At 46.0% G+C, this 51,031-nt stretch overlaps 4 protein-coding genes across 4 annotated transcripts; 2 read left to right on the top strand and 2 right to left on the bottom strand.

The window, feature by feature from the left end:
• The first annotated feature begins 13,359 nt into the window (after nucleotides 1-13,359).
• On the top strand, nucleotides 13,360-19,322 carry ADORA3 (adenosine A3 receptor). The gene is made up of 2 exons (XM_081223646.1): nucleotides 13,360-13,935; nucleotides 18,039-19,322. The coding sequence occupies exons 1-2, from the start codon at nucleotides 13,553-13,555 to the stop codon at nucleotides 18,643-18,645; spliced, it is 990 nt and encodes a 329-aa protein (XP_081079772.1). The 5' UTR covers nucleotides 13,360-13,552; the 3' UTR covers nucleotides 18,646-19,322.
• Nucleotides 16,146-16,932, bottom strand: LOC308611099 (sorting nexin-12-like). Its single transcript, XM_081223648.1, has one exon. It carries the CDS (start codon nucleotides 16,857-16,859, stop codon nucleotides 16,371-16,373), a length of 489 nt encoding a protein of 162 aa, XP_081079774.1. The 5' UTR covers nucleotides 16,860-16,932; the 3' UTR covers nucleotides 16,146-16,370.
• A 4,921-nt stretch (nucleotides 19,323-24,243) lies between the features above and the next one.
• On the top strand, nucleotides 24,244-29,233 carry TMIGD3 (transmembrane and immunoglobulin domain containing 3; the record flags this gene model as incomplete). Its single annotated transcript, XM_081223647.1, is given in 5 exon segments — nucleotides 24,244-24,283; nucleotides 26,200-26,453; nucleotides 26,457-26,547; nucleotides 28,246-28,312; nucleotides 29,032-29,233. Coding segments are annotated over 5 exon segments (561 nt in total). The 3' UTR covers nucleotides 29,141-29,233.
• A 13,312-nt stretch (nucleotides 29,234-42,545) lies between these two features.
• On the bottom strand, nucleotides 42,546-43,357 carry LOC308630153 (transmembrane protein C1orf162 homolog; the record flags this gene model as incomplete). Its single annotated transcript, XM_081258608.1, has 3 exons — nucleotides 42,546-42,761; nucleotides 42,977-43,026; nucleotides 43,297-43,357. Coding segments are annotated over 3 exons (327 nt in total), but the record flags the coding sequence as incomplete, so codon positions are not given.
• Between the last annotated feature and the right edge of the window lie 7,674 nt (nucleotides 43,358-51,031).

Genomic DNA, 51,031 nt, shown 5'->3' on the forward strand with positions numbered 1-51,031 from the left:
ACTTGCCCAGACTCACACAGCCCTAATGGGTAGAGCTAGGGTTCTAAATCCAGGTAGGACTCTAGCCTGTGCTTTTGTGGGCTGAAATTCAGAAATGCCCACTTCAGGGTAGATTCCAGGATATAAAATATTCAGCTGGTTGGTGTGTTCTGTGTTTAAGGAAGAGAGGAAAAATGTAAAGCCAAGCCCCTGTCTCTAGTACCAGCTGGGACAAGGGGCTTATGGTATATGGGGATGAGACAAGGGGAGCAGGACACAAGTGACAGGAACAGTCCTTGCTCTTTTCCTGTGACAACTACTAAGTCCAGGAAAGCCTCCTTGCCTTGCAGGGCAGCGTGAAGCTGTTCATGGAGAACATTTCTTGGTAATGGCCGAGGCTTGGCTGCCTGAGAGAAGGGATGTGGGCCGTTAGGTTACTCCCTGTTGGTACTTTCTGCCACAAGGGGATATTTTCTAGAGGATTCCTGAAACGCCCCTCCTCTCAGTAAATGTTTCATGAAGCTAGTGGGTTGTGTGTGTGTGTGTGTGTCTAGTGGGATGAGACCACAATAGCTTGGGCCTGGGGAGCCGGCAGAACCAGGAAAAGGTCTCTGGTAAGGTGGCCTTCCTCTAAACAAACAGTTCTGTTTAGATAAGGGTGGAAATGGCACCTAAAAATAGCCAAGAGGCCTGAATGTACCCCAGGAGTAATGGTGTTAAAGAGTCGCACCCACCGGTGCTCAGGGTTGGGGCTGTGAAATAGGTGTTTCATGGCTCTCCTGCGGGTCCCCTTCACCCCATTGCTATTGGAAGGCATCACAAGCTGCTTGCACCCAGAAAACCGTCTGGGCAGACCTCCAGGTCCCCTGCCTCACTGCACAGACCATGCTGCTTGAGGCCTTGTTGGGAACTCTGGGCCTCACTCACCCAGCAGAAGCTGGGGAGAAGCCAAGCAGAGGCCACTAGGCCTCGGGGTCATCCTATGCCCGTGGGTTCCATGGGAGGCTGTGTTCCTCCCCCCGCAGCAATGCTCTCTCAAGTTCACTAGCCTGGTTGTTTAAATATAGGAGAGGAAACAGCTGCTGGCTGGACGGAAGTTTCTAAGGAGACAGGGTTTTGGCGGGGGCTTGCTAAGGCTGATAAGGACACAGGGTGTGCGCCCAGATGGGCGTATGCTGATTTGCTTTGGGCCTTTCTGACACTGCCCTGAGCCACGGGTGTCAGAACTTGGCTCCATGTTCACGACTGACATGGCAAGGAGGGTTGTTTCTCAGCTGATCTTTGTGACTTCCTCTTGGCCCTGGCTCTTGCTCTCCTCTCGCCGAGGCCCTGAGAGCACCTTCCTGATTAGGCCAGCTCGAGCCCAGGTGATGTGTGCAGGATCGTGGAAGGTGAGGGCGGGCTGTGTGCCAAGGCACGTGCCAAGGGCGCTGTCCTGGCAGGCAGAGCCCAAGCCCGGCTCGTCTTACAACAGGACTGTCAGAGGAATCCCAGCCTCAGGCTTCGCTGATGGGAGCTGGGGAGGGAGACACAGCGCCCAGATCAGTCACCTCGGGGGAATCGCGGAAGCTGCAGTTCCGGGACTCTTGGGCCGTGTAAGTGGGTGGGTACCCACGCCCGCCGCAGAGCATGGGCATCATGGCTGGACCTGATCCTAATGGGGGCGCCCCTCTCTGGGCCGGGCTGTGCTGATAAGAGCGGCTCAGGTCTGCGGTCTGCGGGGACCACCCCCTCTCGCGTCCCTTGCTCGCAGACTCCCAGAGGAGCACGTCCGGCCGGGTGTACCACCAGCGTCCTCAAATTGTGTGGCGGATGAATCAGCCCCAGAGTTCCACACCCTCCACCCCCGCGTTAGAGCAGCGGAGCTGAGCTGACGGCGCAGTGACCCCTGGGGGTGCCTGGGAACCAGTACCGCCCCCCACCAAGCCCCCCGCCCCACGAGAGCTCCACCTCTTGGTCCCTGCTTCCCTCCAGTTCTCAGACCTACGGCTGGGCTCAGCTGCCTGTGAGGACCCGGCCCATCGCCTCAGCGCAGGGCACCTTTAGTTCCTCGCAGGGACCTCTTTCCTTGTCATCTGCTGCGGGGGAGACTGACAGCGTCACCCGCTCCCATGAGGAAGCACACAGCCCCTTCCTCGCCCAACATCTAGGGCCTGAAAACTCCCCTCCGCTGGTGTTTCCTTCATCAAATAAGCAGGGCTGCGGACCGGCAGGGGGCAGTTTAGGAAACTGGTGTTTCCTCTTCCAGACCCAGGGAATGAGGCTCAGGCTTGCTCAGTGGGAGTCCTGGCTGGGCAGCCCCTGTGACCCAGTCTATGTCCCACCAGCTGTGCCGGTAGCCAGTCCGTGCAATGCTCAGAAAGGCCTTTCCAAGTTCAAGTCTGTGGTCAAGAACTAGGGCTTCCCTCTAGAGGTTCCCACTTGAGGGGAAAAGCAGATCCTGGGGCTGTCTTGCTGTTGAATTCCAGATTCGAGCTGCTCACCCCCATCTCTCATCTGCAGAGACTGGCAAAACCCACCTCTCAAGGTTGCAATGGGACTGAACGAGCAGCCTGGGGCAGGTGGCACAGGGGTTGGGCAGATGACTGACCCAGGTGGATGTTGGCTCTACTGTCTACAAGCAATGCTCCCTTGTTTAGTTACATAACCTTTCTAAACGCAGCTTCCCTACTGCAAAGAGCAGGTGCGATGAAAAGGATGTGTTGTTCTGCGCTAGAGCCATGACAGGGATCAAGGGAGAGCGTGTCAGAGCACTAAGCATTGTGCCAGGCCCAGAGGGCGCCCGCAGGAGGGTTAATGGCTGTCGCTGTATTACTGTGGCTCCTGACACATAGTAGGCAATCTCTACTTGCTATTTTTTCTTTTCCTTCCTCATCTACCTGACTTGGAGGTGGTGTGGTATAGTGTGTGTGTGTGTGTGTGTGTGTGTGTGTGCCCACACTGCACACACACTTGCAGGGGGCAGTGGTGCTGCTGGGTACTAGTTTAGACTTGGCCTCTAACTTACACTTCTATTCTGTCTTTAAACCTTTCTTATCACCTGTGAAATCAGGAGTTTGACCTATTGTTTTCTCAGATCCATTTCAGCTTTAACATAGAATTTAGCATTTAAAATGGCATTTATAAAAGGCTATGCACATACTCCGTTCATTTGGTCAAGACGCAGCCGAGTTCATCTTTGGAAGCGACATCGGGGAGGAGTTGTGAGGCCTGCAGCAGTCTTGGGCCATTACACCAAGGCCCCTGTGCCTCTGTAGTTCTCTGCTGAGGCTTCGCCCTTTGCCCTCTTCCCTGAGGTTCTTGCATCTTCCTTCGCAAACCCCTCCTCCATCTCCCCCAGTCCCACCCTAGGCAGCAGCTGCCCTTGCCTCCCTGTAGATGTTTCCGGTCCATAGACTGCATGGAGTTCACGTTGGTCATTTGTTCCATTTGCTCAGAAACAACAGCCAGCATTATTGGCAGGAAAGGGAGAGTGTGCCAACTCCAGAATCACATAAAAAGCTCTAGTCATGGGCACTGGGCAGGGCACGGGGGTGGGGGACAAAGGGGCGTGGGCTGGACTGTCTTGCAGTGACCTAGAGTTCTGTTGCCCCAGCTGAAGTCCTGGTCATTAAAGCGAGGTCTAGCCTTCCACTGGGAATGGTCAGAGCAGGCCAGTTGACTCATCTTGGAGGGACAAGGACAGAATGAGATGCTATTTGGGAGACGGGAGTGATTGGAACTGGCTCCACAGCCCGGCTCTGAGCCTAAACCCTTCACCTAAAACAAACTTATTTCTTTGTTGCCTTGAAATCAGGAAAAATTCCACGGTTAATGAAAGGTTGGATGATGTTTGGTGTTAAGGGTTGAGAGCAAATACAAATAGATGTAATTCAAGTTAAATTCTGGGCCTCATGTGCCCCCAGGTTTGCCATGCAGCTGTTTTGGCAGGAGTTGGCTGTAATATTCAGCAACCCTTACACCCTGCATAGGAAGGGGCCCTTCTCAGGGGTGAATAGGGTCGAGTGATGTGCCAGGCCCTCCAGAATGAATGACACATGAGAAATGGAAACTCTCATTATTGCTTAGGATAATCTTGCTCTTGAGACTGGTGCTGGGAGAGGGTCACCTGTGGCACGTCGGGGGCCAGAGTGGCTCTTAGGGGCCAGTGACCTGGCAGGCAGCATGTCTGGAACTGAGCATCTTCAGATCTGAGCTGCCTTTCCCCAGGCTCACAGAGGAGTCATGGGTGGGACAGTTGGGAGCCCACCGAGGTCGCCTGCTTCTGCTTCCCCGGGTAGGTGGGCGCCATCTCCAATGCTGACAAACCACTCGGAACGGGGTAAGCAAGTTACCCTGGCAACTGTGGAGAAGGGAGAGGAAGATGATACTGCCTCCTCCACATCTCCTTTGGACACTTCCTGTTTCAGAAGCCAGGAGCACTGCTGGGGGATTTGGACAAGAGTAGAGCCGCTCCACTGAGAAACTGGGAGAGTCAGTGCCGAAGAGACCAGCATCTGGGGAGTCCTTCCTCTTGGATTCCCCAAAACCCTGTATCTCACCGTTTGGGGAGGCTGGTAGGTGTGAAATGATTTTCCTTTAATTCAATATCTATCAAGCACCTCTTAGGTGGAGCAGTGGCTGGTCGCTGGAGTGGCCCTGACCGTGCAACAAGGACCCTCCCCTGTAGCGCTTACGCACTGGTAGAGGGGGAGGTGAGCAAGACCGTGGACCAGCTGCCGGGCCCACGTTGCTTCCCTCAGCCCTCGGTCAGGTATCTTTGTCATTTATCAAGGGGGAAATGAAGACACAGAATGAACAATTTTTCCACCATCATCCATTTAGAAACAGAGTTTTAAAAAGACAGATGAGCGTGTTTTGCAGCCCAGGACTGCACCTGACAGATCTCTCCCCTGGAGCATGTCGGTGAGGGCGGAGTGGGACGGGCCTGGCACCTGGATGAAGAGGCACGGATGTGCGTGCTGTCAAGCATCTCACTGTAGCTGAACATCCATTAGGCACATCTGGGGTGCTCCAGGTGTAACTCATTAGCACCCACCACTGCACCCATCAGCATGGGTTGACAGGCAGACTGGTCAAGGATCAAGTGCAGCCATGAAAGAAGAAAAAATCAACCACAGACTTGATTGGAGGGTCCTAGGCAGTCTGACTGGGGATTCAGAGAGAGGGGGACCAGCATGACAAAGGAGCCAGTGAAGCAGAACATGGATAGAGCCCCTCCAGCAAGAGACTGAGAGAATCAACTCTAAGAAAATGCAGGAACTGGGGAGCGCATCATTATGGATTCCCAACCATGTGGATTCCCAGTCTTTCTGCTAGCGAAGAACTCTGGCTGCTTGCTCCAGGTTTGACCTTGAACTAGCCACTCTGGGCATCAGATTCCTCTGTTGCTCCCTCCCACCCCAAATCCTCATATTCTGGAAACCCCATACCAAACCCAATGATCTGGGGCTTCTTAGTCCCATTACATCATGTGTCACACTAAATGGGCTAGCCAGGACCAGAGGTGGTTCTGGGTCCTGCAGATAGAGCAGTGACAAGCCGACTGAGGAAAGGAATAAACTCTGATGAAGAGCTCTGGTTGTGAAAGGGGTGACATAGGAAATAAACAGAGTGAGATGACAGAGTGTGTGTGTGTGTGTGTGTGTGTGTGTGTGTGTGTAGAGGGCACCATTTTAGATAAATCACAGAGATGAGAGAATGAAATAGGCTATTGTATATAAAAATGCTGAAACCACAAACTGTAATGTAAATAGCAGACATTCTCCCTGAGGGTGCCTTTGACCAGACCCAAACTTTGACCAGAAAAATGTTGCTCTCTATCTGTACTGGTTTGCAATTGAAATTAGATGCAAAAAGCTATTTTTGGTGAGGAAGAGGTCTTCCTAGATCCCTCCTGACTCCGCAGTGGACGTAGAGACATATGGTCAGCATTCTTGCAAGGTGAAGAGCAGAGAGGCCTGAGAATAATGCATTACACATTCAGTGAGAATTGGCTGTAGGTCTCCTATGTGCCAGGTACTATTTCAGGCTCTTGGTACTTTTGGGAGAAGGGGAGAGGGTGGGAGGTATGAAGATGAATAAGGTATAATTTCTTATGGAGTTTACTTAAGGAGTTTACTAGCTACTGGGGTTTGCTAGCTAGTGAGAGGAGCAGTCATGTAATTAAATAACTACAAAGTGGTGTAATAAGTGCTCAAACAGAGGAATGTGTGAGATGACGTGGGAGTACAGAGGGGGAAGCTATTGACTCAGCCTGGTAGTAACTTCAATCCTTTGTGGAAGTGGGTGGGGTTACATAAATAAAAATAAGTTCCACCTGGAGAATCATTATATTATGCTCTATACAGCATCATTCCTAAGGGAGCATTTACTAGATCCTGCTGGATACTGATGCTTCAAGTATTGTATTGAAAGCTTTCCTCAAAGGGCTCACTGAACCCCAGAGGGCATTTCCAGTGTCAACATATTTTTTTCTTTTGTCCAAACTGATCATCTAAAATATGATTGTGGATCACTTGTCCGGGGAAAAATCCTCACCTCCAAGTCATGTGGGGAACTGACAAGAATCTTTGTTTAAGAACCTGGGTTAAAATGTCATGAAGAACATAGGAGTAAGACAGGAATAAAGACACAGACCTACTAGAGAATGGACTTGAGGATATGGGGAGGGGGAAGGGTAAGCTGTGACAAAGCGAAAGAGTGGCATGGACATATATACACTACCAAACGTAAGGTAGATAGCTAGTGGGAAGCAGCCGCATAGCACAGGGAGATCAGCTCGGTGCTTTGTGACCGCCTGGAGGGGTGGGATAGGGAGGGTGGGAGGGAGATGCAAAAGGGAGGGGTTATGGGAACATATGTATATGTATAACTGATTAAATTTGTTAAAAAAAAAAAAAAGAACCTGGGTTAATCAACCGGCAGACCTGCCTTCAAAATAAACACTAACGGGCCTTCTAATGTCAGTTCTGTGTGTTCATTATTCACAGCTTGCCTACTTCCAAAAAGGATGGGAGCCGTTCATAATAAAAGAACAAGGCACGATGGAATCCCCGACACAACAGGTGCCAAGGGCTGACGTGGGGCCTATAGATGCAGTGGGATACCTAAGCAGAGTGTGGTTACTGAGACAGAACACCAGTGCGGAGCCTCTTGGCTGCCCACACAAAACCAAATTATACAAAGCTCTACCACTAAGCAGTTAACAAAGCAGGCTAGTTTATTAAGAAAAGCAACTTTTTTTTTTCTAGCACTAAACTCCTCAGAGAAATGTAACCTGAGAAACTTTCTGTAGGGAACATAGCAGCAGATAGTATCTTTGGTCATGATGCAATGCAGTACATACTTCCTCTGACAGCTTTCTGTATTTACCTTTAATAAAACGCAGAGAGGCTGAGGTTATCTGGGAACGCGTCTCAGCAGGGAACTAAAGTAATATGGTTCCAGGACGCCATTGTCTCATATGGCCCACTGCACGAGTTGCATGCAGAGAGTGTGGAGGGGAAGGGGACTGGCTGCTCTGGAGGCCCAGGATACCCCCCTGCTGAGCTGAGCTTTGACAGGTGCTGGAATGCAGACAATTGGCCCAATAACACACTGCCCCTAGTAGCTGGCCTGACCTCTGAAGCAAGTCTTATCAATTAGGACACTGAAGGATTTCTGCCCAAATGACAATTTGGGTTTTGGCATAATTGATGTGTAACTGTCCTCATGGGGTTCATTGAGAAGAGCCAGGGCTTTGAAGGCAAGACAGACTGGGGTTTGGGCCCAGTTCTGCCATTTACTGGCTGTGCTGCCCAGAGCAAGTCATTCACTGGCTACCACACCTTAGTTTCCTCATCTGTGAAATGGATCTAATAATACTCACTTGCAGGGTTGCACTCCAGCAAAAGCTGGGAAAATGGACCAGTGGGCCCTGTGCCCATAGAAGGGAGAGGACAGGTCAGAGATTGGCAGGCACCGAGGGACGGCCTGGTGACATAGGCATAGGGAGCGTGAAACATCCCAGTGGGACCTCCCCGGGTGGTTTCTGTCCCCCCACGAGTCAAGGAGGCCAGAGATGGCTCCATCCTCACACTGCCTCTGACCAGATGGGCAACCTTGAGTAGATCCCTCTGTCTCGCTGCCTCAGTTTCTTCTGCTGGGAGATGAGACGAATGATATCTACCTTGCGGGGTTGTTGTGTTCATTTACTGACGTGGACCATGTGAGGAGTTTTGCACACTCTGAAGGGCACCAAATATTGTTTTTACTGGAACACTCATGGGTTTAAAAGGAGAAGCTGCTTCTCAGCCCCTTGAGTCAAGAGGATGGAATGTGGTACTGCCCAGGAATATTCTTTGGGATTGGATTGAATTTAGGCAGATGCCAATCTCTCTGTGTCTCCCTTCCCCTTAGTTCTCTCTTTCCTTTTCTGCGCAATCTGAGGGGGCTGGCTAGGTGGTGCTCGGAGGCTGTGCTGCTAAATTCTCAGGGATTTTCTTGCTCAACCTGCACCCTGAGTGGCAGTGGAAATGTGCTGCCACCTGGTGGTCACTGCTGCACATAGCGCCCCAACAGGGACACAGGAATAAAAGCCTCTTACCCGCTAAGACTCCGGTAGTTGGAACACCTCCTCACTTCCTAAGTGCCTAGAACCTGGAACAAATATAGTTAGCTGGACCCTTCTCTGGATTCTCCACTAGAGCCCAAAGGCCTTCTGACACACTCAGTGTGGGTGGAGGTTCTGGTGGGTGGGGCGTAGGTGCCAGGAACAGTTCCCCTTGGCTGGGCAGGATTTCCTGTTGCTCAGAGTGAAGGAACCTTGACCTCTCTCCTCCCCCATCACACTGGCTCTAAGTGAGTCTCTCCTGAATTCAGGCTATAGGGAGTCCCTGGCTCCTTGGTCACAGCTGAAGTCCTAGTAGGAAGCCCCCTGGGGACAGTGGCTCCAGATCAGCCCAGCCTCCTCCCTCCGGCTTGATTGAGAGGCAGAGAAGGAAGGGGGGCTGGCAGAGGGGGAGTAAGAGCAGACCACCGTCCTGGAGGCACTCAGCACTTGCTCTTTCTAAGCCTCTGCTGCTGGCTAGCAAGCATCAAGTTCTATAAAAATATAAATCTTTGGGGAAGTGGCGATGGGGCCAAGAGGAAGTGAGCAAAATGATTTTGTGCAACTCTGCAGGCAGCAGTCGAGTCAGTGAGAGCCAGCTCCCTGGCAGAAGCCAGCACCTTCCGCCTGCCTGACATCCTGTCTCAGCAACCACCTGCACCAGTTCTGGGGCTGCAGAGTCCTTTCCTTGGGCCCCTGCTAACACTGCGTCTTGTTGTTACTGCAGGCTGGGTGCTGGGATTTCCCAGGCTTTTCTGAGAAGCTGCAAAGGATCAGATGACCCATCTCTGGCCAGGCTCTTAGGCTTTTAAGCAGAAGCCCAAGGGCCAGGTTGTGGCCTTGAGGCTGATCTGAGTCCATTTGCCTCAGCTCATGGTGGCTCCAGGCCAGGGTTTGGGACACAAGAGTCCTTTCTCCAGGACTCCAGTTGCTTTTTCTCTGATTCAGGCTCATAGTTCCTCCAAGACCCTTCCCTCCTCCATATTTTCAGGTTTTTTCAGTAGAACCTAAACAGACATAGGCTTTCTTTTAGATGGGAAAATCTGCTGAGCCACGTTTCACTTATAATTTATTTTATTATTAAATTTTTTGTGTGTGGGGGCACCTTGGTCCAACAAGAGGTTTTCTTTCTGGTACAGAGATCCCCTTGGGGCCCAAGCCCTTCTTGCTTATGCATTTGCTGAAGACAGGGACCTGGGTTTGAATGCCAGCTCTGCCACTTCCTAGCTCTGCACCCCGGGGGACAAGTTACTTAACCCTTCTGAGCCGCAACAGCAATGACAGTATCTATTTCATCAGAGAGAATCGAAGGAGATCAGATATATAAAATGTTCAACACAGCAGCTGGTATAATGGAAAGTGCTTCACAAGTCCTAGCTGATTGGTATTCTATACCCAGTGCTAAGTTTATGCCCCCTGGTTCACTGAGGTTCCTACTCATTCATTTGCCAATATCCTGAGCACCTAGTAGCTGCCAGGCATTGTGGTAGGGGATAGAAATGCAGAAATGAAAAGGGAAGATCCCTGCCTTCCAGGAGCTCAAAGAATAACAGGGGAGGGATTATATAAACCCAGCATGGGACAGGGGCAGGTGGGGTCTGCAAATGTTTCTTCAAGGTTCAGTTTGAGAAGTGTCTAGAAGGAAAAGTGCTTGTTTTCTGTGTGGATGCACAGGAGAAGGGCCTTCCTAGCCAGAAAGGAGCATGTGCGTAGGGGAGAGGAAGTGAAAGAGCTCGCTCTGAGCCCCGGGAGACGTGGCCCAGTGGCACTTATGGTTTCCTGATGAACCAGGCAACAGGAGACTGCAGGGGCTGGGAGACCCCCTCACAGAGAGTCTCCAACGCCATTCTGAGGAGTCTGGACTTGATCGCGGGGTCAACATGGAGGCTGCACCTCGAGCTGGGTTAGGGGGCTCAGAGGTGATGAGGGCAGCTCCCTGACTAAGAGTGGCTGTGGACTGGGCTGGGGGGATGGGGAAAGGGGACCATTCCTCCTGGTTTCTCTGTCCTCTTTCCCTGGCTACCCTTTGGTGTTCAGTCTAGAATGAAAAGGACACTCAGGGCCCCGTCTTACGCCAAAATGCTAAGTGGCTGTGAAAGCCTTCCTCCTCACCCCTCAGATCAGCCACCTGAGTATCGATGGGCTCTGTCTACTCAGAAAATATAAAGGAAGGGCTTCCTTTGTTCATAGAGAGGAAATGCCCCAGGTTTGTGCAGAGGATTCTGGGAACAATTCCTGGGGAAGGTGGGGGGGAGCGGTGGCTGGGTCGGTGGCCCCACATGTGTCCCCTGTCTCTCCTTGTTCCTGTGGGTTATGGCCTCACAGGCTATCCTGTCCCCACCATGCTTCCCTTGTGAATGGTCCTTGAGCAAAACCCTTCTACTTGGTTTCTCTAACCCAGATGAGATGGGCTGATTCTGGAAGGACTCACCTGGGTCTTAAAGGAGGGGAAATAGGCTGGAATCTGAAAACACACACCAGTCGGGTTTCCAGCTCCAGCTGTCACTTCCATCCCTAACAGCTCGGCTCACTTCCGGTAGGATGGATCTGTGGTTCAGGGACTTTCCCTGGCCTCCACCTCCTTTTCCCTCCCCCAAGCTTCTGGCCCACAGCTGCACAAGAGCCACAGGCTTTTTTCTTTAAATGCAGGAACTGTCCACTGTCTGCCCAGCTCCCAAACACAGAGCAGCTGTCTGCGCTCCACTCTGCCATGAGCCCACTCGCTCTGTCCTCGGCCACCCTAGGCAGACCCGGGGTTACCAAACCCTCCAGGAAAAATGTTCCTTAGCTATACCATCACCACAGCCAGGCAACATGACTCATTGCTACCCCAGAGGGTCTTTCTCTCAAATAAGGTTTTGGTGCTACTGGGTGGCTGAGGGTCGGGAGCCGGGGTACATTGTTGGCAGTGAGTTACCAAGATTCAACAACTGCTTTATAGAGAGAAGGACTTGTTTCGGTCACACGGAGCCTCCTAGAAATCGCTCTCTATGTCTTCCTTCTCCCGAGCAGAGATAAAGAGAGCAGCTGCAGTAGAGACATTTATGAGAGGTCACGTTGGAGGCTGGTGACACCTTTCAAGTTCCCAAAGTGCAGGGATGTGGGCACGGCTAACATTGGAAAATGCTGGAGCGACAGAAATGCAGTTGGAGAGGACTGCACCTTAATGTCTGGGGAGTTGGCTCAGCTCCCTGAGCAAGTCTAGCAGGGATGAGCAAGGCACACCAGACAGACTTGGGATGAGGCGGGGGTGGGGAGTGGGGGGTGGGTAGGGGTGTCGACGGATGATGCCGAAGCAGAACAACCAAAGAAGACCCTGGCAGGCCCCATGCTGAGGCATCTCTCCAGTGCCCCAGTGAGAGGTGTTTGTTAGTAAACACCAGAACAGCACTCCTGTGATTGTCAAATTTTATTTTTTGAATCTACATAGATTGGTGCTTAGAGGTAAGTATTATCAACCCTTCAATCCACAGTGTGGGCTTAGGTCCAACTGTTCCTTTTGCTGTCTCTCTAAATAACCCTTTTGGGCGGCACTGAGAAACCCCTGTGGAACTCCCAGGGGGACTCCAAATAAAAATTACATTCAAGTGTCTGATTCCCAGGAGTTTCCAGGTGAGCAACTTCGGGGAGAGGGTCTGATTTTCAGATAGATGACTGTTCCTGCAGGGCCGGGGTGGGGCTTGGGGCCGGAGGGCAGGAGGTATGCTGTGTGATCATGTGTACATGTTGCCCTTTCCCTCCTTTCTGCATGGCTGGTCATCCTGTTGTCCCTCAAACAGATTTGACACAGGCTGGTTGCTAGCGTGAGGGTGGGTGTGTGGGCTGAGAAGGGAAGATGAGGGTCAGCAGATGTGATGCTTACGGGAGGTGCTGAAGTTTTGCTCATCTGAACAGGGAATCTTAGTTTGTCTCTTTGGCAAAAGATCTTTGATACAAAGGCTGGGTTCCAGCTATGCCCCAACAGAGTCAACTCATGTGGCCGAATTCTCGGTCCTTACTGTTATGCGCTGTCTCAGTCCCTTTGGGCTGATATAACTGAATACCAAAGACTAAGTGACTTAGAAACAAGAGAGATTTATTTCCCACAGTTCTGGAGGCTGGGAAGTCCAAGATCAAGGCATCAGTAGAACCTGTGTCTGGTGAGAGCCAACTTCCTGGTACATAGATGGTGGAAGGGGCAAGGGAGCTCTGTGGGATCCCTCTTATAAGGACACTAATCCCATTCATGAGGGCTCCACCCTCATGACCTAATAACCTCCCAAAGCCTCCAACTACTTTGACTTGAGGGTCAGAATTCAACCTATGAGTTTTGGGGGGACACAGTCAGTCTATGGTGTGTACTCTTTAGAAAAAGTACATTCTGGCTAAGTTTAGGAGCCTGCCACCAAAGTCTATTTCTTTCTCTTCTGTGTGTCCTGCTTGCCTCCTTATTGCACAGTCTTTCTGATAAGCTAGCAGAAAGCCAGAATATTACATAGTCAGTGCTCCCAGCTCCTCTCCCACCCAGAGTGGCATTCTTATCTAGTCCCTGAGTAAATGAATGCTGAGTCTTCTCCATGCTACGAACATGCCCCCACCCAGCCCCCATTCTTTCCATCTTCTTGCTGAGTGTTCCTGGCTCTGTGCTTCCTCTTGGTCCATCTCACTTCCTGAAACACCACTGAAGAGCATTGCTTATCTTGATGGATCTTAAGTAGCTCTCCATGGGCAGGGGAAATAAGAGCAGCAGCATTTTCACTTTCAGCCCACATAGAACTGTTCTCCAGGCTTCTGGGAGCCCAGGGGTGTACGGCCTGCGTTGAGGCTGAAAGTGATGGCCCTGTGATGGACTGTCTCTAAGGAGAGGGGGAGAGGGGGTTCCATCAGAGAAGAGAAGGAATGGGTGAGTTGTGAGTTCTGGATTGTGGCTGCTGCACCTGGACCTCTGGCAAGATGTCTGGCAAGAGCTAGGCTGACTGGCCCACACGGATCTTGTTGGCACATATGTCACCTGGGAGTCTCCACCTGGAAAGCGAGATGCCAGTCAACAGCACTGCCGTGTCCTTGGCCAACGCTACCTACATCACTGTGGAGATTCTCATTGGGCTCTGTGCCATAGTGGGCAACGTGCTGGTCATCTGGGTGGTCAAACTGAACCCCAGCCTGCAGAACACCACCTTCTATTTCATTGTCTCCCTAGCCCTGGCTGACATTGCTGTCGGGGTGCTGGTCATGCCTTTGGCCATTGTCATCAGCCTGGGTGTCACAATCCACTTTTATAGCTGCCTTCTCATGACCTGCCTGCTGCTGATCTTCACCCATGCCTCCATCATGTCCTTGCTAGCCATTGCTGTGGACCGATACCTGCGGGTCAAGCTCACGGTCAGGTAACTTGCTTGGAGAGGGGTGGTGTGGGGCAGTGATAGAGGTGCCTGGGAAATGGGGCTACAACCTCCAGATCTCAGACTTTTTGAGTGGAAACAAATCCAAATTGGCCTCTGAGCTTGAAAGAGGTTCTTTTCACCATTTGGTGTGTGAAGGGTTTAACAACAATGAGCAGAGACTTGGGAACTAGAAACAGAGGAACACTCCAATCCCTCCCCACTGACTACAGAAGTATATGCTCAATACTCCGGGGGCTAAAGATGACAAAAACTCGATGCACCTTTAATTAATGAAAAATGCTCTTGACTTTTAGAAATGATAGAAACATACTAGATGATAAGATAAGCAGAGAGAAAAGAAGGAGATAAACTGATGTTTCTCTTCTTTGCAAATGTAGGCTATTTTAAAGTTGTTTTAATTTTGCTTCCTCTTCCATGTTGAGAAGGAGACCACAAAAGTTCTCCATTACAGAAAGTAGTAACAACTTTTCAGTTGATCATTTGAGCAGAAGAGATTGCCAAATGAAGAAATCAAATCCCCAGGTGTCCTGAATTACATTGGTATCTTGTTGCTCCTCTCTTCTCTTGGGGAAAGAGCATGGTGAGGGAGCTACAGACAACTTTTTTTTTTTTTTTTTTTTGCTTCACAGTGGTTTAATATGAACAGAGTTGAATATGACATTGTCTGACAGAAGAATGAACATTTTGCTGAATAAAAGCCCCGAGTCAGGATATATACACAGCAGAAATGGGGCCTCAGGCTCTCAGCACTTGTGCACAATGAAAGGAGGAATCTTTTTTTTAAAAAAAAGTCAATAACAGAGGATACAAATGAAAAAGGCAGCAACAACACCAACACTGGGAAGTTGGGAAAGGGAGCAGAGCCTCGCTCTAGGGGCCGCTCAGGCCCTGGCACAGGCCCGGCAGCTGAAGAGCTATCTGTGTCAGGGAACTTCAACATTTAGATGTACTCCAAACCCCACATCAAAATCCAATCCTAATCTCTCCGATCAGGGTCTTGTCAGAATCAGTAATCTTTTCCCTCAGGACCCTATATAAAGAATTCCAGTCCTTCCATGATAGGGTGTCTAAGCAAAGAGCCCCCACTTTTGACCTGACACTAGAGTTAACCTGCTCCCATCCCACCACTTGGGACAGATATCGGGCCCAGCAAACAAACCACTACATCCCAGACAGAAGCCCAGGAAAGTCGCCAGCCTCAACAAGCTGCCTCAGACTCTAAGTTTTAAGAAATCTATACCCAGGTGCTAACCCTACCTCAGCTTCCGGGGAGGATGCTGGGGTTCCATGGGAAACAAGTGCAGGCAGTTCAATAACCCTGTGACCAAGCTGGGGAGGGCAGCGACAACTCTTGCCCCTAAGCCCCATCAATAGCTCAAAGTGCTTAGGAGAAGTCAGAGACTGTGTGGTTTGTTCATGTGTTTTCTGTCTTGTGGCAGCACTAAATGGGATGGGGGGAAGGGAGAATGGAAGGAAGAGAGTGGTGATGCCCTTCCCTACCACCGGGAGGTACCTAGAAAATTATCCACTCCCACCCTTCAGGGAGTTACCTGGCAGTGGTGAATTTCCCATAGCCCTCAAGCCTCCAAATCTGCAAAGCTAACCCATAGGAGTAGCAAGGGCTTGGGGAGGGAGAACTGCCAGCCCAGCCCATTCTGACTCACCTGCTGGTGAGTGAGAACAGGCAGCCAGAGTGGGGAGCCATAAAGGAAAGGGGCTAGGCAACAGGAGCTCCCCAACTGCCCTATGGCTTTCTTCTGACTCTGAAGCAGCCATGATGATGGGTCTAGAAAACCCACACACCTTGCTCCACACAACATACTGCTTAGACTCTAGAATTACTGCCATGAAAAGCAACAAGGGAGACAGAAAGTACAACAAAAGAAACTCTTGAGAAAACTGGGAACGGGCCTAGAGAAAATGAGAGCTTTTCGGTCTCTGCCACCTTCCCCACAAGGAAAAAAGTTCATGCAGGTAGGAAAGGCAGGGTCTTTCCCTGCTCAGTGTTCCTGGTTAAACCTAAGAGTAAGAAAAATCCCCTGGACTTGCAGCATCAGTATGTACCCAAGTGCCCCACCAGCACAAGACCTGCCCCACCAGCACAAGACCCGCCCCCCGCAAGGTTAGCCTTCTGGCATGGGTAAATGCCCAAGAAATTGCCTTCCAGTCCAATCCCCCCACCCACCCCCCAACCCCAAGCAAAGGGCATCTGCCTGTGGTTTCCCACCTCTCCTCAGAGGAGAGGATCCTAGCAGAGTGCCCACGGTATAGTCAGGTACCAAGGAACACAATGCCAGACAGTCTATCAGGCCAGGGGATGGAGAGCCAACTTCAGATCAAAGAGAGAGAGAGAGGCTTAGTGTAAAAACCAATGTCATTTCAGCAGGAAAGTAGAGGGCAAGTGGTGAGAGGGGCTCCTACTGGCGCACCTTCCCAGGGACGTAGTTCCTGTCAATTGCCTCCTCCTGCAGGAACATGTGTAGGCAGCGTTCGTTCTGAGCCAGTGGGTGCCCAGCAATTTTGTTAATAAACTGTTCGAGGCCCTGCCTCCTTTCTTCAATAAAGGACTCCTCAAAGATCCCTTCATCTCCTCGAAAAGGGAGCTGCCGCTTCAAGGCTTTCCCAGGCAGTGGTGGTACTACAATCTTACTATCTCGCTCCAGCTCATTTTTTAGCCACTCGAAGTCACTGTAGCGCCGTCGTACACAGGACTCCTTCAGCTTGAAGATAGGTAGGTTTGTCCGCATGCGAACCTCATAGGTGGTGAAGCGCGCGCGGCCCACGCCCACCGTCTGTGGGTTAAAGATGTCGATCTCCAGGAAGTTACTTGGCGGCCCGTAAGCGTCGGTCAGGTCCTGCGGCTTCGAGTTAGGGCGCCGAGTGTCAGCTACTGCCGTGTCCGACATCTTTCCGAAGGAGAGACTGGGACCGGGGAAGGGGGGATGGGGGACAGAGGCCGAAGGCAGGAGCGCGCACGGCCCCTTACAGACAACTTTTGATACAAATGAGCCTGGGTTCAAATCCCAGATCTTGAGGCCTGATATTGGGCAAGTTATTTAGCTTTCTGCATCTCAGTTCCTCATCATAGCGTTAAGATGCTCTGAACTCAGATTCACCTCCATTCCATTTTAGCTCCAACACTTTTAGCTTCTACAAGTTGCTTAACTTGTCTGTTTCATTTTTTTTTCACCTATAAAATGGGGATGATAATTGCACCTTCCCCATAAGATCAAATGAGATAATACACGTAAAGCTCTTAGAAAAACGCCCAGCACACAGTCGGTGCTCAGTAAATGGTAGCTGTAACTACTGTGATTTTCACCATTACCATCAATGAAATGGAGATTGTCATAAAAATATCTCCAGTTTATCATGAGATTTTATTGAGAGAAAGTCTACTGAGTACATAGCCAGTACTTAACAAAATCTGCTTCCTTCTTATAGCCTGTGTAGAATGTTGTCAGGAAGAATGGTTTAAGGAGAAATGGTGACTTTTGATTGGATGAGTCTTTTAAGGTCCTGGAAGCACCTCAACATGACTTTTGCAACTCCATGAGAGTGGAGTATAACTCAAACCCCAAGTGTGGTGCAAATAGAGAAGCAGGGGCAGACACAGGTAGGGGGTAAGTGTGGGACAGGCAGAGTCTAATTTATGGACAGCAGCACAACAGCCAAAAAACAAAACAAACAAACAAAAAAAACCAGTGCAGAGCACAGCAGGCAAACATGCTTCGAGCAGATTATTTCTCCCCAGGTAAGGCGATCCCAGGAGACTTTGATCGATAACTCTTACTTCCCAGGGACTGAAGAATTCTTGGGCTGGAAATGGAACTGTGAATGGAGTACACAAGCCCCTGACTCTAGGCAACGTACTCCTGCTGCTTTGGAGGTTGTACTTCTTTAGAAAAGTTCCCAGAGAACTTTGCTGTATTTTTCTCTAATCATTGTCTGCTCCTCTTGTCTTCATATCCAGTAGAGTTTAGCTGAAATCACCATAGAATACCAACACCCTCCAGCTCCATCCCCCCCCACAACCCATCAGCAATTCCTGCTGTGAACTCACCGACTCCCTTCCATTTCAACAGATACAAGAGGTTCACCACTCAAAGAAGAATATGGTTGGCTCTGGGCCTTTGCTGGCTGGTGTCATTCCTGGTGGGATTGACTCCCATGTTTGGCTGGAACATGAAACTGAACTCAGAGTACCACAAAAATCTCACCTTCCTTTCCTGCCAATTCCGTTCCGTCATGAGGATGGACTACATGGTCTACTTCAGCTTCTTCACTTGGATTTTCATTCCCCTGGTTGTCATGTGTGCCATCTACCTTGACATCTTCTATGTTATCCGGAACAAACTCAATCAGAACTTTTCTAACTCCAAAGAGACAGGTGCATTTTACGGACGGGAGTTCAAGATAGCCAAGTCTCTGTTTCTGGTTCTTTTCTTGTTTGCTTTGTCCTGGCTGCCTTTATCCGTCATCAATTGTATCATCTACTTTAATGGTGAAGTACCACAAGTTGTGCTGTACTTGGGCATCCTGCTGTCCCATGCTAACTCCATGATGAACCCTATTGTCTATGCTTATAAAATAAAGAAGTTCAAGGAAACCTATCTCTTGATCCTCAAATCCTGTGTGATCTGCCAGCCCTCTAATTCCTTGGACTCAATCACTGAGCAGACTTCTGAGTAACTATCCATGAAAGATGACTCTCCGTCCCATTACCCTTCAGATTCAGCATGGACAAGCACTTAAGGGCCTATCCACCTGGGCCATGGGCTCTCACATGTTTGATTCCTTCCAGTGATGTGGGAAGCATTTGGCTGGCTGTCTCCAATTTTATCTTCCCTACTACCCTCTTTCTCTAATTCAATTTTTTCTTGTCCTTTTCTAATTCAATTTTCTGGGTGTCTGACTTGAGGACAATGTTCTATTGTTACTACTGCCCGTGTCCCTCCTTCCCAAACAGAAGTCATGGAATCTGAAGGATGCCTCATTGACTTACTGCAAAAGGGTCCCAACTGGGCTGGACATGTACATAATGGTGACTCAGTTCTACTCCATTATGGAACTAAGCAGAGAACCCTGCTCTCAGCAGATACCTGGGGGATAGATGGAATGCAAGGAGTGAACTGAGTTTAAGAGGGACTTAACTTGCTGGATTCACCTGTAAATGTATTTGAGTAAATAAAAGATGATAACTAATTGTTGTGTAGCTCTTTGCTGAGGGTCAGGGTCACTTGGGTCTTGAAGACCCAGCTGGCTGTTCCTGGCACTCAGCCTGCTTCTACCTGATGCCATGTGGCATGTTCGCCTGTGTAAATTCTAGGACCCTCACCCATGGCCCCAGAACACCCTGCTCCTTTTTCCAGGGCTGATCAGAACATTTGTCAACTTTATGAACCATTCATCAAGAGTTAGAGAAGAAATGATTCTTAGAGCTGAGTCTTAATCATCTCCTCTGGTATTTTATTATTTAATAGGAATAGCGGGAGTGTGGCAAAAAGAGACACCAGATACCTATTATTTGTTGAGCAATTTCTATGTACTATTTTGCATGCATTCTCTCTTTTGGTCCTGACAGTCTTTTAGGCACCACCATTATTACCATCTCTATTTTGTAGAAGAGAAAACTGAGGCACAGAGGTGTTAAGTAACTTGTTCACGATCACACAGTTAACAAGTATGAGAGCCAGGATTTCAAGGCAGTCCTGCCTTATGGGAGAACCCAAGATTCTTACTACCTATCCCTAGACATGCAGAGTAAATTGTCATTTCTGCAAAGCCCAAACTCTTAAGTCACCTTACATACAATTAACAGAATCATGGGTACAAACTATGATTTGTATACTCAAAGACTGCTGGGGGCTTCCCTGGTGGCGCAGTGGTTGAGAGTCCGTCTGCTGATGCAGGGGACACGGGTTCGTGCCCTGGTCTGGGAAGATCCCACATGCCGCGGAGCGGCTGGGCCCGTGAGCCATGGCCACTGAGCCTGCGTGTCCGGAGCCTGTGTTCCGCAACGGGAGAGGCCACAGCAGTGAGAGGCCCGCGTACCGCAAAAAAAAAAAAAGGACTGCTGGGTTTTTGCCTTAACTGCTGTTGCCAGTTGGGACACCAGACAGGGATGGCGTTCTAGTCAAGTCATTCGGGCATTGAGTGTGGCTCTGGAAGTTTGAGGTGGCATCTCTGATTGGGCTATCCAAACTTGCAGCTGTGGACTCTCACTCCCAAGACAATAAGTATATTAACTTGATGAGAGCAGCAAGTTGGGGATTTCAGTTAAACCACATCAGAGAAGATAACTGTACTGAAAATGTTTTTCTTATTAATTCTTAGCCAATCTTGAAAGGTTATCCTGACCCTAATCTTAGGCCAGAGCCTGATAAGCCTATTTATCTTGTTAACATTTCACTTCAGGGAAATGTCCTCGTGTCTTCTCTTGTCAGCCCAGGAATGATCAACACTATGTGCGATGTTGAAAAACTCGCACATAGCATTTTCTACTAATGCCAAACCAGTTGGTCACCCCGCCCACCCACTTCCTGGTGCCATTCACAATCTTATGTTAGAGGCAGAGGACTGCAACGCACCCCCGCCCTCCATTACTGGGGGTCCCTGGACGTGGGAGGGGATTTTTTTCCTGACGAATTCCCCATCAACATTTTGGGGGATCTTTCTTCTTTCAAAATACAAGCCTCCCCACCTCTAATTTTTTCTTAATGGTATCCCCTCTTTTTTTTTTTTTTTTTTTTTTTTTGCGGTACACGGGCCTCTAACCGTTGTGGCCTCTCCTGTTGCGGAGCACAGGCTCTGGACACGCAGGCTCAGCGGCCATGGCTCACGGGTCCAGCCGCTCCGTGGCATGTGGGATCTTCCCGGACCGGAGCACGAACCCGTGTCCCCTGCATCGGCAGGCGGGCTCTCAACCACTGCGCCACCAGGGAAGCCCATGGTATCCCCTCTTTTGATTTCAGCATTTTCCCCCGCATTAATTTTTGTGTTTAGTTAAAATGCCCCTCCAGGACGAGGCCCTGGGTCTACTCTGGAGCATTGGGTGCTCCTGGCACACTGTTCTGCCCACGACTCACCTTTGCCCAGTTGGAGACTTGAGGGAAGTGCTGGTTTGTTCTTGGCCTCTAACCCAGTTGCTATAGCAACATTTGGCATGTGCCCTTTTAGGAAACTTGATTTAAAGGGACCGCTTGCCTCACAAGAAAACAGCAGTCTGTCCTGAGTCATTTGGTGTCATCAGACAAGCTGTAGCTCCTGAGTTACAGAAAAACTTTTTTTTTTCTCCCTTTCTCCTCCTCCCCTCCTCTCTCTTTTCCTTTCTGACAGTCACTGCTTAGCAAACCCACTGAAGGCTTGTAGGAAGTTGTATCTTGGGGGCTTGAGAGTCATTGAGAATCTCTTGAGCTAGGGGGCTCCACCAGCCCAGAAGAGGCCCTTACAGTGAATTGTCTTTTGGCGTGAACTCAAAAAAGATGAACTAAGACTCACTGATGAGGAGTTGGGCTGGAAGCGGCGAGATTTACCCTGGTTTCAGGTTTAGAGATTAATGTCACTGGAGTTTCCCTGAGTCTGTCTCCTGGCTAGCTCCCTTCAGCTAAACATTGTCAAAGGTGGCTGTTGGGCTTTCATTTTAAAGGAATAAGATAAAAAGACCACCGAGACAAAACTGAGGTTTGCTTCCTACTTCCTCCTCCATACAGATTCACTGGAACAAAGGTAGATGCTGAGTAGCTGGGCTTATTTACTCAAGTTTTAAAATCAAATCAACAATAGAAATAAGTGAAGACCAACCAAATGAGAACAAACAAACCCTATTTATTCTGAGCTTTCTATAGCAAAGGAGTCAGCCACTGCCCCTTGCTTTTTGGCAGAGACTTAAAGGCAGGCAGAAGAGTGGGATACTTTTATAGTGGAAAAAAGAAGGCCTCAGGTGCACCCCGACTGGAGACCATTGGCCTGGGGAGGCTGTAGACAGGCCGACTAGAAGTGGGGCATCCTGTGTGATGGGTTAGGGGGCATACTTGACTTTCTCTGGTTGGTTCCTAGATGGAAGCAGGACAAAAATTAGGGAAGCTGTCAGTTATTCATCAAGTCCTGGCCATTCAGGGCCAGTTGTTACAGGGATTATTGTTTGGCTTTCTGGATTGTTACTAGGAATAATAGCCTGAGTTCCTATAAGTCTGGTTTACATCAGGCTGGCTTCCTGGGCCAGTTACTATAGATAAGGGGCTGGTTTCCTGGGCCAGAGTTCTATTTTTATATATGGTCTGGCCATGGTCTGTTTGTATCTTCAGTTTCTTACAACTAAATTCACATTTTCTAGAGAAACTCTACCCTTAGATACTATACTGGGTAAAATGGGAATGAGAAAAATGAGGCTGCATCGTGCCCCAACCACTCAGATGACTGGCATAATGTAAAATCCCAACTCTAAAGTGCTCTACGGTGTTGTGATATTGTTACTACTGGGGAAGCAGAATTGAGAGCAATGGAAAGAACAATTTTTTCTTTCAGATTTAGCATCAGCTCATGGCGGCTGTACTAGCTGTGTGAACTTAAATTTAGCAGTTACTTAAACTGAGCCTCAATTTTTCTCATCTGTAAAATGGGAGACTAGTAATACCTGTGTCAACATTTTGTTTTGTTTGTTTTTTGCTTTTTACTTTTTATTATGAAAAATTTCAAACACACAAAAGTGGAGAGATTAGAATAATGAAGGCTCATATACCTATTGTCCTGCTTTAATAATGATCAACTTACAGCCAACCTTGTTTCATTAATGACCCCACCAACTGGCCTTACCCTGATTATCTTGAAATTTTGCACATCAAACTATTTCATCTGTAAACACTGCGGTTTGTATTTCTAAAAGATATTTTAAAAATTTGGTTTATCCTTATTACCCATTTACCTTTTTATTTACACATCAAATAGAGTGAGAATTAATTCTACCCTTAAGAGGGAGCAACGGAGCTAATAACACCAGATAATACTCAGAACGCTAATAGACACACCTGTTTATTCTCTGTAACTCTGAGCCTATCATTTGCTTTAGAATGTTACTTTTTCATGTCTTGGGCATTTTCCTGATATCTGTGCATAATCTCCTTCTGTTGGTACTTTCTTCGGTTTCACGGTGTGCCATCTCTGAGCAATACTGAGTGTTTGGTTTACATGCAGCTTCCTCAGCAATAGGGACTACTTAAAAAAAAAATAACTACAATGTCAATTTTTTTTTTTTTTTTTTTGCGGTACGCGGGCCTCTCACTGTTGTGGCCTCTCCCATTGCGGAGCACAGGCTCTGGACGCACAGGCCCAGAGGCCATGGCTCACGGGCCCAGCCGCTCCACGGCATGTGGGATCTTCCCGGACTGGGGCACGAACCCGTGTCCCCTGCATTGGCAGGCGGACTCTCAACCACTGCGCCACCAGGGAAGCCCACAATGTCAATATTAATTATTGTTTGCTATGTAATGAACTACTCCCAAACTTAGAGACTTAACGTGATAATTATTATCTCTTGTACTTTCTGTGGGTCAGGAATTCAGGAGCATCTTGGTTGGGTGGGTCATGCTTGACGTCTCTCACGAGGTTGCTGGGTCTGTAATCATCTGGAGGTTTAATGGTGCTGGAGGATTTACTCCCAAGGTGGGTCGTACATTTACTCCCAAGGTGGGTCACAAGTTGGTTCCTTTCCACATGGGCCTTTGCACAGATCTGCTTGAGAGTCCTCACATCATGGCATCTGACTTCTGCAAGAAAGAAAGAGCAGTGCAACTTCTGAGGTGGAAGTTGCACACCTTTTATGACCTAGCCTTGGAAGTCATATGCCATCCCTTCTACCATATTTTACTGATCACATGGGCCAGCCCTGATTCAGGAGCCATCTTAGAATGTGTGCCAGTGATGGTGTGTGTGCATGTGCCCTTCTGAGTGTGCCTTGTGTGCCAGAGTGGATTTATCCAGGAGGGGGATCTTCACTGCTGTTCTGGGCTCTACCAGGAAGCCCAGAATTTTCTCATATTACTATATTAGTAAGTTTATGTCCACAAATGGCATCCCTCTGATGAGGTACCCTTGTGCAGTGCACAACCTGGGTACCTATACATAGTAGCACTTCTTGGATTAACTGATTGGTCTTTCTTTTCCCTGGTCGCTCCGAACAGGATAAAACCATCTTAAACTCAAAGATACCTGTTTCCTAAAAACAGATCTAGGATTCCTAAGACCCCTGGGTCCATCTGGTCATCCCAGTTGAAGGTTCACTTCCTTCCAGTCATGAGGTTCTTCATTCTGCTCTCCTTGACTGTCTTTTCAGGTAAGAGATGGGGAAGGAACATCTCCAGCCCTCCAAGCTTCCCAGAGACTGTGCATTTTTTTTCCTTTCCTTTTCTACCTGGAGTTCTTGCTTATTAGCTCAAACCACCTAAGGAGTGGGATGGGAAAATAAAAGGAGGTGGAAATAGATCTTGTCCAAATTAGTCCTTGTTCTTTGATCTGATGAAGGGGTTGTGGGGGAATTTGAAGCCCTCAGCTAAAATGAGGGCTCTGGATTCTCTCTCTCAGTTTAAGTTCCCCCTTCCTTTCCCCCTTCTCCCCTTACAAACATTTGTGCTGATATATGAGGATGGCACTTTCCACTTTCTGCCCATGCCTGACCCCAGAGATGAGACTCAGAGGACTGGGCTGGCCCCAGCTCTGCCACTGTCCAGCCTTGTGACCTTTGAGAGTCACCGAACCTCTCTCTGAGTCAGTGTTCAGGCCAGTAAACTGAGTATCACACAGTCTTTCTTATGGGGTCCATCTGAGAACAAAATATCATACCATGTCAAATGATATCAAGGATGTGAGCCTGCTTTGTAGGCTGGTTGCACCCACTGTGAGCTACACTTGAGGCAGCATTTGAGGGGGCCCCAGTGCACATCTGGAAGGCTGAGGGAGGGGTGGTCTCTGTTGCCCATCTCGTCTCTTTGGTCAGACACCTCCCCAGCCACCGTCATGCTGGATGTGAAGTACATGACTTCCTTATTATGCAACATCCTGAGATGACATATGTGCCCACACTGGTCTGGTATGGAGGAAACATGAAGTTCTTAGCCCCTGAGGACAGACAGAACCACACATCTCTGTTTTCAGCCCTATACATCCATCAGAAGCCTCTAAACCTCCTTACTTTCTTTTTCTATAATTATTTTCTATTTTTAAAAATTTTATTGAAGTATATTTGATTTACAATGTTGTGTAGTTTCAGGTGTACAGCAAAGTGATTCAGTTATACATATATATATATATATATATATATATATATATATATATATAAAATTATATATATATATTCTTTTTTCAGATTTTTTTCCATTATAGATTATTACAAGATACTGAATATAGTTCCCTGTGCTATACAGTAGGTCTTTGTTGTTTAGCTATTTTATATATAGTCGTGTGTATCTTTTAACCCCAAACTCCTAATTTATTCCTCCCACTGCCCTTTCCCCTTTGGTAACCATAAGTTTGTTTTCTATGTCTGTGAGTTTGTTTCTGTTTCAAACCTCCTTACTTTCTTTTTGAGGATACCAAGGTGGAGTGCGGGGCTACGGGCAGAGGATCTACTAACAGTAAGCCTCAGGCTCTTCTACCCTCTCCCGCAAGCAACATGAGAAGCCGCCTAAATTCTTGCGGAGGGGGAGACGTATTTTACCCACTTTTAGGCCAGGGAAGAAGTCTTCTCCAGGGTTGCTGTATTAGTTTGCTAGGTCTCCTGTAACAACCACAGACTGTGTGGCTTACACAACAGAAATTTGTTTCCTTACAGTGATGGAGGCCAGAGGTCCAAGATCAAGGCGTTGGCAGGTTTGGTTTCTCCTGAGGTCTTTCTCCTTGGCTTGCAGAGGGCCGCCTTCTCACATGGTCATCCCTCTGTTGTCTGTGTCCTAATCTTTTTTTACTAGGGCATCGGTCAGATTGGATTAGGGCACATTCTAACGACCCCATTTTAACTTAATTACATCTTTAAAGGCTCTAAATCCAAACGTAGTCACATTCTAAAGTACTGGGTGGTTAACACTTCAATGTATAAATTTTAGGGGGACACTATTCAGCCCATTCAGCCCATAACTGCCAACCCCAAAGCAGGCAAAAATCAGCCTCCAATGCTTTAATTAATTTTCCTCCAGGGTGCAGGAACTACAATGTGTTTAAAAGAACAATAGGGTTTGTCTATGTGTGTTTTCACAGATGCTATGGTCATGGATGAAAAGGTCAAGGAAAGCTTTGTGCTGGACACAGCTTCTGCCATCTGCAACTACGATGCCCACTATAAGGACCACCCCAAATACTGGTGCCGAGGCTATTTCCGGGACTATTGCAACATCGTCGCCTTCACCCCCAACAGCACTGACCGCGTGGCCCTGAGGGACACAGGAAATCAGCTTATTGTCACTGTGTCCTGCCTGACCAAGGAGGATATGGGCTGGTACTGGTGCGGCATCTAGTGGGACTTTGCCAGGGATGACATGGATTTTACAGAGCTGGTTGTCACTGACAACAGAAGAGCCTTCGCCAACAATTTTTGGTCTGGGAGAGGTAAGAGCCTGTTGGGGATCCAGCTGGGGGTAACCCACAGCAGTGCATGTTAGCTGGTGTGGTAAATACTCAGAGAGCAACAACTTGGGCTCCCCCTATAGGTTCTCTGGGGTAACCTGGCCTCTCCTTCCCTCCATAGTAGGGTAGCTGCTGCTGATGTTGACAACTGACTTGGAATTTGGGGAGGAGAAGGGTCCATTGCCCTGGGGTGCTCTTGGCACCTCTCTCCCTTCACAGCCATCTGGCTGATGGAACTTGGGAGGCTGACAGGTGCGAGAGCATTGCCTTGCAGGTCTAGAATCTTGAAGATTCACTTCTTGAGGCATGACTGAGGCGTAAAAAGTGGTCTAAGCACCTAGACAAGCACCCTCAAAAACTGTCCACTTAAATAATTTCATAATTTACAGGGATAAATATGGTCCAAGAGATCAATGCTTTCTTTTAAGGAGTACAGTTTGCATCAGGAGGCTGCCGGAAGGGTGTGAGTGGAGCAGCCTGGAGGGGTGAGTCTGTCTAAGCCAGTGTGTTGCTCCTTTGGGCCAGGGCGAAGGCATAGGGTCTCCAGATGCTCCCCCAAATCCTTCTGTCTAATGCTGAAAACCTCTCTCAGGCACACTGCTTATGGAAAGTACTATCTTTCTTTTCTTCATCTTTTCCTCCTGTGGCTTCTCATTATTTCCATTTCTAGAAGGGACGTCTTTTTCTAGGGCAATCCAGAGCACAATGTCAGTAGGAAAACAGAGGACTTAAGGGAAGCTCCGGGAAGCCTCCTCCTGGTGCTAGAGGGCCTTGCTCACACTTGACCAACTGGTTATTTGTTCAGCAAGCATCTTACTGAATGTGTGATACCCTTCACGCCTACAGTGTTTCTACTTTGTGTGGTTCTGCTTTTACTTAACTGTGTAGTCTGTCCTGAGTCTTAGGCTCAGGATGAGAGAAGTCCCACCTAAGTGTGCTCCTTAGTTTAAATGAAACACAGAGGGGCTTCCCTGGTGGTGCAGTGGTTGAGAGTCCACCTGCCGATGCAGGGGACATGGGTTTGTGCCCCAGTCCGGGAGGATCCCACATGCCGCGGAGCGGCTGGGCCTGTGAGCCATGGCCGCTGAGCCTGCGCATCCGGAGCCTGTGCTCCGCAACGGGAGAAGCCACAGCAGTGAGAGACCCGCGTACCGCAAAAAAAAAAAAAAAAAAGTGATAAATGAAACACAGACACACACCCCACACTCCAGTCTTATCACAGGTGGCAATTTGGGTGACCATGGTGGCCCTTCTCCCATTGGGTTTTGGTGGCTGTCAGAAGCACGATGTGGCAATTATGTTACCTGTTGATCAGTTCCTTAAGGATAGGACTGGCACTCAGCCTGGCACTCTCTAACCACAGGCCATATCTAGTCAACACAGCGCCCTTGTGCAAATCTGGAAAAGATGCCCCTTCCTCCAGGTGCATGGAGCCCAGTGGCAAGGTGCATGGTTTGGCAAATGAGTATATGGGCTGGATTACAGTCCTGCTTGTTCCCTCTGCCTTCTGCCCTGTGAAGGGCACACATAAACAGCTGGCCTTGACCCAGCAGTCACCCAGGGCACTAATTCTCTCTGGAGACTGAGGGAATGACAGGCAGAGGTGCAGAGATGCAGAAGGCAAAGGAAGGGCCTGGGGATGAGCCTTATTTGACTCTCAACAAATCCTTTCTGACACAGACCTATCAGGCAACAAGAACAGAAGCTGCAGTTCTTCCAAAGTTGTCCACAAGGCAGATCACTCCAGGTGAGTCATGACTTTAGGAGACAAGCAAACTTTGGGTGGGCAGTAACAACACAACATGACGGTGGGTTTACACCTGCTCCTTTTCAGCAGTGTATTGTTTCTCTTCCTGAACTGTCTTCAGTGTGACTATTTGCTTTCTTTCAAAAGAATATAGTTTAGCACTCTTGATCACAAGCAGCAAGAATGCTCTCTGGCTATTTTAGTTAAAGAGGGAAATTCTTCATAAGGAGAGAGCAATGACTGATGAAATGAGAGGGAAGGGATGTGGTAGCCCTGAGACAGGGTCTGAATGTCATCAGGATTTATCTCCATCTCTAATCTGCTATGCTTATGTGTGTTTGCTTCCTCTCTCTCCCCACTGCCCTTTTATATTTTATTTTTGCCATAGGAGAAGATAATCCATTTCTAGCTGCTGAGTTTATTTTTCCTCTGTTCAAGAGACTCGCCAGCCTGAGACTGCATCCTCCCACTCCCAGTCCCATGTTAGCTCCCGAGGAGGGGGCTGGGTCCAGCTTGGTCAGACACCCACCCCAGGTCCAATCAAGTGTGGTCTGGAGGAGACAGGTGCTCTGAAGGAATCCAGGTTGCCAGGCGCTGCTGGAACTGGGTGAGAGCAGGGGCAGGGAGAGGGGACGGGTCCCAGAAAAGGGGATCCTGAGCAGAGAACCAAAAGATGGTGTCTTCCCAGGGACATGGATGCTGTCTGTGATTCCTTCCAGGATGACCATTCTCATCATTTGCATGCTGATCACGGGCTTGGGGATCACCTCTATAATCAGTCATTTGTCCAGAAGAAGGAGAGGTCAAATGAGTAGAAGGGGTAGGTAGCAGTTGGGGTGGTGTGGGTGGGAATTGGGGAAAATGAAAGGGGTCAAGGAACAGCTTTCAAATGGGTGAATGTGACCCTCTTCTTTTTGTCTGGACCCCTGGAATCCCGTGCAGCCTGCCCATGGGCTAGGGGCAATTCTGTTTCACAGTGACAAATGCTCCCTGAGAGGTGGCAGAGAGAGCACTGTAGCCCTCATAAGTGGAGGTGTGTGTAGACCAGCGAGGAGGGAGGCTGAGACATCAGAGGAGCTTCTGGGGCCCCTGGGTAAGCAGGCATAGAAAGGTCTCCTTGAGAAGAAGGGTCAGGATCGGAAGAGGACAGGCCCAAGGGCCTCAGGCCCAGCGTTGAGCCATGGGAGGAGTGGCCTTTCAGCTTTGTGCCTCCTTCTGCCCTTGGGCGATTGTAGGTAAAGGCCTAGCCAGAAGCCAAAAAAGCAGCCAAGCTTCCTCTGTGATCCCCACACTTTTGGTAAGTTCCCTCCTTGACTCTTCTATCCTGGGCCCTGTGCCCATCACTCCCTGATCTGTAGGGAGTCCTATTCCTAAATAGAAGAAGGCCACCATGTGGTGAATTAGCTAACCTCTCAAGTGGACACAGGATAGAGAGAGCATCACAGACAAGTGCCACTGTTGGTCTAATAGGTTTTTTGTTCTTTTCTTTTTTTGCTCAGAAGCCACGGAAATACCTTGGGCAATGGAGAGACTGTAGGCATAATTACGAAACAGACTCCAACCTCCTCTGGGTATGGAAATGTAGAAAACAACATTTTAGAGAATGAGAGAACACAAACAAACCAGAAACACCTGTTAATGAAACACAAGGGTCTATAGCCAGACAAATCTGAAATCCAGAGCTAAGGCTGTGAGGTCTCATTCTCTGTCTGTGATAATTTGGCCCCAGGGGCAGAGCAGGAGCCCTAAGAAATCAAAGCAGTGGCTCCCAGGCATTTCTGGCCTTTTGCCGTTTAAGAGCTGTGGGAACTGTGGAGGTGGGGGATGCAGACAAAGCAACATCTCACTTGGTTTTACCCAAGACCCCTCCCTTTGGGACACAATTTGAGTCTAGGTTTTTGCAAAACCCATTGTCACTTCCTTAAGGTATGACCTTGGGAAACTTGTTACTTCTCTGGGCCTGTTTTCTTCTCTATAAATTGAGGACCCCATACTCCCCAGGATTTTTTACTAATTTACTCATTCATTCATTCATTCATTCAATAAACAAGGACCATGCCAGATTCTGGGATACACAGCTGAGCCAAAGAAATAGCATCTGTCTTCATGGAGCATATAATGTAGAGTGGGAAGTAGGCAAGCCATCTCAGACATACACACACACACACACACACACACAGGAGATCATCAACTAGAGTAAGTACTCTGAAGGAGAGAGGCGTGGTGCTATGCAAGTTGAAGCAATGGCACCCAACCCTATTCTTTTTTAGCAAGAAGTTGTACAACTTGGTTTAGCCACTGCCTGCTTCCTCACACTCAGGCAATGGGAACATGACAGCCACAATCAGGGGCCTTTATGGGCTCTGAAGGAGTCCAGCTGCATTCACGTCACCAGAGCTTGGTGAGAGGTGAACGCAGGCCCCACGCACCAAGCTTTCCTGCTGACTGACTGATGACCTTTAAAGTCATGATGTCTGATTTCCACCCTGAAAACAAACTTTGGTGTTTGGTCTCCATGAAGCACCCATGACAGAGTTTGCCACTTTTGCTGCAGAAACACCCAGCAGAGGTAGGCAACAAATCTCAACTCAATTTTCCCTTTCTGTTTCCAACAAAGTAGACAACTCTTTGAAGCCCCTCTCTCATGTCCTAACTCCAAAGGCAAAGGCTCATACTGAACAGATGGGACTGAAGATTTCTTTTATTTAGTTGAAAAATAAAATGATGCTACAATAGAGTCACCATGACAACTGGCCCACATCTTGGGGACTGATTCTGATCTCAGGCATTCTGAAGGCCCCTCTAACCTTGCCAGCGATCATTTGCAGTTATGTAAGAACAGTGGCAGCCGGAGGGACTGTGCTAGGCCATGCCTAAGCAAGGCCACGGTTGGATAACATCTCAAGATCTTAGTTCTCATGCATTCGGCTTGTCAGAAGTGAAGAAGAGGGCCAGATCTTTGTCAGGGGGCCAGGAGATCACTTGTGTTGTATTCCTTAGCCAATAAATTTCTGACCGAGTGTTTAATGAACTCCAAGGTATGACTAACTTCTCTCAGGATATCACTGGGAGAGTATTTCTGGAAAAGTTTCTTTTAAACTATAGTATTCCAACTTACTTCTGAATTGGTATTACATGCTGTTCTACCCAAAGAAAGGGAGAGAGGCTAAATCAGGAGTTCTTAGATTCTCTTGGCTCAGACTGTCCTGTATGGGAAACTGCCACCAGACTGAATGGATACTGCTTCTGATCAGTGAGAAACCAAGGTGTGATAAATTAAGAGAAATATTCATGCACATCAGGAAACACAAATCAATATGGGGGCATCAGCAGTTGTGGGTGCAGGTGAGGTGATATTGTCATTGATGCCAGAATTACCTAAACTCTTAGCTCCTACCTGAATGTCTGCACCCTCTCTTCCCATAGAGTGTCTCTCCTGCTATTTCAGACCCTGGCAGCTCCTCACCATTGTCTCTGTTGCCCTCATAGAAACCCTGCTCTTCCAGTCTCTTCTGATAGGGTGCTGGCCAGTCTCTGCACTCAGGACACTCAGTGGCCCTCTGGTCTGAGCAGGGCTGGGACAGGGTTCTGCACATGCCCTGCACGTGTAGGTCCAGGCTCTCACAAACTCTTTTATGAGCACAGTTCCTTCAACTTCCACCCTAAACCCTCTCACCATAGGTAGGGAACTCAAAGCTACTCAGCACCCTGATGGGGAGAGGAGGGAGTGTGGATGACACTCCATTCCTGCCATCCTCCGTGTTCCCACACAGCTGGCCCCCCTCCCTCCCAGAGTCTCAGATCAAACAACATCAAAAGTGCTGTCTCTCAAATGCAAATCAAAACTACAATGAGGTATCACCTCACACTGGTCAGAATGTCCATCATCAAAAAATCTACAAACAATAAATGCTGGAGAGGGTGTGGAGAAAAGGGAACACTCCTGCACTGTTGGCGGGAATGTAAATTGATACAGCCACTATGGAGAACAGTATGAAGGTCCCTTAAAAAACTAAAAATAGAACTACCATACGACCCAGCAATCCCACTGCTGGGCATATACCCTGAGAAAACCATCATTCAAAATGAGTCATATACCACAATGTTCATTGCAGCTCTATTTTCAATAGCCAGGACATGGAAGCAACCTAAGTGTCCATAGACAGATGAATGGATTAAGAAGATGTGGCACATATATACGATGGAATATTACTCAGCCATAAAAAAGAAACAAAATTGAGTTATTTGTAGTGAGGTGGATGGACCCAGGGTCTGTCATACAGAGTGAAGCAAGTCAGAAAGAGAAAAACAAATACCGTATGCTAACACATATACATGGAATCTAAAAAAAAAAATTTTTTTTTAATGGTCCTGAAGAACCTAGGGGCAGGAGAGGAATAAAGACAGAGATGTAAAGAATGGACTTGAGGACACGGGGAGGGAGAAGGGTAAGCTGTGATGAAGTGAGAGGGTGGCATGGACTTATATAAACTACCAAATGTAAAATAGATAGCTAGTGGGAAGCAGCCGCATAGCACAGGGAGATCAGCTCTGTGCTTTGTGACCACCTAGATGGGTGGGATAGGGAGGGTGGGAGGCAAACGCAAGAGGGAGGAGATTTGGGGATATATGTATATGTATAGCTGATTCACTTTGTTATACAGCAGAAACTAACACACCACTGTAAAGCAATTACACTCCAATAAAGATCTTTAAAAAAAAAAAAGTGCTGTCTCTCGCCTCAGCCACAAAACAACCCCAATCCTTCCCCTGTGGCCATGTATTGAATTTGCATGAAGAAGCCACTAGCCCACCAGTTCTGCAAATAGCAATCCAGTCCAGGCTGGCCTCGTACACCGGATGTACAAGTGGGCTTGTACATCCCACTACACAAGGTGAGATAGTAGACAGCTATCTTCCACAACAGATGAAGACATCCATAGACGTCTTGGAAGATTAAACTTACTTATCTGGAAAACTATTTCCCCTGAGAATCCTACAGGTTTGCTCTGGTTCCATGATCCAGCATCCAGAACCATTTTTCTTCCCATACCAAGCAAAGACTTGTTGAATCTGTGGTCAATTATTTAATTACTCATTTCATCTTCCAGCAAGGCTAGTCATGCACCAGTTTTCATGATAAGGAGACAAAAAACCAAGACTTTGTAAATGCAAGGCTGTGCTATTAAAACTGGGAAGCTTCAAGAAAACAGGGAAGAGCAATTAATCTGATATTTCACGTATTGTGCGGCAATAGGATGATGTTTACGTCTCCTCTTGCAGCTGTTCATAAGGTACTGGCCCTGAACTGGAAAGCTGATGTGGCTTCTAGCTTCAATGTTGGTAGAATTGTTTGATGTCAGCTCAGAGTTTCAGCTGAAACTGAGAGAGTCCTACCCAAGGATGCATGCCACAGCCAGCCGGGGGAGAAGGGCATTCCTGGTGCTCTGCTGACCTTGTGCGGCTGGCTGCACTGCGGGTGGAGATGGGGGCTCCTTTATCAACTCTCTCTTCCTCTGTCTTCCCCTCCATATCCAGCTGTCAGGAGTAGCTGCTCCATCTCAGAGTGAACATGCTCTCTCGAACACATCTCCAGGCTTTACCTTTCTAGTTTCTCTGCCACTATACGTACTCTGGGACAGCTTGATGTGGGGGCAAGATGCAAGGAATTTGAAGTGAGAGGACTTGATTTAAATTTTGTTCTGTCATTTACTAGCTGGGAGACATTGGATAAATTATATCATCTCTTTGCACTTTAATTTCCTTACCTTGATATTCAAAAATATTACTTAATGTTTTTTAAGAGAGATTCATGGAGGAAGCTTCCTTCCCTGTGGACTGAGCTCCACTGGGGGGACACTCTTCAGTGACACCCCAGCGGAGGTGGAGTGGTCTGTCTGATGAGTGAGTCTGAGGGCAGGAGCCAGGTGTGCCTACTCTGCCCTTCCTCTTCATTTTTTTTTTTAATTTTATTTCATTTTTTTATACAGCAGTTTCTTCCTAGTTATCTATTTTATACATATTAGTGTCTATACATCAATCCCAATCTCCCAGTTCATCCCACCACCACCCCCTGCCCCAGCGCTTTCCCCCCTTGGTGTCCGTACCTTTGTTCTGTATATCTGGGTCTCTACTTCTGCCTTGCAAACCGCTTCCTCTGTACCATTTTTCTAGATTCCACATGTATGCGTTAATATACCATATTTGTTTTCCCTGACTTACTTCACTCTGTATGACAGTCTCTAGGTCCATCCATGTCTCTGCAAATGACCCAATTTCACTCCTTTTTATGGCTGAATAATATTTCATTGTGTATATGTACCACATCTTCTTTATCCATTTGCTTGTTGACAGGCATTTAGGTTGCTCCCATGACCTGGTTATTGTAAATAGTGCTGCAAAGAACATTGGTCTGCATGTGGTTTTTAGAATTATGCTTTTCTCTGGATATATGCCCTGTTGTGGGATTGCTGGGTCATATGGTAATTCTATTTTTAGTTTTTTAAGGAACCTCCATACTGTTCTCCATAGTGGCTGTATCAATTTACATTCCCACCAACAGTGCAAGAGGGTTCCCTTTTCTCCACACCCTCTCCAGTATTTGTTGTTTGTAGATTTTCTGATGATGCCCATTCTGAGCAGTGTGAGGTGATAACTCGTTGTAGTTTTGATTTTCATTTCTCTAATAATTAGTGATGCTGTGCAGCTTTTCATGTTCCTCTTGGCCATCTGTATGTCTTCTTTGGAGAAATGTCTATTTAGACCTTCTGCCCATTTTTTTTTTTTTTTTTTTTTTTTTTTTTTTTTGCGTTACGCGGGCCTCTCACTGTTGTGGCCTCTCCCATTGCGGAGCACAGGCTCCAGACCCGCAGGCTCAGCGGCCATGGCTCACGGGCCTAGCCGCTCCGCGGCATATGGGATCTTCCCGGACCGGGGCACGAACCCGTGTCCCCTGCATCGGCAGGCTGACTGTCAACCACTGCACCACCAGGGAAGCCCTTCTGCCCATTTTTGATTGGGTTGTTTGGTTTTTTAATATTGAGCTGCACAAGCTATTCATATATTTTGGAAATTAATCCTTTGTCCATTGATTTGTTTGCAAATATTTTCTCCCATTCTGAGGGTCGTCTTTTCATCTTGTTTAGAATTTCCTTTGCTGTGCAAAAGCTTTTAAGTTTCATTAGGTCCCATTTGTTTATTTTTGTTTTTATTTCCATTACTCTAGGAGGCGGGTGAAAAAAGATCTTGCTGTGATTCATGTCAGAGAAGGTTCTTCCTATGTTTTCCTTTAGGAGTCTTATAGTGTCTCATCTTGTGTTTAGGTCTTTAATCCATTTTGAGTTTATTTTTGTATATGGTGTTAGGGAGTATTCTAATTTCATTCTTTTACATGTGGCTGTCCAGTTTTCCCAGCACCACTTATTGAAGAGACTGTCTTTTCTCCATTGTATACCCTTGTCTCCTTTTTCATAGATTAATTGACAATAAGTGCATGGGTTTATTTCTGGGATCTCTATGCTGTTCCATTGATCTAAATTTCTGTTTTTGTGCCGGTACCATGTTGTCTTGATTACTGTAGCTTTGTAGTATAGTCTGAAGTCAGGGAGTCTGATTCCTCCAGCTCCGTTTTTTTCCCTAAAGATCAATTTGACTATTTGGGGTCTTCTGTGAATCCATACAAGTTTTAAGATTTTTAAATTCTAGTTCTGTAAAATATGACATTGGTAATTTGATACAGACAGCATTGAATCTGTAGATTGCTTTGGGTAGTATAGTCATTTTCACAATATTGATTCTTCCAATCCAAGAACATGATATATCGCTCTGTCTGTTTGTGTCATCTTTGATTTCTTTCATCAGTGTCTTATAGTTTTCTGAGTACAGGTTTCTTACCTCCTTAGGTAGGTTTATTCCTAAGTATTTTATTATTTTTGCTGCAATGGTGAATGGGATCGTTTCCTTAATTTCTGTTTCTGATCTTTTGTTGTTAGTGTATAGGAATGCAAGAGATTTCTGTGCATTATTTTTGTATCCTGCAACTTTACCAAATTCATTGATTTGCTCTAGTAGTTTTCTGTTGGCATCTTTAGGATTATCTATATATAGTATCATGTCATCTGCAAACAGTGACATTTTACTTCTTTCCAATTTGTATTCCTTTTATTTCTTTTTCTTCTCTGATTGCTGTGGCTAGGACTTCCAAAACTATGTTGAATAATAGTGGTGAGAGTGGACATCCTTGTCTTGTTCCTGATCTTAGAGGAAATGCTTTCAGTTTTTCACCATTGAGAATGATGTTTGTTGTGGGTTTGTCATATATGGCCTTTATTATGTTGAGGTAGGTTTCCTCTCTGCCCACTTTCTGGAGAGTTTCTTACCAAAATGGGTGTTGAATTTTGTCAAAAGCTTTTTTTGCATCTATTGAGATGATCATATGGTTTTTATTCTTCAATTTGTTAATATGGTGTATCACATTGATTGATTTGTGTATATTGAAGAATCCTTGTATTCCTGCAATAAATCCCACTTGATCATGGAGTATGATCCTTTTAATGTGTTGTTGGATTCTGTTTGCTAGTATTCTGTTGAGGAGTTTCGCATCTATATTCCTCAGTGATATTGGTCTTTAATTTTCTTTTTTGTAGTATCTTTGTCTGGTTTTGGTATTAGGGTGATAGTGGCCTTGTAGAATGAGTTTGGGAGTGTTCCCACCTCTGCAATTTTTTGGAAGAGTTTGAGAAGAATGGGTGTTAGTTCTTCCCTAAATGTTTGATAGAAGTCACCTGTGAAGCCATCTGGTCCTGCACTTCTGTTTGTTGGAATATTTTTAATCACACTTTCAATTTCATTACTTGTGATTGGTCTGTTCATGTTTTCTATTTCTTCCTGGCTCAGTCTTGGAATTTGTCCATTTCTTCCAGGTTGTCCATTTTATTGGCATAAAGTTGCTTGTAGTAGTCTCTTATGATGCTTTGTATTTCTGCAGTGTCCATTGTAACTTCTGCTATTTCATTTCTAACTTTATTGATTTGAGTCCTCTCCCTCTTTTTCTTGATGAGTCTGGCTAAAGGTTTATCAATTTTGTTTATCTTCTCAAAGAACAGTTTTAGTTTTACTGATCTTTGCTATTGTTTTCTCTTTTTAAAAATTTATTTATTTATTTATTTATTTTTGGCTGCCTTGGGTCTTCGTTGTTGTGCGCGGGCTTTTCTCTAGCTGTGGTGAGTGGGGGCTACTCTTGGTTGTGGTGCATGGGCTTCTCATTGCAGTGGCTTCTCTTGTTGCGGAACACGAGCTCTAGGCATGTAGGCTTCAGTAGTTGTGGTACGTGGGCTCAGGTTGCCTATCTCCACTTCATTTAGTTGTTTTTCTGGGGTTTTATCTTGTTCCTTCATCTGGTACATAGCCCTCGGCCTTTTCATCTTGTCTCCCTTTCTGTGAATGTGGTTTTTGTTCCACAGGCTGCAGGATTGTAGTTCTTCTTCTTTCTTTTCTTTTAACATCTTTATTGGAGTATAATTGCTTTACAATGGTGTGTTATTTTCTGCTTTATAACAAAGTGAATCAGTTATACATATACATATGTTCCCATATCTCTTCCCTCCCTCCCACCCTCCCTATCCCACCCCTCTAGGTGGTCACAAACCACCGAGCTGATCTCCCTGTGCTATGCGGCTGCTTCCCACTAGCTATCTATTTTACATTTGATAGTGTATATATGTCCATGCCACTCTCTCACTTTGTCACAGCTTACCCTTCCCCCTCCCCATATCCTCTCTAGTAGGTTTGTGTCTTTATTCCCATCTTACCCCTAGGTTCTTCATGACCTTTTTTTTTTTTTCCTTAGATTCCATATATATGTGTTAAGCATACGGTATTTGTTTTTCTCTTCCTGACTTACTTCACTTTGTATGACAGACTCTAGGTCCATCCACCTCACTACAGATAACTCAATTTTGTTTTTTTTATGGCTGAGTAATATTCCATTGTATATATGTGCCACATCTTCTTTATCCATTCATGCGATGATGGACACTTAGGTTGCTTTCATGTCCTGGCTATTGTAAATAGAGCTGCAATGAACATTTTGGTACATGACTCTTTTTGAATGATGGTTTTCTCAGTGTATATGCCCAGCAGTGGGATTGCTGGGTCGTATGGTAGTTCTATTTTTAGTTTTTTAAGGAACCTCTATACTGTTCTCCATAGTGACTGTATCAATTTACATTCCCACCAACAGTGCAGGAGTGTTCCCTTTTCTCCACACCCTCTCCAGCATTTATTGATTCTAGATCTTTTGATGATGGTCATTCTGACTAGTGTGAGATGATATCTCATTGTAGTTTTGATTTGCATTTCTCTTATGATTAATGATGTTGAGCATCCTTTCATGTGTTTGTTGGCAATCTGTATATCTTCTTTGGAGAAATATCTATTTAGGTCTTCTGCCCAGTGTTGGATTGGGTTGTTTGTTTTTTTGTTATTGAGCTGCATGAGCTGCTTGTAAATTTTGGAGATTAATCCTTTGTCAGTTGCTTCACTTGCAAATATTTTCTCCCATTCTGAGGGTTGTCTTTTGGTCTTGTTTATGGTTTCCTTTGCTGTGCAAGAGCTTTTAAGTTTCATTAGGTCCCATTTGTTTATTTTTGTTTTTATTTCCGTTTCTCTAGCAGGTGGGTCAAAAAGGATCTTGCTGTGATTTATGTCATAGAGTGTTCTGCCTATGTTTTCCTCTAAGAGTTTGATAGTGTCTGGCCTTACATTTAGGTCTTTAATCCATTTTGAGCTTATTTTTGTGTATGGTGTTAAGGAGTGTTCTAATTTCATACTTTTACATGTAGCTGTCCAGTTTTCCCAGCACCACTTATTGAAGAGGCTGTCTTTTCTCCACTGTATTGCTTCTGTTGTCTGCCCTCTGGTGGATGAAGCTGTCTAAGAGGCTTGTGCAGGCTTCCTGATGGGAGGGACTGTTGGTGGGTAGAGCTGGGTGTTGCTTTGGTGGGCAGAGCTCAGTAAAGCTTTAGTCAGCTTGTCTGCTGATGGGTGGGGCTGAGTTCCCTCCCTGTTGGTTGTTTAGCCTGAGGCGATCCAGCACTGGAGGCCACAGGCTCTTTGGTGGCGATAATGGCGGATTCTGGGAGGGCTCACCCCGAGGAGCACTTCCCAGAACATTTGCCGCCAGTGTCCTTGTCTCCACCGTGAGCCACAGCCACCCCGTGCCTCTGCAGGAGACCCTCCAACACCAGCAAGTAGGTCTGGTGCAGTCTCCTATGGAGTCACTGCTCCTTCCCCTGGGTCCCGATGTGCACACGACTTTGTGTGTGCCCTCCAAGACTGGAGTCTCTGTTTCCCCCAGTCCTGTCAAAGTCCTGCAATCAAATCCTACCAGCCTTCAAAGCCCGATTCTCTGGGAATTCCTCCTCCCATTGCTGGACCCCCAGGTTGGGAAGCCTGACGTGGGGCTCAGAACCCTCACTCCAGTGGGTGGACTTCTGTGTTATAGGTGTTCTCCAGTTTGTGAGTCACCCACCCAGCAGTTATGGGATTTGATTTTATTGTGATTGCACCCTTCCCACCATCTCACTGTGGCTTCTCCTTTGTCTTTGGATGTGGGGTATCTTTTCCGGTGAGTTCCAGTGTCTTCCTGTCTATGATTGTCCAGCAGTTATTTGTGATTCAGGTGCTCTCGCAAGAGGGAGTGAGCGCACTTCCTTCTACTCAGCCATCTTGAACCAATCTCCTTTCTCTTCATTTTAAAATCTCTTGTGTGCAGCTTTCAAAGAGCACATGGTCTCTTCTGCAACTCCTGTGGGCAGGTGAGCCTCTGTTTGGGTTGCCGGGAGGGGTGGGGGCTCGCCATGATGCCTGGAGTTCAGGGTTCTGAAGCCCACTTCTCTGCAGCTATGGTTTATGCTTATATTCTCCTATGTTTGTAGTAAAGATACTACTTTGTTCTCCATCTCCTGAGTCCTCTTATTTCTCAGTTGGTCTAGAATTCAGGTGAGAACTGTGAACACTAGGTATCAGGCTCCCTGAAAATCCTCAACAAGGTAAATGAAGAACTTCAAAAGTTACAAAAATGTTTTTAAGGGAAAGCATACCTCCTCCCATCCCTGCCCCTCAGTCCCTCAGTTATCAAGTTCCTCTCCCCAGGGGCAATTACTAAGATCAGTTAGTGGTGTTTTCTCTTAGAGACAGACTAAATAAATACAAATACAGGTGCAAACTCAGTAATAGTGTGTAACAGTGTGAACTCAGGTGAGTTGTCTGACCTCTCTGTGCCTCCATTTTTGTATCTAAAATGAGAATAATAATAACTGTAACCTCTTAGTGTTTTGTGCGGATTCCATGACCACACACCAAGCTCTCAGAATAGTGACTGGAGTATAACAAGACTCACTAAGTTTTAGTCAGTTTGATGAATGCTGCAATTCAAATTACATAGGTGACTTCCCACATGTTTAAGTAGGATACATTCTTAGAAATAGAATTGGAAATGTTGTTAGCTGTTGCCAAAATGCCTTTCACAGTAGTTGTGTCAACTCACTCTCCCACCAGTAGTATATGTGTATCTTAGTTCCCTACAATCTTGTCCAAACGTTTTGTTAGCAAACTTTTTGAATTTTGCTAATCTTATTGATGAAAAATATCATCTAATTGTAGTTCTAATTATGATTTTTCTTAATATGAGTAAAGTTGAGTTTCTCTTCATATGTTTAAAGGCATTTATATTTCCTTTTCTGTGACTAGCCCAACATTATCCATCGTCCTTTTTCTTTTCTATTGAGTTGTTGATTTTTTTCCCCTGTTGATTTATAAGAACTCTTAATAGATTAAGAAAATCAGCCCTTTGTCTACAAGATGCTCTGCAGGTATTTTCCCAACATGTCATTTGTCTTTTGTCTTTTGAATGTTACTTTGTAAGTCAAGCTAATTAGTCTTTTCTGGTTTATTGAACAGGTGTCCTGCATTCAAAGTCATGCTCCACTCTGTTGTTGTAAAAGTCCTCTCATATTTTCTTCCAGTACTTTCACGATTTTAAAAAAAATTTTTGACACATCTGGAATTTTGATACAAGGAGTAAGATATAGATCTGATCTTATTCTCATCTACATGGTTACCTAATTGTCTCAACACCATTTATGAATAAACTAATTTCCCCCAAATGATTTGATATGCCATCTTCATCATACTCTAAACTTCCTCATGTATTTTTGGTCTATTTCTGGTCTTTCTATTTTATCCCTTTATTTATTTATTCATGAACCATTAACATGTTTTAATTAGACATTCTTAAGAAAATAGTACTTTTAGTTAGCTGTTAAGGACAGCCTTCCCATATTTTATTTGCTTATTTTTATGAATTTTCCTGGATTTGCTTTCTTGTTTATTGTTCACATAGGAGAGTTAGAATAATCTTACCTAGTAAAAAGTAATCTTATTCATATTTTTACTAGGATCGTCTATGGGGTTATTCATTGGGATTTGGCAGAGGTGGTTAACATTTAGATTAATCTTTAGTTCGCATAGAGTGTTAGGCATATATCATATGCTATAGAAAGGAGATGGACATCCACATTTGAATAGTGCTTTAGCCAATAGGGACCTTATATTTGCGTAGAGCTCTGGGATGTACAGAGTACTTACATATATGATATCTCATTTATTCTTACATTAAGAGATAAGTGTTATTAGTTCTGTTTTCAAGATGAGGAAATTGAAGCTTCAAAAGTTTAACATACTTGCCGCAATGAATGAGGGCAGCTAGTTAGTGATAGAGTTTGAGATCTGTGCCCCAATCGATCCTGAGTTAGTTCCAGAGTACCATCACCTCCTTAGGCTTTTTTGGCTGTGGATGAGCTCTGCACCTCTGGAGGTGATGGGGAAAGACACACCAATGATGGAGAAGGAGCCAGCATTGTAGAGAGTTTGCTTTTATTTGTAATCCTCTCTAGACTGTTCATTTGGTTGACTTGTCCCAAGTTGATCAATGATGCTGAGGGAATACTCTTTGTGCCCTGAGCTCTGTACCACACAATTGAAAGGGGACAAGGAAGGCAGTCTCAGCCCTTAAGGGGCTAACTGGCTGTCTGTCCAGGTGGGAGGGCCATCAATCTCTTCTCAGGCCAGGAAAAAGACTGACACTTGGTCTTCAAAACTGCTGGCTAGCATTGCCTGATCACACCCATACAACTCCGACTGTGGTTTCACCCAGGTTGTAGTCCAAAATTTGTTAAAAGGGAAAGCGATGTATGAAGACAATGGAGCTGAGATGAGAGGAATGGGACTCACACCTCACTGGAAAGCAAGGTGAGTTTGTCACTTTAATTTGATCATAGACAACGGAGTCCAAGTCTGCAGAATGGTTCATGGTCAGGTGATTGCTCTTTTCTTTCGAGATTTTGAAAGTCATGTTGGCATAGGTAAGTGCCTCCTCTGGGGGTGAAAACTACACAGGAAGAAGGAGGAGGAATGAGTGAGTTCAATTTGGAGGAAGGTGTCTCTTAGAAGCAAGTGATATTTAGAAGCAACTTAAAGAGATCAGAAGAGCCCTTCAAAGAATCACTTGCCCAGTGTCCAGAGAAATAACACTACTGTAGTCGATAGAAGGAAATTCCACTGGCAGCAGGCCTCCATATCCAGGAAACAGCGTGGTTGTCTTACCTCGGCTGGAGGAACTGAGTGAGGATCCAGGGCCCCGGGACTGGAGTGACCTGCCACAAGTGCCAGGAACAGGAGGGACAAGTCTCACCAGTGGGGCCTGGAGGAATTGGAAGCTTCTTTCTTCAATCTTGGGTGAAGACATGGGGTGGCGGGGAGGTGTTGGAGGTGGGAAGGGTGGAGGGTGGGGAGGGCCAGGAGAGAAGTAAAGGGATTTGAGTCCTCGGCCTGTAGAGAGGGTGGGCTATGCAAATTTTACTCCCCCTTAAAGCTAACTCTCAAAGACAGAAAAAGAAGGGTTGTCACAGCTCTTGGAGACTTACATTTTCTGCAACTCTTTATGATGAAAAAGACAAGGGTCATCAGCAGCAGTGTCAGTAGAACCCCACCAAGCAACGTTAAGACCAAATATTCTTTGCTGTTGTGGTGAAGAAAATGAGCAGATGACCCGCTGGGCTTTTTGAAGTCCTTTCCTAAAGACCAGAGGGTAACCTTTCCCACCTATGGGCAAATCCCTGAAATAGCTTTCACAGTGGTTAGTTAACTTTCAATCCCACCCCTGGGTTTTCAACTTTGGGCTTTGTTTGGGGTTCCAGATCCATTTGAGGGCTCAATAAAAGCTGTGGCTCTCTTCCCCCTTGAAAATGTTCACAGGACTGCACACAGCAAATTTTGTCTATAAGCTTAGGGAATTCATGAATCTCTCGAGGCTTGGGGGAGCCCAGGTTAAGAAACACACTCTGAAGGTAAAAAGCTGATTTAGTTCCTCCTCTGTTTCTGGTCCTTTCTCCTCAGACCTCCCTCCCCAAGTCCATAAGGCAAAGCATTCAGCGCAAAATCAAATGCCATGCGGTATGAGATAAAATGGGTGGGAGTATGCTTACTTACTCGGGGTGGCCAGAGAAGCAGGGTGCAGAGGTCACTGCCGGGGCTGCCATGGAATGGGTGCTTTGTTTGTCTATGAGAGAACACGAAGGGCATTAGTGCATCTGCCATGTCTCTCTCCAGCTTAAGGGCACCCACATACCCCACCTTATCCAAGCAACCAGTGGAGACTAACGATAAGGCTACAGCTCCTCAAAAGGAGAGAACATTGTGTACTTTAACGTGAAAACTAGATCAGGAACTTAAACAACAATCAGCTACACAAATGAAAGAAGAGCCTAGTATTTCTGCAGCCCCATATGTCCCTTTGATAAAAACATTGCAGGGTGCTCCCTTAAAGATTTTAATAAGACCCTAGGGACAAATGCTTCCTGGGACTTAAGCAGAGAATTTCAAGGCCAGGGCGTAAAGAACCAAAAGTGAAACCCAGAACTAGCATTTCCCAAAGTCCTGGGGAATCTGACCTTGGGAATTGCTGCCTTTTTTTTGTTCATTTGTTTTTCAGGGCAGCTATTAACAGTGGCTAGCCAAAGGCAGCCTTAGTGAACTTTCCTAATACTTATGCCACAAATAGAATAGGAGTTAAGGAAGGGAGCCAGAGTCTCGTAAACTACCCAGATGGTCTAGTATTGAGCACAGAGATACCCTTTACTCAAATTTGGAGGATCAGATAATTCTTCCTTGCTCTCCTTTTCACTCTTCTTGGCATTAGACCCTGCATGATGTTAAAATCTGATTTTTCCAACTTCAGAAATGTTGTCTCATTACAGCCCTTCAGCAGTTTCCAGTGATTCCTGTCCCTTTTAACTCAGCAGTGAGGCAGGCAATGGGTTCTGTCCTGGACTTACTATTGTTTGGTTCAAGTTTGGAAATATTACTTCCCATGTTGCTTTCTCCTGAGAATTAAAAAAGGTACCTCTTAGAAAGCTTGGAAAGGAGACGCAGCAGAGTAGCCAGTTCTGAGACTGTGATCTTAAAATTAGAGTCCTAATGTGGGAGAGAGGCAAGTGGTGGGTGGGTGTTCTAGTGAGATCAGTGGTCACATACTTTACAGTGTGAGTACTGTAGCTCAGCAGGCAGTCCTCAGCTTTGTAGGTTCATAAATTTGATCATATCAGGGCACCAAAAATTGACTGATTGCTCCAGAACTGACTCACACCAACCAACTCACAGGAGGCTGATGTATGAACTAGAATAACATAAGAAACAAGTTGGTATAACCAGTGCATTCTATCAAAATGTATGAGAAAGCTAAGTAAAACCATAATTTTGCTTGATAAACATCGAACTGAAGTATGATAGAAGCAGAATGGCTGAGTTTAACATTGAGTGCCATCTAGGTCTGATGCATTTGTTTCACTCTTCCCTGGCAGTGCTGGATAAACCGACTAACTTGTTCTTGAAGGTCCTTCCTCTAGGCTGCATCAGACACTTCTATTTTGTTCACACAGTATATTTTTGAGTGTGAAAATGCCCTTATCTAAGCTATAGTTCTATTATGTTAAGCTTTCTGTATTTCCCTCATTTATTTATACTAAAAAGTATTAAGTACCTAAAAGCAGAAAAATAAAATCACTCAAACTTCCACTACTTATTGTTAATATTTTAGTGTATTTCCTTTGTGTTGTACTTCATGAATTTTTTAAAAGCTAGTTGAGATACTTTTTCATATCTCCTTGTTTTGTTTTGTTTTTTTACTATGATTTTTACCATAAACATTTTCCCATCTTACTGAAAAGTTCTTTAGACCTTTTAGTTGTGATAGGTCTTTCTGTTATAACTATGTACTATAGCTTGCTTTTCCAGTTTCCTGTTTGTTGATAAAAATTATTCCCACTTTTATTTAAACAAAATCAAATAACAAAAAATTTTAGGAGCCCACAATTTTACTTTATACTTAGGCAAACCCATGATAAGAATTTTTGGCTCTGCTCTATCTACTGTATTTTAAGGTAATTTAGTTAGACAATAAATGTCATCAATCATTTGTGTTTAATTGTTCAGCTCTCCAAAGTGAATCAGTTTCTAAGTCCTTGGACATAGAGAGGATTGGGAGAAGGACACCTCATTGTCATGTACCAGTTAAAACAGCAACAGCAACGTTATCAAATGCCTTACAATCAAACAAACTTTTTAAGAGCGTGTAATCTAAGATAACAAGAAAGGTGCCAACAGGGAAATTTGGTGAGAATTCTGAGCCATGAGAATAGAAAGTCCGCCATCCATGGCAGAATCAACAGTGGCAACAATTTTTCTAGCAGTTTTTGCTCCTTTTCTAATTTAAAAGTCCACGGTGTTCTTTGTAGAGCACTGTAAAATATTTATATAGTATTTTTAAAATATTGAAATACATGTTTGCACTAAACATAGTATAAACATATCCTATGAACTTTTACTAGACCATATCACTGGGGAGGTGGAAGAGGGGAGGATCATAGGTTTCCATAAAATCTTAACCTTCCCATGAGTGGCTCTGAATTTACAATCATCCCAAAGAAATGTTAGCACAGCCATCTGAAACAAAAGCTTGGTCCCCCACCCTGAAAGACAAAACCATCACATGATGCCACAGGGAAATAGTTACTTACAGATCCAGGCCAAATAAAGCAGGAAACACATTCCCTTTGAAAATAACATTCCAAACATTTGATAGAAGTATAAATTAAAATAGAAACAGTGCTATATATGTATACTTTTTCACATTTTGTCCGGCATTGGTGAACCTTACTGACTGCCATAAAATCTACCAGTTAAATTCAGCCATTCAAATACAACCCTTCCCCCATCAAATAAAGTTAAAAAGAAAAAAGTTACAGAAACCACTATAAATTAGGTAGTATTTTCTTTTGGTGATTATTTTGTCTAGATTAAAAGCATGGGGTAAACACGTTTACCTTTTAAGAAAAAGTCTGGTCCTAAGATGTCATTGTCTAAGACTGAACTTTTCACCTGCTGCTTCTGTTACCACCCTTATTTTTCAGAATGATGAAATAGTGATTACTGCCACTGCCACTGCCACTGCCCCTGCTGCATCAAGCTGTGTGTCCCAAAGATCTTGTCTAAACCCCAGGGCAGACTTCCTCTTTGTGGCCAACACTGTATTTTTTTAATTCCATAAGCAGAGAGCTGCTTTTATATCTTTTGACACATGAATGCCAGAACACAGGGAGATAAGTTTATTTCTAATTAAATATTTATTGAATACGTGACCACCACGCCAGATATAGTAGGGGTCACAGTGGTGTGACATTATCATTGTCATCAAGCATGTCATAGTCCCATTTATTCTAGCCAGGGAAATTCTCTTGATAAAGAAAAACAAAGAGCAAATGGTGTTAAGAGTTAAGTGCGGGCTGGACAGACTTTAAGTGTTTTAAGATTATGGAGATCTCTTCAAAGGGAATGTTTTACCTTGTAAACATTTATTGATAAAATAATATTAATAAATATGCTCATTAAATAAACACAATGGGCCATGCAGTGGGCTAAGTGCTGTGGGTATTTCAGAGAGAAGGCAGAAAAGCTCCTTATGGGGCCTACCGTCTAATTGAGAAGAGCAACGACAAACAAGAAAACAACAGATAAATCACGGATGTGTTACGGGCCATGAAGGAAAGAAGCAAAGTGCCATGCCGGAGAGTAAATGATGGGAGAACATCTTTAGATAAAATGGATGACCAGGGAAGGCCTGTCCAAGGAGCGATATTTACCCTGAGAACCAGAGGGTGAGAAAGAGCTGGCCGGGCAAAGAATCTCCTGGGGAAGACAGCTTCAGGCCGAGGGCAGAGCAACACGCAGGCCTGGAAGAAGGGAAGGGCTGGCAGAGCTGGCCGAATCAGGCAGGACTGTGTGCAGGGAGACCTGGAGGGTGGATGGGGGAGAAGAAAGGGACTGCGTGAGGAAATGCCCAAGCCCAGGATTTGTTGCTGGGCGTTGAGTGATGGATTTCTGGGATATCAGAATGGTTCAAGAATGGGGCCTTGGTAAAGGGTGAGACATAGAAAATAGTTGCATAGATAGATTTGAGACATATTGTGGAGGTCTTTAAATCCAAGCAAAAAATATATTTTAAGCATTAATGACAAACAACTAAAGGTTTTTGAATTGGGGTATAATATGATAAACATGGCCTTTAAGGAAGATCATATCACATCAAATAAGATAAATTGTGGGTAAAGAAAGAGACAAGGAAATAAGCTGGAGGAGTATGGCAATATCTCAGGTATTTAACAAGGGTGGGAGCATCAGGAATGGGGAGGCCTCCACAGGTATAATAAGATTAGAAGTTCTAAGACTTGGGACCTGGATACAGGGCATGAAATAGCAGAATGAGTTCATGATTACTCCAAGTGTTTGAATCTCAGTGGCCAAGAGAATTCATTTGTTCATTCACTCCAAAATTGCTTACAGACCGTTTACTATGGGCCATGTACTGAGTTCTAAGTTCTGAGGACATAGTGGTGGGCAAAAAAACAGCCTTTTGTGCAGGATCCCTGGCTATATATGCCTATGATACAGGGAACGAGGGACAGTTTCCTGGAAGAGAATAAGCCAAAATCTTTTGTGAGCTGGAGTTCCACTAGGCCAAGATGGTGGTGGGTGGTGCTGGTGGTGGTAGTAATGATCAAAGGGAAGAGAACATTGAAATTCAAAAGCTGTGTGCAAGAAAGGAGGGCAGGAAGTGCCCCCCCGTGCCCCCCGAAAAAAAGCCTAGCGTGAAAGAGCAAGGAAGTGTGTGAGGTGATGCTGGGGTGCTGGGGGTGGGTATGGAGTATGATGGGGATGAAGTTGAAGAACCAGGTGGGGGCCAGTTCCCTGAGAGCTTTTGTCTTTATGACAAGAGAGGCGGGCTTATCTGCACTGAAGGTATTTAAACAAGGGTGATGTGATCAGACTTGCTTTCTAAACAATCATGAAAACTGGGGGTGGGGGGGTGAGAATAAATTGGAAGGGAGCCAGAATAGATATGACAAGACTGGTTAAGAGATCATTACAGTGATCCAGTTGAGGGATAATAATAACTTGGACTAGGGTGGTAGGTAGCTGTGGAGAGACAAAGAAATGTAAATGAACTTGAGAGATGTTTAGGAACGTGGTAGAAAAAACAAGGGAGGATAAAAAGTCAAAGACTATGATCAGAGATATCTCCAAAGGGCAGAAGGAGGAAGAGCAGCCAGAGAAGGAAACAGCAGTAGTTCCAGACTTAGAGTGAGGATTAATTAATCAGATATTTACTGAGCACCTACTATGACCCAAACATACTGTTAAGTTTGGGAGTAAGTAAGTGTAATGAAATGTTGTAGATGCTGTGTCAGACATACAGGATGGAGTGGGACTCAAAGAGAAAGGGCTCAGGTTGCACAATAAGGAGGGAGGGTGGAGCTTCCCTGGTGGCGCAGTGGTTGAGAATCTGCCTGCCGATGCAGGGGACATGGGTTCGAGCCCTGGTCTGGGAGGATCCCACATGCCGTGGAACAATTAGGCCCATGAGCCACAACTACTGAGCCTGCGCGTCTGGAGCTTGTGCTCCGCAGCAAGAGAGGCCGCGAGAGTGAGAGGCCTGCGCAGTGCGATGAAGAGTGGCCCCCGCTTGCCACAACTAGAGAAAGCCCTCGCACAGAAATGAAGACCCAACACAGCAAAAATTAATTAATTAATTAATAAACTCCTACCCCCAACATCTTCTTTAAAAAAAAAAATTAAAGCCTTCTCTCTAAAAAAAAAAAAAAAAAAAAAAAAAGGAGGGAGGGTGGGTGTCAAGAAAAACATCATAGAGAAAATGATGTTTGAGTTGCATCTTGAAAGATGAATCACATTTTGTAAGCAGACAGAGGAAGGAAGCATATTCCAGGCAGAGAAACAGCATGAGCAAACACATGCTTTGTCATGTTTGTGATGTTCAGGGAAATACAAGTATTTCACCGTCACTGGTGCTACAGGGAATGAGGGTGGGTGGGGATGGGGAATGGAAAGAGAAATGCTGTAGAGGAAGGACAAGCTCACATGGTGGAGGACCCTAAACAAACTTCACCTTAGAGGCAATGGAGACAGTGCTGAAGGATGTAACATGATTACATTTGGGTTTGGGCAACAGAGTGTAGGAGGGACTGGTGAGGGGCAGTGGGACAGAGAGTGGGCAGGGAGTCCTTTAGTATGGCAGAGTTCTAGGTGAGAAACAGGGATGATCTGATTAGAGGCACAGGCTGTGGGGAAGAGGAGGTAGGGCAAAAAGGTGATGAATCTAGTCTTTTTTTTTCAGTTGTGAGAGGAAGGTAAGGGGGAGAGAGGAGCTCAAGATAACTCCCAGGTTTCTGCCTTGGATCACCAACTGATGGTGAGAACACAGAAGAGGGGTGTAGGATTGGGCATATATAATGAGTTTACTTTTGGACACATTGAGTCTAGGGTGCCTATGGAACATTCAGGTAGAGATGTCGAGAGGGATGTTGGATGCACAGGTTGGGGGCTCATGAAAGAGATATAGATTTGTGTGGTAGGGAGTACTAGTTCTCACCCCTAACCAGAGCTCCTCTCCTCCTGGCCTCCGAGCCCCACTGGTGGTTTAGTAGTGCCATGTGATAAGCTCTGGCTAATGGACTATGAATGAAAGTGATGTATTTCCCTTTTAGTTGAAGCATTTAATTGCTTAAGGAAGACCTCCTCTGACCCCTTCCCCTTCAGGGTGATTATGGAGATTTTGTGATGAGAAGGTGAGGTTGCAAGCTCTAAAGCTGAATCACTGAGTCACTGTATGGAGGATAGTTTCTCTGGAGGGTCACCTGGACCTGCAGTGGATTCTGTGTGAGCAAGAAATAAACTTTTTCATGTTACACTACTGAGATTTGGGATAGATTCTTACCTCACTTAACCTAACCTACCCTGCCTAATAATGACGTGAGGTATAGATTAGGAAGCCATCAGCATACACATGATAGTATCAATAGAAGCCACGGGGATGGATAAGATCATCCAGGTACAGTTTGTAGAATGAGAATAAAACATTCCTAGAACTCTGAGGAATACCACTATTTAACAGGGAGGCAGAAAAAGCGGAGTCAGCTAAGGAAATTGCAAGGAAACCGTGACAGCAGTAATAGCATACATATGCTCCTAGAAGCCAGGGAGGAAAGGAAGGAAGGAAAAGCTGTGGCCAACAGTGCCAGGTGCTGCTGA

The sequence above is a fragment of the Mesoplodon bidens genome (genome assembly GCF_964165515.1).
Source record: "Mesoplodon bidens genome assembly, chromosome: 2".
Classification (NCBI taxonomy): domain Eukaryota; kingdom Metazoa; phylum Chordata; class Mammalia; order Artiodactyla; family Ziphiidae; genus Mesoplodon; species Mesoplodon bidens.

Coding starts and splice junctions, on each gene's coding strand:
- ADORA3 (XM_081223646.1), top strand. CDS start 13,553: ATGTCACCTGGGAGTCTCCACCTGGAAAGCGAGATGCCAGTCAACAGC. Junction 13,936..18,038: donor CGGGTCAAGCTCACGGTCAG/GTAACTTGCTTG, acceptor CCATTTCAACAG/ATACAAGAGGTTCACCACTC.
- LOC308611099 (XM_081223648.1), bottom strand. CDS start 16,859: ATGTCGGACACGGCAGTAGCTGACACTCGGCGCCCTAACTCGAAGCCG.